This window comes from Bombina bombina, chromosome 1 (genome assembly GCF_027579735.1).
Source record: "Bombina bombina isolate aBomBom1 chromosome 1, aBomBom1.pri, whole genome shotgun sequence".
NCBI classification, from domain to species: Eukaryota; Metazoa; Chordata; class Amphibia; order Anura; family Bombinatoridae; genus Bombina; species Bombina bombina.
The window spans coordinates 1088186472-1088258560 of record NC_069499.1 but is presented as its reverse complement, the minus strand read 5'-3'; the positions used below and the strand labels follow the sequence as shown (position 1 = coordinate 1088258560).

Sequence of the window (72089 nt, the reverse complement as noted above, 5' to 3'; positions counted from 1 at the left end):
TCTAGCTGGTGCGTGGAAAGAAGTTTGGATCCCCTTTCAGTTGATATAACTGATATTATTAATTTCCTTACTTCACTTTTCGATTCTGGATTAGCTTATAGAACTATCAATGTTTCTAGATCTGCTATTTCTGCTAACCATTATTTTATTAATAATTTTCCTGTGGGTCAACACCCTTTAATTTGCAAATTATTGAAAGCTATTACACCTAAAAGACCTCCGGCTCCTAAATATTCTTCTTTTTGGGATGTTGATCTTATATTTTATCTTTTTAAATCTTGGCCTTCAAATTAATTTTTATCCTTGAAACAACTTTCTGCTAAATTAGCTACCCTTTTATTTTTAATTTCTTTTCATAGAGTTTCTGATGTCAGAGCTTTAGATTTTAATTCTAAAAGTTTTACTCCTGAAGGTGTTACTTTCTTTATTTCTAAAATAACTAAATCCTTTTTCAACTTCTATAGTCTATCCTTATTTACCTTCTGAACCTCTTCTTTGTGTGGTTGTATGTCTCAAAGAGTATGAACGCAGAACTTCTTTTCGTACTTCTAATCAACTTTTGTTATCCTTTCTTTCTCCTCATCATCCCGTGTCCTCTACATCTATAGCCAGGTGGGTTAAATGGGTTATGAGTGAAGCAGGTATTAATGTATCTTTTTCAGCTCACTCTGTTAGGAGGATCAGCCGCTTCTAAAGCAATTTTTGAAAGCTGCTATCCTTCAACAAATTTTGGATGCAGCTGACTGGTCTTCTGATTCAATTTTTAACAATTTTATTTTAAACCCATTGAACATGCATCACTTAACTTATTTTGTTAGTTGCTTTAAACTAGCAAAATATGAGTCTCTGGTCTTGTAATAAAATTCAGATTATCCTAAATTATGAAGGTATAATCTAGATTATTTTTTTTTTTAAATATTTTATTTTTCCGTGTAGTATACATGAACAGATAGAAAACATTGACAAGTCAACTATATGTAAAGTGAAAAAAACATAATTTATGCTTACCTGATAAATTTATTTCTCTTGTAGTGTATCCAGTCCACGGATCATCCATTACTTATGGAATATATTCTCCTTCCCATAAGTCAGCATCAACATTCATACAAAAATTCCACAATACACCATTATCGGCAATACGGTATTGATCTCTAGATTCACTCTGAGTGATATTAATGTGCAAGCGTACAGTGATTCTCAATAATGTGTATATATGCTGTGTGCATAAGAAAATATAGATGACTTCACTTTCAACTCTTGATTCGTATCGGATCCAGGTATACACAATGTAAGTGACGTTTCAGTAGAAAAGATTTTCAAGATGTAAGTGAACAAACAGAGCATATATAACAACCGGTATAACTTCACTGTTATGTTAATTCACAGGTACAGTCTATCCACAAAGCTCAAATTTGCTCTTCATACAGTTCAAACACTTTACCCCCACACCGGACAATACCTTATAACTTCAGACTATTCGTCCTGTCGGTCCTACTCAATGCAGGGAGGGGAAGCGTGATGCTGGCAAGCTCTGTTACTCTCCTTGTGTTTAGGAACGCTGTACGCACCTGGTGTTCAGCTCGATTGATTGCACGTTAACCAGCAGCACTAACACTTGCACTATCACCTCAGAGACTAGGCAGGATGCACAATCCTTTCAATACAGCGATTTCCCAACGCTGAAATAACGAACAACTTAGCCACTTTGATGGAAAGGATTGCAAGCTGCACAAAAGATGGATAATTAAAAAATGACAATTTATTGGTTACAATTTAAAAATGTTAAGCACACATCACAGTGGTTCACCCAAGCACACAGGAGAGGCTGCTCTCCTGTGTGCTTGGGTGAACCACTGTGATGTGTGCTTAACATTTTTAAATTGTAACCAATAAATTGTCATTTTTTAATTATCCATCTTTTGTGCAGCTTGCAATCCTTTCCATCAAAGTGGCTAAGTTATTCTCCTTCCCAACAGGAAGTTGCAAGAGTCCACCCACAGCAAAGCTGCTATATAGCTCCTCCCCTAACTGCCATATTCAGTCATTCGACCGAAAACATGCAGAGAAAGGAAAAACCATAGGGTGCAGTGGTGACTGTAGTTCAAATGAAAAAATTACCTGCCTTAAAATGACAGGGCGGGCCGTGGACTGGATACACTACAAGAGAAATAAATTTATCAGGTAAGCATAAATTATGTTTTCTCTTGTTAAGTGTATCCAGTCCACGGATCATCCATTACTTATGGAATACCAATACCAAAGCTAAAGTACACGGATGATGGGAGGGACAAGGCAGGTACTTAAACGGAAGTAACCACTGCCTGTAAAAAAACCCTTTCTCCCAAAAATAGCCTCTGAAGAAGCAAGGTATCAAATTTGTTAAATTTGAAAAAGTATGAAGCGCAGACCAAGACTCCGTCTTGTAAATCTGTTCAACAGAAGCCACATTTAAAAAAGGCCCAAGTAAAAACCACAGCTCTAGTAGAATGAGCTGCAATCCCTTCAGGAGGCTGCTGTCCAGCAGTCTCATAAGCTAAATGAATTATGCTTTTTAACCAAAAAGACAGAGAGGCTGCTGAAGTCTTTTGACCTCTCCTCTGTCCAGAATAGACAACAAACAAGGTGAAAGTTTGATGAAAACTGTAGTAGCTTGTAAGTAAAACTTTAAAGCACAAACGACGTCCAATATTGTGTAATAGACGTTCCTTCTTTGAGGAAGGATTAGGATACAAGCATGGAACAACTATCTCTTGAGTGATGTTCTTGTTAGATACCACCTTAGGAATAAACCCAGGTTGGTACGCAGGACTACCTTATCCGTACGAAGGACCAGATAAGGAGAATCACATTGTAACACAGATAACTTGGAGACTCTACGAGTCGAGGAAATAGCTACCCAAAAGGAACTTTCCAAGATAAAGATTGATATCTATGGAACAAAAAAGGTTCAAACGGAACTTCTTGAAGAGCCTTAAGAACCAGGTTTAAGCTCCATGGTGGAGCAACAGTTTTAAACACAGGCTTGGATCTAACCAAAGCCTGACCAAATGCCTGAACGTCTAGAATACCTGCCAGACGCTGGTGCAAAAAAATAGACAGAGTAAAAATCTGTCCCTTTTAAGGAATTAGCTGACAACCCTTTTCTCAAAAACATCTTGGAGAAAAGATAATATCCTGGGAATACAGGCTTTACTCCATGAGTAACCCTTGGATTCATAACAATCAGATATTTACACCATATCTATGTTCAATTTTCCTAGAGACAGGCTTTCATGTCTGTATTAAGGTATCAATGACTGACTCGGAGAAGCCATGCTTTGATAACATCAAGCGTTCAGTCTCCAGGCAGTCCATCTCAGATTGATTCTATTTAGATGGTTGAAAGGACCCTGAGGTAGAGGGACCTGTCTCAGAAGCAGAGACCGTGATGGAAAGGATGACATGTCCACCAGATCTGCATACCAGGTCCTGCGTGGCTACGCAGGCGCTGTCAAAAACACCAAAGCCCTCTCCTGCTTGGTCTTGACCTCCGAAGGAAATCCCACTCCCCCGGAAGAAAAGTCTGACGACTTAGAAAATCCACCTCCCAGTTCTCAACACCTGGGATATGGATAGCTGATAGACAAGAGTGAGTCTCTGTCCAGTGAATTATTGTAAGACTTCTAACATCACTAGGGAACTTCTGTTCCCCCTTGATGGCTGATGTAAGCCACAGTCGTGTATATTGTCCGACTGAGTATGATGTACCTCAGAGTTGCTAACTGAGGCCAAGTCTGAAGAGCATGGAATATCACTCCCAGAATATTTATTAGAAGGAGGGTCTCCTCCTAAGTCCACTATCCCTGAGCCTTCAGGGAGTTCCAGACTGCATCCCAACCTAAAAGGCTGGCATCCATTGTAACAACTGTCCCATCTGACCTGCGGAAGGTCATACCCTTGGACAGATGGACCCGACATAGTCACCAGAGAAGAGAATCTCTGGTCTCTTGGTCCAGGTTCAACAGGGGGACAAATCTGTGTAATCCCCGTTCCTCTGACTGAGCATGCATAGTTGCAGCGGTCTGAAATGTAGACGTGCAAACGGTACTATGTCCCTTGCCGCTACCTATTAAGCCGATTTCATTAATGTACTGAGCCACCGAAGGGCGCGGATGGGATGAAAAACACGGCAGAAATTTAGAAACTTTGACAACCTGGACTCCGTCAGGTAAATTTTCATTTCTACAGAATCTATCAGAGTCCCTAGGAGGGAAACCCTTGAGATTGGGGATAGAGAACTCTTTCCTTGTTCACTTTCCACCCATGTGATCTCAGAAATGCCAGTACTACATCCGTATGAGACTTGGCAATTTGGATGTTTGACACCTGTATCAGGATGTCGTCTAACTAAGGGGCCACTTCTATGCCCCGCGGCCTAAGGACCGCCAAAGCGACCCCAGAACCTCCATAAAGATTCTTGGGGCTGTAGATATCCCAAAGGAAAGAGCTACAAACTGGTAATGCCTGTCTAGAAAGGCAAACCTGAAAAACAAAGGTGATCTTTATGCATCACAATGTGAGGATAAGCATCCTTCAAATCCATTGTAGTCCTCTATTGACTCTCCTGGATCATAGTTAAGATGGTACGAATAGTTTCCATCTTAAATGACGGAATTCTGAGGAGTTTGTTTAAGATCTTTAGATCCAAAATAGGTCTGAAGGTTCTCTCACCTTGGGAACCACAAACAGATTTGAGTAAAAACTCTGTCCCTGTTCCTCTCTTGGAACTGGATGGATCTCGTACACAATGTAAGAATGCCTCCTTCTTTATCTGGTTTGCAGATAATTGTGAAAGGCGAAATCTCCCCTTTTTTTGGGGGGGGGGGAATCTTTGAAATCCAGAAGATATCTCTGGGATATAAATTCCAATGCCTAGGGATCCTGGGCATCTCTTGCCCACGCCCGGGCGAAGAATGAAAGTCTGCCCCCTATAGGATCCGTTACCGGATAGGGGTCCGTTCCTTCATGCTGCCTTAGAGGTAGCAGCAGGCTCCTTGGCCTGCTTATCTTTGTTCCAGGTCCAATTGTCTCCAGACCGCCTTGGACTGAGCAAAAATTCCCTCTTGTTTTGCCTTAGAGGAAGTGGATGCCACACCTGCCCTGAAGTTTTAAAAGGCACAAAAATTAGACCTTTTTTGGCCCTTGATTCCTATCCTGAGGAAGGGCATGACCTTTTCCTCCAGTGATATAAGCAATAATCTCCTTCAAACCAGGCCCGAATAGGGTCTGCCCCTTGAAGGGAAGTTAAGTAGCTTATTTATTAAAGTCACGACAGCTGACCATAATATAAGCCATAGCGCTCTGCGCGCCAGTATAGTAAAAAACAGAATTCTTAGCCGTTAGTCTAGTCAAATGAACAAAGGCATCAGAAAACAAAGGAATTGGCTAGCATAAGCTTGTCAAATATATTCATACAATGGAGTCGCTAACTGTAAAGCCTCATCAAGAGACTCAACCCAGAACGCCGCAGCAGCAGTGACAGAAGCAATGTATGCAAGGGGCTGCAGGATAAAACCCTGTTGAATAAACATTTTTTATCCATTGAATCTAAAAAGCACAACTGTCCTCGCCAGAGGTAGTGGTACGCTTAGCTAGAGTAGAAACTCTTCTCTCCACCTTAGGAACTGTCTGCCAGAAGTCCCGTGTGGTGGTAACTATTAGAAAACATTCTTATAAAAAATAGGAGGGGAAGAGAAAGGCACACCTGGTCTATCCCATTCCTTATTAAAAAAATTTTTTAGTAAACCTCTTTAGGTATTGGAAAAACGTCAGTACACACCGGCACTGCATATTATTTATCCAGTCTACACAATTTATCTGGCCCTGCGATTGTACACATTCATTCAGAGCAGCCAAAGCCTCCCTGAGCAACAAGTGGAGGTTCTCAAGCATAAATTTTAAATGTAGAAATATCAGAATCAGGTTAAATCATCTTCCCTGAGTCAAAAAAATCACCCACAGACTAAGCATATTGTGAGGTAGTATCATACATGGTTCTTAAAGCGTCTGTATGCTCTGTATCTACCCCCAGAGCTATCTGCTTTCCTTTAATTTCAGGTAGTCTGACTAATACTGCTGCCAGAGTATTATTCACCACCTTTGCCATGTCTTGTAAAATAAACGCTATGGACGCCCTTGATGTACTTGGCGCCATTTGAGCGTGAGTCCCTGAAGCGGGAGTCGAAGGGTCTGACACGTGGGGAGAGTTAATCGGCATAGCTTTCCCCTCGACAGAATCCCCTGGTAAAATAAATGCTATGGGTGCCCTTGATGTACTTGGCGCCATTTGAGCGTGAGTCCCTAAAGCGGGAGTCAAAAGGTCTGACACGTGGGGAGAGTTAGTCGGCATAACTACCCCCACGACAGAATCCTCTGGTGATAATGTTTTTAAAGACAAAAAATGATCTTTATTGTTTAACATGAAATCAGTACATCTGGTACACATTCTAAGATGGGGTTCCACCATGGCTTTAAAACATAATGAACACAGAGCTTCCTCTATGTCAGACATGTTAGAACAGACTAATAATGAGACTAATAAGCTTGGAAAATACTTTAAATCAAGTTAACAAGCAAATATATTAAACGTTACTGTGCCTTTAAGAGAAACAAATTTTGTCAAAATTTGAAAAACAGTGAAAAAAGGCAGTAAAACAAACGAAATTTTTACAGTACAAGTAATAAGGTAACAGAGCATTGCACCCACTTGCAAATGGATGATTAACCCCTTAATGCAAAAAACAGATCAAAAAAACGACATAGACGTTTTTAAAAACAGACACAACAAAACTGCCACAGCAGAGCTGTGGATTACCTTCCCTATAAACGATTTTGGAAGTCTTTTTAGCCCTTTAGAAATGTCCTGTAGTATTCATGGGACTGCTGAGGGAATCTGGATAATTCATTTTGTAATTTTAACTGCGCAAAAAGCGCTAAATTAGGCCCCTCCCACTCATATTACAACAGTGGGAAGCTTCAGTTAACTGTTTCTATGCAAAATTTAAGCCAGCCATGTGGAAAAAACTTAGGCCCCAATAAGTTTTATCACCAAACATATGTTAAAAACGATTAAACATGCCAGCAAACGTTTTAAAACACATTTTTACAAGAGTATGTATCTCTATTAATAAGCCTGATACCAGTCGCTATCGCTGCATTTAAGGCTATACCAACATTACAGTGTTATCACCAATGTACGTTAAAAAACGATTAAACATGTCAGCAAACGTTTTAAAACACATTTTTATAAGAGTATGTATCTCTATTAATAAGCCTGATACCAGTCGCTATCGCTGCATTTAAGGCTTTACTTACATTACTTCGGTATCAGCAGTATTTTCTTAGTCAATTCCATTCCTAGAAAAATATTTTACTGCACATACCTTATCTGCAGGAAAACCTGCACGCCATTCCCCCTCTGAAGTACCTCACTCCTCAGAATGTGTGAGAACAGCAAATGGATCTCAGTTACGTCTGCTAAGATCATAGAAAAACGCAGATTCTTCTTCCAAATACTGCCTGAGAAAAACAGCACACTCCGGTGCCATTTAAAAATAACAAACTTTTGATTGAAGAATAAACTAAGTATAAATCACCACAGACTCTCACGACCTCCTATCTATGTTGAGGCTTGCAAGAGAATGACTGAATATGGCAGTTAGGGGAGGAGCTATATAGCAGCTTTGCTGTGGGTGGACTCTTGCAACTTCCTGTTGGGAAGGAGAATATATTCCATAAGTAATGGATGATCCGTGGACTGGATACACTTAACAAGAGAAATGCATATTAGATCTGCAACCACACTTGTTTTTTTCCTTTTTCTTAAATCAAATTATCTCCCTCTCCTCCTCTTACTCCTCCTCTCCTAACTCTACTACTATCTCAAAGTTCTTCTCTCCCTCATCATTACAGGAAACCCAGTGGGCTATGTGCTCTCTCCCTTTGAGTGATAGCATCTCCACTTTTTCAACTGCGTGGAATAACAAAGTCTCTTTAAATGTCCTCTTAAAGTCTTTCATCTGGAGGAGAGATGAGCACGAGCCCGTAGTCGATTGAAGAACTCCCCCTTCTAACTTTCCCAACTCTGTCTCTCTCTCTATAAGACCCATCCGTTCTCACTCCCCCTGGGGCGTCACTCCAGGATTCTTACTCACTGTATATTTCCCCAATTCCCTATTCTATTGTCGTCTAAAAGGCGTCTAGGTGAAGATGTTCCAGTCACCCCGTAGCTGCGCATTGAGGATGAAGTCGGAGTCTTTAAGTGGGTACAGGATTTGCTTTTGGTGTGTGAGGTCTAGCGTTTTGATGAAGGGCTCCCACTTGGTCATAAATTTCCTTGTCCTTCGTGTAATGTCCCCTTGAGTGTCCAATTGTTCTTTTGTCATCTGTTGTCTCAAAACTCCTTTGAGCTGTGTCAGTCTAGGTGGTGTAGGGAGCATCCACTGCACAAGAATGAGTTTCCTAGCATGTAGTATGACATTATGGATTAATTCCAAGTGTTTTCTTATTGTGGACTGTGAGTGTAGGAAGAATATCATTTCTGTCGTGAATCTGAGTCTTTCCCCAGTACAACCCTCCAACCACCTCTGTGTCATTCCCCAGAATTTAGTGAGCTTTGGGCACGTCAGGATCATGTGTAGGATATTGGGATCATTGTGTGCACATTTTGGACACAGCCCCGACGAGCTCTGTACCCACCTGTGAAACATCCTGGGTGTAATGTATACGTTGTTGATCAACTTTGTATGGGATTCTCGTATGTCATTCGACAAAGTGGCCTTTCTCACTTTCTCGAAACTTTGCTCTACCCCCTGGTCAATGGAATTTTTTTCCGTCAGTGTGTTCCAGACATTCTGGATATGTGATCTGAGAGCATTGTTGGGCTGAGATTGAAGGGTGTTGTAAGTATGTGAGATGGACGTCATCCCTCCTCTTGTCAAGGTCAAAAGTTTGTGAAGTCAGGATCAGACTGATATGCTACAGGAAAGTTCTTTTCTGTGAAAGGCACATATTGAGCAAAAAGAGGCTGCTTCTAGGGTGGTAACTAGCCATAGAACAAGCTATTATGCTATTGTTCGTTCCCAGGTTGAGCGCTTCTCTCTTTTTATTTATGCAAATTATGACACTTAGGGAAGTCTCCCTAAGTGTGATGCGGGAATCCAGACGTGGACCCGTTGCTCAGTGTGCCTAGAGGGATATGGCTGCACCTCACTGACGAGGCCCACAATAGGCCGAAACGTACGTCTGGGGTTTTGCTGTTTCTCTTGTTCAGAAAGGGATTGCCTGGTATTTCGGGGCTGGACTGTACTGTGAAGTCAGGATCAGACTGATATGCTACAGGAAAGTTCTTTTCTGTGAAAGGCACATATTGAGCAAAAAGAGGCTGCTTCTAGGGTGGTAACTAGCCATAGAACAAGCTATTATGCTATTGTTCGTTCCCAGGTTGAGCGCTTCTCTCTTTTTATTTATGCAAATTATGACACTTAGGGAAGTCTCCCTAAGTGTGATGCGGGAATCCAGACGTGGACCCGTTGCTCAGTGTGCCTAGAGGGATATGGCTGCACCTCACTGACGAGGCCCACAATAGGCTGAAACGTACGTCTGGGGTTTTGCTGTTTCTCTTGTTCAGAAAGGGATTGCCTGGTATTTCGGGGCTGGACTGTACTGTGAAGTCAGGATCAGACTGATATGCTACAGGAAAGTTCTTTTCTGTGAAAGGCACATATTGAGCAAAAAGAGGCTGCTTCTAGGGTGGTAACTAGCCATAGAACAAGCTATTATGCTATTGTTCGTTCCCAGGTTGAGCGCTTCTCTCTTTTTATTTATGCAAATTATGACACTTAGGGAAGTCTCCCTAAGTGTGATGCGGGAATCCAGACGTGGACCCGTTGCTCAGTGTGCCTAGAGGGATATGGCTGCACCTCACTGACGAGGCCCACAATAGGCCGAAACGTACGTCTGGGGTTTTGCTGTTTCTCTTGTTCAGAAAGGGATTGCCTGGTATTTCAGGGCTGGACTGTACTGTGAAGTCAGGATCAGACTGATATGCTACAGGAAAGTTCTTTTCTGTGAAAGGCACATATTGAGCAAAAAGAGGCTGCTTCTAGGGTGGTAACTAGCCATAGAACAAGCTATTATGCTATTGTTCGTTCCCAGGTTGAGCGCTTCTCTCTTTTTATTTATGCAAATTATGACACTTAGGGAAGTCTCCCTAAGTGTGATGCGGGAATCCAGACGTGGACCCGTTGCTCAGTGTGCCTAGAGGGATATGGCTGCACCTCACTGACGAGGCCCACAATAGGCCGAAACGTACGTCTGGGGTGTTGCTGTTTCTCTTGTTCAGAAAGGGATTGCCTGGTATTTCGGGGCTGGACTGTACTGTGAAGTGAGGATCAGACTGATATGCTACAGGAAAGTTCTTTTCTGTGAAAGGCACATATTGAGCAAAAAGAGGCTGCTTCTAGGGTGGTAACTAGCCATAGAACAAGCTATTATGCTATTGTTCGTTCCCAGGTTGAGCGGTTCTCTCTTTTTATTTATGCAAATTATGACACTTAGGGAAGTCTCCCTAAGTGTGATGCGGGAATCCAGACGTGGACCCGTTGCTCAGTGTGCCTAGAGGGATATGGCTGCACCTCACTGACGAGGCCCACAATAGGCCGAAACGTACGTCTGGGGTTTTGCTGTTTCTCTTGTTCAGAAAGGGATTGCCTGGTATTTCGGGGCTGGACTGTACTGTGAAGTCAGGATCAGACTGATATGCTACAGGAAAGTTCTTTTCTGTGAAAGGCACATATTGAGCAAAAAGAGGCTGCTTCTAGGGTGGTAACTAGCCATAGAACAAGCTATTATGCTATTGTTCGTTCCCATGTTGAGCGCTTCTCTCTTTTTATTTATGCAAAAAGTTTGTAAATGTCACAATTGCTGTTAGGCAAAGCTCCTGTTTTCGATAGGTCTTGCACATAGTGTCTCACTTGGAGGTAAGCAAAGTGGTGTGTATTTGGGATGTTAAAGTCATGTTGCAAGTCCCCGAATGACCGGATTGTCTTCCCGTCCTCCATCAAGATTTGTTTGACTGTGGAAATCCCCCACCCCTCCCACTGTTTAAAGGGTCTCGTAGTGATCCCTGCCGGAAAGTTAGGGTTACCTTTTAGGGGTAGGTAAATTGTGTGTTTATGTGGGACATTGAGCATCTTGCATATCTTCCACCAGGCCCTTATAGGGTGATAGAAAGGGGGGGGGGTATCTCTCTGATGGTGGGTTCTATCTGTGCGTGTGTCATGTGTGGTAGCATCTTCAGGGACCATGGTTTGATAAGTTCAGATTCAAGTGAGCTATTGGTGAAGTGGTTTTTGTCCACCAACCAGTCCATTACATACTTGGCCAGGGCTGCCCAGTTGTAATGTTCAATGTTTGGGAGCCCAAATCCTCCCACCATAGGCTGACATGTTAGTTTGCGATGATTCATTCTGTGTTTCTTTCCCTTCCACAGGAAATGAAGGATTTCCTTATTTAGTGATTTGAGATCTTGTTTGTGTAGTAGTTCAGGCAACATCTGTAGTGTGTATAAGAGCTTGGGGAATAAAATCATTTTAATTAACCCTACTCTTCCAGACAGTGAGAGCGGTAGGCCATGCCAGTTCACTAGGAGCTGTTTAAACTCCTTCAACATTGGCTTAAAGTTTGCATCATACCATTTGGCAGGGTTCATTGCTAGATTAATCCCCAGATATTTAAAAGTGCTGTGAATGATTTTAAAGTTGTCTCTAAGGGGAATGGAAGGGTGTTTGTCATATAGCCATAGCAGTTCGGATTTGTCTTTGTTTATCCGGTACCCTGATATGTCAATGAATTCGGTAATAATCGTCATAATGGTGGGAATGTTAACTCTAGGGTCACGTATATACAACACCATGTCGTCAGCGAAAAGGGACAAGTGGATGGTTTCGTTACCTATGTTAAGTCCTAATGTATCAGTTCTCATTTTTATCGCTAGGGGCTCCAATGCGATGTCAAAAAGGAGTGGGGAGAGAGGGCACCCCTGTCTCGTGCCTCTCTTAAGAGAGAATGTTTTGGATGGCGTTCCATTTATCAAGATCGCCGCTTGAGGCGCGCGGTATATGGTTTTAATAGCCCTCAAGAAGGGTCCCTGCACTCCATATTTCCCCAGGGCCGTAAAAAAGGTGGTCCCAGAGCATCTTATCAAATGCTTTTTCAGCATCTACTAGGATCAAGCATGCATCTGCACCAGTCCTAGGTTGGTCTTTACCATTCTTCCCCCAGAAATGAGCAAGTACTAATTGAAGCTGTCTCATGTTTCTAACCGCGGATCTACCCTGTACAAATCCGGTTTGATCTTTATGTACTAGGGAAGGAAGCACCCCCGCCAGTCTATTGGCCAGTATTTTTGTGAACAATTTGTAGTCCACGTTTAGTAGGGAGATTGGTCTATACGAGGACGTCAACAATGGGTCTCTGTCTGGCTTGGGAATCACCGTTACATTCGCCTCTGTGAAGCGATTGGACAATTTGGCCTCCCCTTCTAGTATTGCATTAAATAAGGACGCTAGTGTATCTGTGGTGTCTACCTTATGCATTTTGTAGAATTCCCCGGGTAACCCATCTGGTCCCGGGGTCTTCTCAAGTGGGAGTGTATCAATCGCTTTACAAACCTCCAGTGGTTGGATTGGGGCGTTAAGCTTTTGCGTTTGTTCTGCATCTAGTTGTGGCAAATGTAAGTCTTTCCAGAAAAGGTCTTTTTTGTCTGAGTCAATCTCTTGTGAGCTATAGAGGTCCGAATAGTAGTCAATAAATGCTTTATGTATGTCTGAGTCTTGTGTGAGAATTTTGTCGCCTTGTCTCACAGCTACTATGGTGCTGGATTTCCTCTCAAGTTTAGTGAGCCTTGCCAGTAACTTTCCGGTACGATTGCCAAAATGGTAATACTTGGCCTGTAGTCTGTTGTGAGCATTAATAGAGGATTGAGTGAGATATGTGTCCCTGAGGCATTTGGTGTCCCTGTATTTAGTTCTATTCAAGTCAGTGGGGTTTCGTAGGTATTGGTTTCTAGCGTTCAGAAGTTGACGCAGGAGTAGGTCGCCCCTCAACTTACGCATTTTAGTTAATTTGGCTGCATATGCTGTGACCACCCCTCTTAGCACTGCTTTCGCTGATTCCCAAAATAGAGAGATATCTCTTAAGATGTTGGATGTTCAAATCTTTGTATCCCAGCCATTCCCCAATTAAATGTTTGTGAAAGTTCAGATCATGGTATAAGTGGAGGGGGAACCTCCATCTACGAGCCTGTCTGTGTGATGTAGTGGTGTTGATAGTAATTAAGACTGGTGCATGGTCTGAAATTGTAATGTGGTCAATCTGTGCGTCTGTAACCCGGGGGCAGGAGGAGTCTGTTACCAAGAAGTAGTCTATGCAGGACAGAGTGGTTTTGGACGGGTGTAGACAAGTGTAGTCCCTCGACTCTGGATTACGGTTTCTCCAAACGTCAGTGAGCGATAGAGTGTTCCTAAAATTTTTGAGAATGAGAGTTTCTCTTTTGGAGCTAGGCCAGGATTGAACTTGTTGTGGAGAAAGGTGTGGGTTTCGGAATCTGTCTGCTGGGGTGAGTGGTGCTATGTTAAAGTCCCCTCCTACAATGATGGGAAGGTCTGAGAATTGAGTAAGTTAGGTCTGTAGTTGAGTCAAGAAGTGTTTCTTTTCGGTATGGGGACCGTATACTCCACATAGTACCAAGTGTAGTGTGTCAATTTCCAGTTTAATAATTAGGTACCAACCCTCTCTGTCAGCTATCGTCTGGGAAATAGTGTAATTTAAGCCTTTTCGAAATAAAATAGCAACACCCCTTGCCCTCCTTGTCTCATACGGTGTGTATAAAACCTCTCCCACCCAACTCTGCTTAAGCTTCTAGTGTTCTGTTTGTGAGAGGTGTGTTTCTTCTAATATCGCTATGTCGGCTCTCTTAATGTTTAACTGCCTAAGAATCGTTTTCCTCTTGATTGGGGATGTGATCCCTCCCACGTTCCATGTAACTAACTTCATCTTATATTGGGACGAGTATCAGTCTGAGGTGTTTCGCAATACCTACGTGTGGTGTGTCTCGCTTTGCGCTTAATCTGCAGGTCAGAGTCTCCCCAGCTGTCTAGTATTTACTTACACTTAGGTTATGACAAGGTTTCTATGACCCCTTTCCCCCGGAGTGAGGCCCCGAGGCCACACGGATTCGGGCTGCTTCTAATTCTTACACTTCAAAAGAGAGACAAACAATGTTAACCAGTGGAATGACAAGCAATAACCCCTTTTGCAAACAGTATGTCCTCCTCCCCCACAATCCCCAACAGTTAAAAAACATAATTTATGCTTACCTGATAAATTCCTTTCTTCTGTTGTGTGATCAGTCCACGGGTCATCATTACTTCTGGGATATAACTCCTCCCCAACAGGAAATGCAAGAGGATTCACCCAGCAGAGCTGCATATAGCTCCTCCCCTCTACGTCAGTCCCAGTCATTCGACCAAGAATCAACGAGAAAGGAGTAACCAAGGGTGAAGTGGTGACTGGAGTATAATTTAAAAGATATTTACCTGCCTTAAAAACAGGGCGGGCCGTGGACTGATCACACAACAGAAGAAAGGAATTTATCAGGTAAGCATAAATTATGTTTTCTTCTGTTATGTGTGATCAGTCCACGGGTCATCATTACTTCTGGGATACCAATACCAAAGCAAAAGTACACGGATGACGGGAGGGATAGGCAGGCTCATTATACAGAAGGAACCACTGCCTGAAGAACCTTTCTCCCAAAAATAGCCTCCGAAGAAGCAAAAGTGTCAAATTTGTAAAATTTGGAAAAAGTATGAAGCGAAGACCAAGTTGCAGCCTTGCAAATCTGTTCAACAGAGGCCTCATTCTTAAAGGCCCAAGTGGAAGCCACAGCTCTAGTGGAGTGAGCTGTAATTCTTTCAGGAGGCTGCTGTCCAGCAGTCTCATAGGCTAAACGTATTATGCTACGAAGCCAAAAAGAGAGAGAGGTAGCAGAAGCTTTTTGACCTCTCCTCTGTCCAGAATAAACGACAAACAGGGAAGAAGTTTGGCGAAAATCTTTAGTTGCCTGCAAGTAGAACTTGAGGGCACGAACTACATCCAGATTGTGTAGAAGACGTTCCTTCTTTGAAGAAGGATTTGGACACAAGGATGGAACAACAATCTCTTGATTGATATTCCTGTTAGTGACTACCTTAGGTAAGAACCCAGGTTTAGTACGCAGAACTACCTTGTCTGAGTGAAAAATCAGATAAGGAGAATCACAATGTAATGCTGATAACTCAGAGACTCTTCGAGCCGAGGAAATAGCCATTAAAAAGAGGACTTTCCAAGATAACAATTTTATATCAATGGAATGAAGGGGTTCAAACGGAACACCCTGTAAAACGTTAAGAACTAAGTTTAAACTCCATGGCGGAGCAACAGCTTTAAACACAGGCTTGATCCTAGCTAAAGCCTGACAAAAAGCCTGGACGTCTGGATTTTCTGACAGACGCCTGTGTAACAAGATGGACAGAGCTGAAATCTGTCCCTTTAATGAACTAGCTGATAAACCCTTTTCTAAACCTTCTTGTAGAAAGGACAATATTCTAGGGATCCTAACCTTACTCCAGGAGTAACTTTTGGATTCGCACCAGTATAGGTATTTACGCCATATTTTATGGTAAATCTTTCTGGTAACAGGCTTCCTAGCCTGTATCAGGGTATCAATAACCGACTCAGAAAAACCACGTTTTGATAAAATCAAGCGTTCAATTTCCAAGCAGTCAGTTTCAGAGAAGTTAGATTTTGATGTTTGAATGGACCCTGTATCAGAAGGTCCTGTCTTAGAGGTAGAGACCAAGGCGGACAGGATGACATGTCCACTAGATCTGCATACCAAGTCCTGCGTGGCCATGCAGGCGCTATTAGAATCACTGATGCTCTCTCCTGTTTGATTTTGGCAATCAATCGAGGAAGCAGCGGGAAGGGTGGGAACACATAAGCTATCCCGAAGTTCCAAGGTGCTGTCAAAGCATCTATCAGAACCGCTCCCGGATCCCTGGATCTGGACCCGTAGTGAGGAAGTTTGGCGTTCTGGCGAGACGCCATGAGATCTATCTCTGGTTTGCCCCAACGTCGAAGTATTTGGGCAAAGACCTCCGGATGAAGTTCCCACTCTCCCGGATGAAAAGTCTGGCGACTCAAGAAATCCGCCTCCCAGTTCTCCACTCCCGGGATGTGGATTGCTGACAGGTGGCAAGAGTGAGACTCTGCCCAGCGAATTATCTTTGATACTTCCATCATTGCTAGGGAGCTTCTTGTCCCTCCCTGATGGTTGATGTAAGCTACAGTCGTGATATTGTCCGACTGAAACCTGATGAACCCCCGAGTTGTTAATTGGGGCCAAGCCAGAAGGGCATTGAGAACTGCTCTCAATTCCAGAATGTTGATTGGAAGGAGACTCTCCTCCTGATTCCATAATCCCTGAGCCTTCAGAGAATTCCAGACAGCGCCCCAACCTAGTAGGCTGGCGTCTGTTGTTACAATTGTCCAGTCTGGCCTGCTGAATGGCATCCCCCTGGACAGGTGTGGCCGATAAAGCCACCATAGAAGAGAATTTCTGGTCTCTTGATTCAGATTCAGAGTAGGGGACAAATCTGAGTAATCCCCATTCCACTGACTTAGCATGCACAATTGCAGCGGTCTGAGGTGTAGGCGTGCAAAAGGTACTATGTCCATTGCCGCTACCATTAAGCCGATCACCTCCATGCATTGAGCTACTGACGGGTGTTGAATGGAATGAAGGACACGGCATGCATCTTGAAGCTTTGTTAACCTGTCTTCTGTCAGGTAAATCTTCATTTCTACAGAATCTATAAGAGTCCCCAAGAATGGAACCCTTGTGAGAGGAAAAAGAGAACTCTTCTTTTCGTTCACTTTCCATCCATGCGACCTTAGAAATGCCAGAACTAACTCTGTATGAGACTTGGCAGTTTGAAAGCTTGAAGCTTGTATTAGAATGTCGTCTAGGTACGGAGCTACCGAAATCCCTCGCGGTCTTAGTACCGCCAGAAGGGCACCCAGAACCTTTGTGAAGATTCTTGGGGCCGTAGCCAATCCGAATGGAAGAGCTACAAACTGGTAGTGCCTGTCTAGGAAGGCAAACCGTAGGTACCGGTGATGATCTTTGTGAATCGGTATGTGAAGGTAAGCATCTTTTAAATCCACTGTGGTCATGTACTGACCCTTTTGGATCATGGGTAAGATTGTCCGAATAGTTTCCATTTTGAACGATGGAACTCTTAGGAATTTGTTTAGAATCTTTAAATCTAAGATTGGCCTGAAAGTTCCCTCTTTTTTGGGAACCACAAACAGGTTTGAGTAGAACCCTTGTCCTTGTTCCGACCGCGGAACCGGATGGATCACTCCCATTAATAACAGATCTTGTACACAGCGTAGAAACGCTTCTTTCTTTATCTGGTTTGTTGACAACCTTGACAGATGAAATCTCCCTCTTGGGGGAGATAATTTGAAGTCTAGAAGGTATCCCTGAGATATGATCTCTAGCGCCCAGGGATCCTGAACATCTCTTGCCCAGGCCTGGGCGAAGAGAGAAAGTCTGCCCCCCACTAGATCCGGTCCCGGATCGGGGGCTCTCGGTTCATGCTGTCTTTGGGGCAGCAGCAGGTTTCCTGGCCTGTTTGCCCTTGTTCCAGGACTGGTTAGGCTTCCAGCCTTGCCTGTAACGAGCAACAGCTCCTTCCTGTTTTGGTGCAGTGGAGGTTGATGCTGCTCCTGTTTTGAAATTCCGAAAGGGACGAAAATTAGACTGTCTAGCCTTAGCTTTGGCTTTGTCTTGAGGTAGGGCGTGGCCCTTACCTCCTGTAATGTCAGCGATAATTTCTTTCAAACCGGGCCCAAATAAAGACTGCCCCTTGAAAGGTATATTAAGTAATTTGGACTTAGAAGTAACATCAGCTGACCAGGATTTTAGCCACAGCGCCCTACGTGCCTGTATGGCGAATCCTGAGTTCTTAGCCGTAAGTTTGGTTAAATGTACTACGGCCTCCGAAATGAATGAATTAGCTAGTTTAAGGACTCTAAGCCTGTCCATAATGTCGTCTAGCGTAGATGAACTAAGGTTCTCTTCCAGAGATTCAATCCAAAATGCTGCCGCAGCCGTAATCGGCGCGATACATGCAAGGGGTTGCAATATAAAACCTTGTTGAACAAACATTTTCTTAAGGTAACCCTCTAATTTTTTATCCATTGGATCTGAAAAAGCACAGCTATCCTCCACCGGGATAGTGGTACGCTTAGCTAAAGTAGAAACTGCTCCCTCCACCTTAGGGACCGTTTGCCATAAGTCCCGAGTGGTGGCGTCTATGGGAAACATCTTTCTAAATATTGGAGGGGGTGAGAACGGCACACCGGGTCTATCCCACTCCTTAGTAACAATTTCAGTTAATCTCTTAGGTATAGGAAAAACGTCAGTACTCGCCGGTACCGCAAAGTATTTATCCAACCTACACAGTTTCTCTGGTATTGCAACGGTGTTACAATCATTGAGAGCTGCTAAGACCTCCCCTAGTAATACACGGAGGTTCTCCAATTTAAATTTAAAATTTGAAATATCTGAATCCAATCTGTTTGGATCAGAACCGTCACCCACAGAATGAAGCTCTCCGTCCTCATGCTCTGCAAGCTGTGACGCAGTATCAGACATGGCCCTAGTATTGTCAGCGCACTCTGTTCTCACCCCAGAGTGATCACGCTTGCCTCTTAGTTCTGGTAATTTAGACAAAACTTCAGTCATAACAGTAGCCATATCATGTAATGTTATCTGTAATGGCCGCCCAGATGTACTAGGCGCCATAATATCACGCACCTCCCGGGCGGGAGATGCAGGTACTGCCGCGTGAGGCGAGTTAGTCGGCATAACTCTCCCCTCGCAGTTTGGTGAAATTTGTTCACATTGTACAGATTGACTTTTATTTAAAGTAGCATCAATACAGTTAGTACATAAATTTCTATTGGGCTCCACCTTGGCATTGGAACAAATGACACAGATATCTTCCTCTGAGTCAGACATGTTTAACACACTAGCAATAACTTGCAACCTGGTTATAATCTTTTTTAGCAAAAACGTACTGTGCCTCAAGGAGGTACTAAACGATTAAATGACAGTTGAGATAATGAACTGAAAAACAGTTATAGCATCAAACTTTAAAACAACACAACTTTTAGCAAAGGTTTGTTCCCATTAGTAAAATAACAATAATTAAATTTGACATAAAAATTACAGAGCAACGTTTTTATTCACAGTCAATATAAAATTCTCACAGCTCTGCTGAGAGAATATACCTCCCTCCAAAGAAGTTTGAAGACCCCTGAGATCTGTCAGAGATGAACCGGATCATGCAGGAAATATAAGAGTAGCTGACTGGAAATTTTTGATGCGTAGCAAAGAGCGCCAAAAACGGCCCCTCCCTCTCATACACAGCAGTGAAGAGAAACGAAACTGTCACAATTAAAAGCAAACAACTGCCAAGTGGAAAATAATGCCCAAATATTTATTCACTCAGTACCTCAGCAATGTAAACGATTCTACATTCCAGCAAAAACGTTTAACATGATAAATACTTATTAAAAGGATTAGTGACCTTTAACAGAGTAGTTCCGGTGAAATACCATCCCCAGAATACTGAAGTGTATACATACATGTCATTATAACGGTATGGCAGGATTTTCTCATCAATTCCATTCAGAAAATAAAAACTGCTACATACCTCAATGCAGATTCATCTGCCCGCTGTCCCCTGATCTGAAGCTTTTACCTCCCTCAGATGGCCGAGAACAGCAATATGATCTTAACTACTCCGGTTAAAATCATAGTAAAAAACTCTGGTAGATTCTTCTTCAAACTCTGCCAGAGAAGTAATAACACGCTCCGGTGCTATTGTAAAATAACAAACTTTTGATTGAAGTCATAAAAACTAAGTATAATCACCATAGTCCTCTCACACATCCTATCTAGTCGTTGGGTGCAAGAGAATGACTGGGACTGACGTAGAGGGGAGGAGCTATATGCAGCTCTGCTGGGTGAATCCTCTTGCATTTCCTGTTGGGGAGGAGTTATATCCCAGAAGTAATGATGACCCGTGGACTGATCACACATAACAGAAGAAAAACAAAAAAACAAAACTTCTATAGAAGAGTCCCCCCCCCCTCACATTTCAAGGATACCAGTCTGCATGACCGAACTTATAGTCTGCCTTTGGTATTGCATTCTGTGGACCTGTAATGAGTCTCAAGTTGGTGGGTCAGTGTCTCTGCCCTCTTCAGCTTGTTGACGTTGTCTCTCCATCTGTAAATGAAGATTTAGTTGTTCCGGTGAATCAAAGAACAGCGGCCCTCTTGTTGTCTGGAGTCTCAGGCGTGCTGGAAACAGTAAAACCGCTGATCTGCCCTGGTCTATTAGTTGTTTGCAATACGGTGAGAATTCTCTCCTTCGAGCTGCTACTGTGGCAGAGTAGTCCTGAAACAAATAGATTCTCTTTCCCTCGTATTCCTATGGGGATATCTTCCTGTAGGCTTGCAGGATGGTGACTTTGTCTTGGAAGCTAAGGTATTTCACCATAACTTGGCGTGGTTGTTGGTTGTTTCCTCCCTGCTTCCTTGGATCTCCTACTCTGTGCGCTCTTTCTGTCGTACAGGGTAGACAATCTTGTCTGGTAGGATATTTTCTGCAAACTCCATCAGTTGCATGGGCAAGATAGACTCCGGAACCCCTACTATTTGCAGATTATTTCTTCGCAATCTGTTTACTAGATCGTCGATTTTAGCCCATAATCTCTCATTTTGTTGTTGCAGCGTTTGAACATTGGATTCAGTCTCCCTGTGGCGGAGTTCACTGTCTGCAACTTTCTGCTCCACCTGTGTCAGTCTACCATTGAAAGATTTAACTTCTGCTGTGAGTCCATTCCTGACTGGAGCTGATCAATTTTTGGTAAAAACAGGGCTGAGATTTGAGAGACAATTGGATGAGTGTCTATAGTGTTGTTAGGGAGCATATCATCAGCGGCCACTGCCACCTTTTGCATCTCTGCTTGATTCTTTCTCTTGTCGGCATTTTTTAGTCTGTTCGTCATTGTGACAGTTGTTTTAGTGAAAGAGTCGTAGTACTTTTGCATACAGGTAAGCGGGTCGTGGAGCTGTCAATTCCAGCTAAGAATAAAGATATGGTATATCTGTTACAGGGTGAAAGGTCTACTCCACTGAACTGTATGGATACACTGTAAGGGTACAAATCATCAGGTCCATCAGAGTTTGTAAGTCTTTTCTACGCGGTGGGTGAGTGAGGGGGTATGAACTCACATCAGCTTAGCCCTGCATGTTACCAGAGGATACCTCTATTGATGAAAGCAATGTGACTGTAGCGCGGGTGGTTAAGCTTGTCGGCCAGGGGTGAGTCACTCAGTGGTCAGACAGATAATATGAATAACTCCTTTGCAATTATAGAGTGTCTGGGGAGTTGAAAAATGCTAGTATCCCTCTCCTTCACTGATTTCCTATTCACCCAGCACTGCTCTAGAAGGGGGAGGCTCTCTAGAGGTGTCTTGCAGACTTAATGTCTCTTATAATTTGTGTAGCTTTTGTTTTTGATACTGATTGTGATTTACTCCCTTTTCTGTCTGTGATTTTGCAGACGTTTACTATACTGAGAGGTGACGAATAGCTATTTTTCTGCTTTATCTCAGTAATGTGGCGATATTTTATGGGTTTAATCTCCCTTATCTGAGAACCGTGTCAATTAGGGCTCGGTTGGCAGATTATGTGTAGGTAGTCTTTTCCTTTCTCCCCCCCGTGTGCAAGATTAGTATTGGGGGATCTGTATACAGCTGCTTTCGCACTATTCAGTCTGTGTCTAGAGCGGGTGCTGCGCAGCTTTCTCTTAACTCCCCACAATGCAGTTAAAATGGCGGTTTCCTGCTCTCTGTAAAACTCACCCTCTGGTCGGAGTCTCCGGTACAGCTATAACTGCTTTTACCGCGGCTATTACCAGGGCCGGATTTTCACCCCGCAAGCCATGACAGAGTTGGTATATATTTGTATCTTCCGCGGACAGGGCCGCGACTGCTTTCTTCTCCTCTTTTCAGTTTACTTCTGCGGTGGGGGAATCGGGTGTTAGATTCCTATCTGAATTGTCTCCGGGCAGTCTCCTCTCCCCTCTGCCAAGGATATCAAAGTTTTTCTGGGCAATAGGCAGGAGAACAGGGTAGATTTCTCAGTCGTTACCGCCGGAGCTCTGTGCCCTGCTTCTGCTCTCAGCGCCCGCTCACCGGAAGTGCCATAATCTAGATTTTATTAAAGACACAGACGAGTATTTTCCCTCCTCTGTTTTATATATTTTTTATATTTTCCCTCACTTTATTTATATTATTAATATTTTCTTGTATATTTGTTTTAGTTACCAACCAATAACAGAGATATCCTTCTAAGTGCTTTTGTCCCTTCTCATCTGTGCGAAAAGACGAAACTTCAATCAAGTTTTTCCCATCTTATACAGAGTTCCAGTGGTTCCTCAATCTCTTCATATGAGATGGATATTTCTTCATGGATGGTCTTCCTCCTCAAGTTTCTAATCTTCAGTTTTTTCTGTTGCCTTTGTTTCCTACATCAGATGCAAAGAAAGAGGATTTGCTGCTGTATATTGGACAGTTTATAGGTTATATTATCAACCTGATTGGCTACTTTGTTTTGGTCTAATCAGTTCTATCTTGCTATTGGTCACTGATCTGTACACTGTTTTTACTGTCCTTTTCAAATATTGACAGTTATTTGTATTTCTTTATGTATTCTTTTAAAACTGCATTTAAGTAGTAAACGAAAGCAAGCAAAATACTCGTCTGTGTCTTTAATAAAATCTAGATTATACCTTCATAATTTAGGATAATCCAAATTATTTCACCTGTGCTCTAGTTCAGCTATAATGAAAACCAGGACTGTTGGGGGTACTTGAGGACCGCAGTTGGGAAACACTGATCTAGTCAGAAGTATAAGGGGTTAATCACAAGCCTGCACTTATTTATAACAGATAACAATTTGTTGGCTGATATTGTCAGTGTTTTTCAATTAATCACAATCATAAAATGCCTTTGCCATTAATACACCTCGAGTATGAAATTGTGATCTGGCAATGTTGGTTCCTAACATTATACAATTTGTCAGAGAAAACGTCAGTGTGCACAAAACCAAAAATGTTCTATTCTTTAACTATTTGGGGTACTCAATGGAATGACGTTGTGGACTCTCCATGTCCGGAAAGAAATTCATCGGGTAAGCATACATTTTATTATTTCAAATTGACTTCATTTCATAGTATTCTTTGTGCTCAAGCAAATGTATAGCATTGTTTGTGCTCATGCAAATGTATAACATTGTTTGTGCTCAAGCAAATGTATAACATTGTTAAAGGGACATTAAACACTTTGAGATGGTAATATAAAATGATAAAAAATTTTATTATTTTGTCCTCTTTGCCTGTAATTCCATTCTGAAATTGTGAGCTTTTCAGTTCCCGATAGAAATGGAAGTGCAGAACACTGTTAAATCCAGCACAACCATTGGCTGCACACTCTAGTGACCTATTTATAACGGTCCCTAATTGGCCACAGCAGAGAAGGTAACACAAGTTAAACAACTAATGAAACTTTAAAAAATACATCTACATCTTACTCATGGACTAATCTTTCTTTGAATGCATCATTCTATCTAGCATGTATTTAGTGTTTAATGTCCCTTTAAATGTATTATTGCAAAACTATTGTCAGACAGGAGCACACTCCTATCCCTATCTGCCTGCTTTTTCATAAAAAGAATTCCAAAAGAACAAAGTAAATTTGATAACATGTAAATTGCAAACTATTTTTTTTAAATTGTATGCACTTTCTGAATCATAGGGGGGGGGGGGGATTTCATGTCCCTTTAATTATAGTTTGTAAGGGGTTATATAGTTAACCTTGCCAAGAATATGGATACATGGACTGTTATATATTACTATATGTGTGCATTATTGTATGTGTGTCTGAATACATAATACATTTTTTTCCTTGCTAAATTGTCAGTAAGCCAATTTTAACCGGTGTCCATCTCTGTGGTAGAAGCAAATATAAGCTTTTGGTGCAAAACATCCGATTATTTTGTTAAAAGACCACTGAGATTTTATCTCATTTTATAACTCACATTTACCAACCATGCAGTTTATTTGTATGATCATCCAGTATGGACCAGTCAATACAGTAGATTTGCATAATCAATAAATGCATGATAAGAGGACAATGCAATAGCACTTAGTTAGTCTGAACTTCAAATGAGTAGTAGATTTTTGTTAAATAAATTGCAAAGTAATGTCTATTTCCACTCCCCCTGTATCATGTGACAGTCCTCAGCCAATCACAAATGCATATACGTATATGCTGTGAATTCTTGCACATGCTCAGTAGGAGTTGGTGACTCAAAAAGTGTAAATATAAAAAGACTGTGCACATTTTGTTAATTGAAGAAAATTGGAAATTTGTTTAAAATTGTATGCTGAATCTTGAAGTTTAATTTTGGCTTGAGTGTCCCGTTAAGTGAAGAGGCCTCTGTGTGGTACATATTAGTCACAAAACATGTGGTCACAAAATCATAGTGGTGAAGAATTTAAGCTTATTGTTTATTTTTGCAAATAATAAAATAAAAAGGATTCAAGGGGAAAAAAAACAAACAAAAAACAAACAAGAAAATTAAATTATTTAACTGTCATCTGCTTCAAGGTTTATATTGTTCCCAAACTTGGCATAAAGCTGAACTTTAAGATCAGAGAGCACTTGCTGGATGGATTCCACACGGGATTGCAGTGATGCCATTTCTTCTTCTAACCCTTTCTGGATAGGAGGGAATCAAAACAAGATTTCAAACACAGCTTCAGAGTGATTTAAAAATAGAAACCAAGATGACAACTACTGATGTTTAATAAAAAGAATGATTTAGTATTAACGAAAAAAAAACAAAGTAACACGTTGATGTTATTGCTTTGATATAAATCAATGACGTGTGTCAAAACAATTTTCACTTTTTTAATAGCATTTTTTTACACTACTGTTCAGTAGCTTTGAGGAGATGTGCATAGAAAATTGCGCAGAACACATTATACTCGAGAAAACTCACATCAATGAAAATAATACAAAAATAATAAAAATTAAAAAATATATATATTTTGGTATACTCAAACGGCATCCTAAAAAGGTAAAAATAAAAAATGCTATTTGGTTATAATATTTTCATGCTAAATAATTTTTAAATTTCAGGGAATAATCTGATACAAACCTTAGCAGCCTCCAACATCTCCTGTGTTTCTTCTTGTGAATGACTGATGAAGACGTCACCAATCTGATACGGTATCGGCAATGAATCATCCAACATCATCAGGTCATCACAAGCATCCTCTAGGTTCTGAAGTTGCTTCTATTAATTAAAAAAACAAACATCACTTTAAGAAAGGCATTTAGTTTTTTTAAAGACTACGTATTTAAAGGGACAGTATACACTTATTTCCATATAACTGCATGTAATAGACACTACTATAAAGAATAAGATGCACAGATACTGATATAAAAATCCAGTATAAAACTGTTTAAAAACTTACTTAGGCGCTCTCAGTTTAGCTCTGTTGAAAAGGTAGCTGGAAAGCCCACTGCAAGTGGGAAATAAGACCCTCCCCCCCTCCCCCTTCTTTTGCATATGAAAAGACCCGTTACACAAACAGGAGCAAACTGAAGTAGGTAGCTGACGGTATTCTCATAAAACTTTGGGGCTTGGTTAGGAGTCTGAAAATCAGAGCAATGCCATTTAAAAATAAGCAAAACTATACATTTAAAAAAAAAAACAAAAAAAAACTATGGGCTATATAAATAGATCTACAAAACATTTATGCAAAGAAAAAAAATTAGTGTATAATGTCACATGAATTAAATAAAAACATAATTTATGCTTACCTGATAAATTCCTTTCTTCTGTAGTGTGATCAGTCCACGGGTCATCATTACTTCTGGGATATTACTCCTCCCCAACAGGAAGTGCAAGAGGATTCACCCAGCAGAGCTGCATATAGCTCCTCCCCTCTACGTCACTCCCAGTCATTCGACCAAGGACCAACGAGAAAGGAAAAGCCAAGGGTGAAGTGGTGACTGGAGTATAAATTAAAAAATATTTACCTGCCTTAAAAACAGGGCGGGCCGTGGACTGATCACACTACAGAAGAAAGGAATTTATCAGGTAAGCATAAATTATGTTTTCTTCTGTTAAGTGTGATCAGTCCACGGGTCATCATTACTTCTGGGATACCAATACCAAAGCAAAAGTACACGGATGACGGGAGGGATAGGCAGGCTCTTTATACAGAAGGAACCACTGCCTGAAGAACCTTTCTCCCAAAAATAGCCTCCGATGAAGCAAAAGTGTCAAATTTGTAAAATTTGGAAAAAGTATGAAGCGAAGACCAAGTTGCAGCCTTGCAAATCTGCTCAACAGAGGCCTCATTCTTGAAGGCCCAAGTGGAAGCCACAGCTCTAGTAGAATGAGCTGTAATTCTTTCAGGAGGCTGCTGTCCAGCAGTCTCATAAGCTAAACGAATTATGCTACGAAGCCAAAAAGAAAGAGGTAGCAGAAGCTTTTTGACCTCTCCTCTGCCCAGAGTAAACGACAAACAGAGAAGACGTTTGTCGAAATTCCTTAGTTGCCTGTAAGTAAAATTTTAGAGCACGGACTACATCCAGGTTGTGCAGTAGACGTTCCTTCTTCGAAGAAGGATTTGGGCACAAAGAAGGAACAACAATCTCTTGATTGATATTCCTGTTAGTCACTACCTTAGGTAAGAACCCAGGTTTAGTACGCAGAACTACCTTATCCGAATGAAAAATCAAATAAGGAGAATCACAATGTAAGGCTGATAATTCAGAGACTCTTCGAGCCGAGGAAATAGCCATTAAAAATAGAACTTTCCAAGATAACAACTTTATATCAATGGAATGAAGGGGTTCAAACGGAACGCCCTGTAAAACATTAAGAACCAGGTTTAAACTCCATGGTGGAGCAACAGTTTTAAACACAGGCTTAATCCTGGCCAAAGCCTGACAAAAAGCCTGGACGTCAGGAACTTCTGACAGACGTTTGTGTAACAGAATGGACAGAGCTGAGATCTGTCCCTTTAATGAACTAGCAGATAAACCCTTTTCTAAACCTTCTTGTAGAAAAGACAATATCCTAGGAATCCTAACCTTACTCCAAGAGTAACCTTTGGATTCACACCAATATAGGTATTTACGCCATATCTTATGGTAAATCTTTCTGGTAACAGGCTTCCTAGCCTGTATTAAGGTATCAATAACTGACTCAGAAAACCCACGTCTTGATAAAATCAAGCGTTCAATTTCCAAGCAGTCAGCTTCAGAGAAGTTAGATTTTGATGTTTGAAGGGACCCTGTATCAGAAGGTCCTGTTTCAGAGGTAGAGACCAAGGTGGACAGGATGACATGTCCACCAGGTCTGCATACCAAGTCCTGCGTGGCCACGCAGGTGCTATTAGAATCACTGATGCTCTCTCTTGTTTGATTCTGGCAATCAATCGAGGAAGCATCGGGAAGGGTGGAAACACGTAAGCCATCCTGAAGTCCCAAGGTGCTGTCAGGGCATCTATCAGGACTGCTCCTGGATCCCTGGATCTGGACCCGTAACGAGGAAGCTTGGCGTTCTGTCGAGACGCCATGAGATCTATCTCTGGTTTGCCCCAACGTCGAAGTATTTGGGCAAAGACCTCCGGATGGAGTTCCCACTCCCCCGGATGAAAAGTCTGACGACTTAAGAAATCCGCTTCCCAGTTCTCCACTCCCGGGATGTGGATTGCTGACAGGTGGCAAGAGTGAGACTCTGCCCAGCGAATTATCTTTGATACTTCCATCATAGCTAGGGAGCTTCTTGTCCCTCCCTGATGGTTGATGTAAGCTACAGTCGTGATGTTGTCCGACTGAAACCTGATGAACCCCCGAGTTGTCAACTGGGGCCAAGCCAGGAGGGCATTGAGAACTGCTCTCAATTCCAGAATGTTTATTGGCAGGAGACTCTCCTCCTGACTCCATTGTCCCTGAGCCTTCAGAGAATTCCAGACGGCACCCCAACCTAGAAGGCTGGCGTCTGTTGTTACAATTGTCCAGTCTGGTCTGCTGAATGGCATCCCCCTGGACAGATGTGGCCGAGAAAGCCACCATAGAAGAGAATTTCTGGTCTCTTGATCCAGATTCAGAGAAGGGGATAAGTCTGAGTAATCCCCATTCCACTGATTTAGCATGCACAGTTGCAATGGTCTGAGGTGTAAGCGTGCAAAGGGTACTATGTCCATTGCCTCTACCATTAAGCCGATTACCTCCATGCATTGAGCCACTGACGGGTGTTGAATGGAATGAAGGGTGCGGCAAGCACTTTGAAGTCTTGTTAGCCTGTCCTCTGTCAGGTAAATCTTCATTTCTACAGAATCTATCAGAGTCCCCAGGAAGGTAACTCTTGTGAGTGGAACGAGTGAACTTTTCTTTTCGTTCACCTTCCATCCATGTGACCTTAGAAATGCCAGTACTAACTCTGTATGAGACTTGGCAGTTTGAAAGCTTGAAGCTTGTATCAGAATGTCGTCTAGGTATGGAGCTACCGAGATTCCCCGCGGTCTTAGTACCGCCAGAAGAGCACCCAGAACCTTTGTGAAGATTCTTGGAGCTGTAGCCAATCCGAATGGAAGAGCCACAAACTGGTAATGCCTGTCTAGGAAGGCAAACCTTAGGTACCGGTAATGATCTTTGTGAATCGGTATGTGAAGGTAAGCATCTTTTAAATCTACAGTGGTCATGTACTGACCCTCTTGGATCATAGGTAAAATTGACCGAATAGTCTCCATCTTGAACGATGGAACTCTTAGGAATTTGTTTAGGATCTTTAAGTCCAGGATTGGTCTGAAAGTTCCCTCTTTTTTGGGAACCACAAACAGATTTGAGTAAAACCCCTGTCCCTGTTCCGATCGTGGAACTGGATGGATTACTCCCATTAACAAGAGCTCTTGTACGCAGCGTAGAAACGCCTCTTTCTTTGTCTGGATTGTTGACAACCTTGACAGATGAAATCTCTCTCTTGGAGGAGAGTATTTGAAGTCCAGAAGGTATCCCTGAGATATTATCTCTAGCGCCCAGGGATCCTGAACATCTCTTGCCCAAGCCTGGGCGAAGAGAGAAAGTCTGCCCCCCACTAGATCCGATCCCGGATCGGGGGCCCTCAATTCATGCTGTTTTAGGGGCAGCAGCAGGTTTCCTGGTCTGCTTGCCCTTGTTCCAGGACTGGTTAGGTTTCCAGCCTTGCCTGTAGCGAGCAACAGCTCCTTTCCTGTTTTGGTTTGAAATTACGAAAGGAACGAAAATTAGACTGTCTAGCCTTAGCTTTGGCTTTGTCCTGAGGCAGGGCATGGCCTTTACCTCCTGTAATGTCAGTGATAATCTCTTTCAACCCAGGCCCGAATAAGGTCTGCCCTTTGAAAGGTATATTAAGCAATTTAGACTTAGAAGTAACATCAGCTGACCAGGATTTTAGCCAGAGCGCCCTGCGTGCCTGAATGGCGAATCCTGAATTCTTCGCCGTAAGTTTAGTAAGATGTACTACGGCCTCCGAAATGAATGAATTAGCTAGTTTAAGGACTCTAAGCCTGTCCGTAATGTCGTCCAGAGTAGCTGAACCAATGTTCTCTTCCAGAGACTCAATCCAGAATGCCGCTGCAGCCGTGATCGGCGCAATGCATGCAAGGGGTTGCAATATAAAACCTTGTTGAACAAACATTTTCTTAAGGTAACCCTCTAACTTTTTATCCATTGGATCTGAAAAAGCACAGCTATCCTCCACCGGGATAGTGGTACGCTTAGCTAAAGTAGAAACTGCTCCCTCCACCTTAGGGACCGTTTGCCATAAGTCCCTTGTGGTGGCGTCTATTGGAAACATTTTTCTAAATATCGGAGGGGGTGAGAACGGCACACCGGGTCTATCCCACTCCTTAGTAACAATTTCAGTAAGTCTCTTAGGTATAGGAAAAACCTCAGTACTCGTCGGTACCGCAAAATATTTATCCAACCTACACATTTTCTCTGGTATTGCAACTGTGTTACAATCATTCAGAGCCGCTAACACCTCCCCTAGTAATACACGGAGGTTTTCCAGTTTAAATTTAAAATTTGAAATATCTGAATCCAGTCTGTTTGGATCAGAACCGTCACCCACAGAATGAAGTTCTCCGTCCTCATGTTCTGCCACCTGTGACGCAGTGTCTGACATGGCCCTAATATTATCAGCGCACTCTGTTCTCACCCCAGAGTGATCACGCTTACCTCTTAGTTCTGGTAATTTAGCCAAAACCTCAGTCATAACAGTAGCCATATCCTGTAATGTGATTTGTAATGGCCGCCCAGATGTACTCGGCGCTACAATATCACGCACCTCCCTCTGAGCGGGAGATGCAGGTACTGACACGTGAGGCGAGTTAGTCGGCATAACTCTCCCCTCGTTGTTTGGTGAAATTTGTTCAATTTGTACAGATTGACTTTTATTTAAAGTAGCATCAATACAGTTAGTACATAAATTTCTATTGGGCTCCACTTTGGCATTGCAACAAATGACACAGGTATCATCCTCTGAATCAGACATGTTTAACACACTAGCAAATAAACTTGCAACTTGGAAATACAATTCAATTAGAATAATATAAAAAACGTACTGTGCCTTTAAGAAGCACAGAAGATCTATGACAGTTGAAAATTAATAAATTGAAACAGTTATAGCCTCAATCCTTGTAAACAACACAACTTTAGCAAAGGTTTAATCCCATTAGCAAAGATAATAAATTCTGAAAGCAGGAAACAAATTACAGAATAAACGTTTTTTATCTCAGTCAACTATAATTCTCACAGCTCTGCTGAGAGAAATTACCTCCCTCAAAATAAGTTTTGAAGACCCCTGAGCTCTGTAGAGATGAACCGGATCATGCAGGAAATACAATGAGTTGCTGACTGAAATATCTGATGCGTAGCAAAAGCGCCAAAAAACGGCCCCTCCCCCTCACACACAGTAGTGAGAGAGAACAGAAACTGTCAGAAAAAAGATTAAGCAACTGCCAAGTGGAAAAATAGTGCCCAAACATTTATTCACTCAGTACCTCAGCAAATGAAAACGATTTTACATTCCAGCAAAAACGTTAAACATAATTTCTAGTTATAAAACAGCTTTATGTATTTCTTACAGTGTAATTCTAGTGAAGTACCATTCCCCAGAATACTGAAGTGTAAAGTATACATACATGACATTATATCGGTATGGCAGGATTTTCTCATCAATTCCATTGTCAGAAAATAAAAGCTGCTACATACCTCTATGCAGATTCATCTGCCCGCTGTCCCCTGATCTGAAGTTTACCTCTCCTCAGATGGCCGAGAAACAGCAATATGATCTTAACTACTCCGGCTAAAATCATAGCAAAAACTCTGGTAGATTCTTCTTCAAACTCTGCCAGAGAGATAATAACACACTCCGGTGCTATTTTAAAATAACAAACTTTTGATTGAAGATATAAAACTAAGTATAATCACCATAGTCCTCTCACACATCCTATCTAGTTGTTGGGTGCAAGAGAATGACTGGGAGTGACGTAGAGGGGAGGAGCTATATGCAGCTCTGCTGGGTAAATCCTCTTGCACTTCCTGTTGGGGAGGAGTAATATCCCAGAAGTAATGATGACCCGTGGACTGATCACACTTAACAGAAGAAAAGAACACAGCATTTAAATAATGCATCTATTATTATTTGTCAATGTAAGACTTGACAAACCCAGGCTCCAGAGAGCCACTGGCGCCTAAAAACTATTCCCTGGCATCCTGGTACAGAGCCCCCAAGACACGCATGGGTGTCCCCCACTTCATCCCACAGGTCACCACAAGCAACACCTAAACACATACACACAAATAAAAATTTGTCAAGCCCTATATCAATGACCTTAATAATAAAGAGAGGATGGGGGGCGGAGCCTGGCTACAGCTAAGATGGCTGTGTAACTCCGGTGCTCTGCAAGAAGGGACTCTATTAAAGCTATCCTGGAGTAGTTAAATCTAACTAAACACTGACCAGAAGTGACCTGGGGCAACCCTAACGTCTGCAGAGGCTGTAGATTGAAGATTACCTCCATACAGTGACCGCAAGCAACAGCGTGGCCTCTTGAGGGACGGGAGGCCTCACAGTCTATCACCAACCTGCCTGTGAGACAGCGGACCGACCGCAACACAGCCGTGCTTGATACGGCACTTCTATGCAAACATTCCGGTCTCCTCTCTGCAAGGCACAACCTAACTGCAGCGGACAAGCGACCAAGCGCAACAAGGAACTGAGGCGACTTGTGTCCAGGGGGCCCTTCACTATCGCCACCCGGACTCAGACACAGTCTACACCGCAAAAGGTATTTACCTGCTCTGAACCCGACCTAACGGTCCTTCACAACCCACACGTACACCTCCAAGGGCCGAAGTGGTGACGGCTGCTTCACTTGAGAATAACGCACAGGGCAAAAAAATAGAAGGAAAAGGGCGCCAAGGCGAACGCCATAATTGCGGCCTGCTTTGCATTATAGAAGTTTCCCAACCCGCCCACGGACAGTGTTAAAATAAGATATGGGCACAGATAGAAACACTGTAAACTGCAGAGTTGGGTGAGGCATCCTTCACTCACTAGATATACCACAGTTTATCCTAACATAAATCACTCCCTAGCTACCCTAATAGACAGCTAATAGCCAGTGAAGGGAGAAGAAGAAAAAGTTACACGCAGGGGTGGAAATTCCATCACCCACCTCATAACCCCTTGTCCCTCTTAACACGAAGGGACAGTAATATAATATAACAAGACAGAATAACACAAGAAGTGTACATCATATCTAGTCTTATTGAGGTATACCCTGTAAAACATATAAGGCGGCTCAACATTGTGCACATAGCAAGCTGCTGGTAAAGAGAGGTCTGGACTATAAATTGATCCTTATTTGCTTCATAAGCAACTTTAGGTTATTTATACTGAAGCCATACCGAAATTAACCTTACAATGATGGCGGCTAGAAGAAATACAAAATCAGAAAAAGCCTTAAAACAAGGCACAACTAAATCCCATACCATGTTGTCTTTTTTTCAAAATAAACATACCTCTTCGCTAACCCAGACGGCCACATAGCCGAACCCTCACCCTCACTCAACATCCCAGAAAATATTCCCTCCTCGCTACTATCCCAATTTGCGACAAAACAAGAAATATCCACTATATTTAGAACCTGCCTCCACGAAGAATTAATGGAGATAAAACAAGAATTACACAACTTAGGTTCCAGAGTGGATATGATAGAAGCAGAAACAGAGGAAGTGTGGGAAGACATTCAAAGAATAGAGGAAAAAACATCAACGCACCAAGACACAATTACCGCTTTAATGGATAAGATCGATGATCTAGAGAACAGGAGCAGGAGAAAAAAACCTAAGGCTCTGTGGTATTCCTGAGTCCATTCTACCGAAAGACTTTCATGAATATTTACAATCTCTCTTTACCTCCATAAAGGAATATGCTTACCCAGACGACATACTATGGGTGAGAGCTCACAGAGCCCTCAGACCCAAACCTCCAGAAAATGCTCCCCCCAGGGACATCATCATTAGATTTAAAAACTTCCTTGAAAAAGAAATGTTATTAAATCAATCTCGCAAACGACAACATGTTAGATTAAGAGGCAACGTTGTACAGTTTTTTCAAGACCTCTCCACAAGAACTCTACAGACAAGAAAAGAATTCCTTCCTCTCACAACCACACTCTGCAACAAAAAGATCCCGTACAGATGGGGCTTCCCAGTCCATTTAATGGTAATACAGAATGACCGTCGCTACACCTGCCACTCACCTGACGACATCTCATCTTTCTGCAAAAAACTGGGTATAGACCAACCCTCAACAACATCCTCTGCTTTCCCTCCTACTTCAGCACTACCCAAGAGACCAAAATCTAACTCCATGAGATGGCAGACTATCGGCTAGATTTAGAGTTCGGCGGTAAAAGGGCTGTTAACGCTCCGCGGGTTTTTTTCTGGCCGCACCATAAATTTAACTCTGGTATCGAGAGTTCAAACAAATGCTGCGTTAGGCTCCAAAAAAGGAGCGTAGAGCATTTTTACCGCAAATGCAACTCTCGATACCAGAGTTGCTTACGGACGCGGCCGGCATCAAAAACGTGCTCGTGCACGATTCTCCCATAGGAAACAATGGGGCTGTTTGAGCTGAAAAAAAACCTAACACCTGCAAAAAAGCAGCGTTCAGCTCCTAACGCAGCCCCATTGTTTCCTATGGGGAAACACTTCCTACGTCTGCACCTAACACCCTAACATGTACCCCGAGTCTAAACACCCCTAACCTTACACTTATTAACTCCTAATCTGCCGCCCCCGCTATCGCTGACCCCTGCATTACACTTTTAACCCCTAATCTGCCGCTCCGTAAACCGCCGCCACCTACGTTATCCCTATGTACCCCTAATCTGCTGCCCTAACATCGCCGACCCCTATGTTATATTTATTAACCCCTAATCTGCCCCCCACAACGTCGCCGACACCTGCCTACACTTATTAACCCCTAATCTGCCGAGCGGACCTGAGCGCTACTATAATAAAGTTATTAACCCCTAATCCGCCTCACTAACCCTATCATAAATAGTATTAACCCCTAATCTGCCCTCCCTAACATCGCCGACACCTACCTTCAATTATTAACCCCTAATCTGCCGACCGGAGCTCACCGCTATTCTAATAAATGTATTAACCCCTAAAGCTAAGTCTAACCCTAACACTAACACCCCCCTAAGTTAAATATAATTTTTATCTAACGAAATAAATTAACTCTTATTAAATAAATGATTCCTATTTAAAGCTAAATACTTACCTGTAAAATAAATCCTAATATAGCTACAATATAAATTATAATTATATTATAGCTATTTTAGGATTAATATTTATTTTACAGGCAACTTTGTAATTATTTTAACCAGGTACAATAGCTATTAAATAGTTAAGAACTATTTAATAGTTACCTAGTTAAAATAATAACAAATTTACCTGTAAAATAAATCCTAACCTAAGATATAATTAAACCTAACACTACCCTATCAATAAAATAATTAAATAAACTACCTACAATTACCTACAATTAACCTAACACTACACTATCAATAAATTAATTAAACACAATTGCTACAAATAAATAAAATTAAATAAACTATCTAAAGTACAAAAAATAAAAAAGAACTAAGTTACAGAAAATAATAAAATATTTACAAACATAAGAAAAATATTACAACAATTTTAAACTAATTACACCTACTCTAAGCCCCCTAATAAAATAACAAAGCCCCCCAAAATAAAAAATTCCCTACCCTATTCTAAAATACAAATATTACAAGCTCTTTTACCTTACCAGCCCTGAACAGGGCCCTTTGCGGGGCATGCCCCAAGAATTTCAGCTCTTTTGCCTGTAAAAAAAAACATACAATACCCCCCCCCCCCAACATTACAACCCACCACCCACATACCCCTAATCTAACCCAAACCCCCCTTAAATAAACCTAACACTACCCCCCTGATGATCTTCCTACCTTGTCTTCACCATGCCAGGTTCACCGATCCGTCCTGGCTCCAAGATCTTCATCCAACCCAAGCGGGGGCTAGACATCCACTGAAGAAGTCCAGAAGAGGGTCCAAAGTCTTCCTCCTATCCGGCAAGAAGAGGACATCCGGACCGGCAAACATCTTCTCCAAGCGGCATCTTCTATCTTCTTCCATCCGATGACGACCGGCTCCATCTTGAAGACCTCCAGCGCGGATCCATCCTCTTCTTCCGACGACTAGACGACGAATGACGGTTCCTTTAAGGGACGTCATCCAAGATGGCGTCCCTCGAATTCCGATTGGCTGATAGGATTCTATCAGCCAATCGGAATTAAGGTAGGAATTTTCTGATTGGCTGATGGAATCAGCCAATCAGAATCAAGTTCAATCCGATTGGCTGATCCAATCAGCCAATCAGATTGAGCTCGCATTCTATTGGCTGTTCCGATCAGCCAATAGAATGCGAGCTCAATCTGATTGGCTGATTGGATCAGCCAATCGGATTGAACTTGATTCTGATTGGCTGATTCCATCAGCCAATCAGAAAATTCCTACCTTAATTCCGATTGGCTGATAGAATCCTATCAGCCAATCGGAATTCGAGGGACGCCATCTTGGATGACGTCCCTTAAAGGAACCGTCATTCGTCGTCTAGTCGTCGGAAGAAGAGGATGGATCCGCGCTGGAGGTCTTCAAGATGGAGCCGGTCGTCATCGGATGGAAGAAGATAGAAGATGCCGCTTGGAGAAGATGTTTGCCGGTCCGGATGTCCTCTTCTTGCCGGATAGGAGGAAGACTTTGGACCCTCTTCTGGACTTCTTCAGTGGATGTCTAGCCCCCGCTTGGGTTGGATGAAGATCTTGGAGCCAGGACGGATCGGTGAACCTGGCATGGTGAAGACAAGGTAGGAAGATCATCAGGGGGGTAGTGTTAGGTTTATTTAAGGGGGGTTTGGGTTAGATTAGGGGTATGTGGGTGGTGGGTTGTAATGTTGGGGGGGGGGGGGTATTGTATGTTTTTTTTTACAGGCAAAAGAGCTGAAATTCTTGGGGCATGCCCCGCAAAGGGCCCTGTTCAGGGCTGGTAAGGTAAAAGAGCTTGTAATATTTGTATTTTAGAATAGGGTAGGGAATTTTTTATTTTGGGGGGCTTTGTTATTTTATTAGGGGGCTTAGAGTAGGTGTAATTAGTTTAAAATTGTTGTAATATTTTTCTTATGTTTGTAAATATTTTATTATTTTCTGTAACTTAGTTCTTTTTTATTTTTTGTACTTTAGATAGTTTATTTAATTTTATTTATTTGTAGCAATTGTGTTTAATTAATTTATTGATAGTGTAGTGTTAGGTTAATTGTAGGTAGTTTATTTAATTATTTTATTGATAGGGTAGTGTTAGGTTTAATTATATCTTAGGTTAGGATTTATTTTACAGGTAAATTTGTTATTATTTTAACTAGGTAACTATTAAATAGTTTTAACTATTTAATAGCTATTGTACCTGGTTAAAATAATTACAAAGTTGCCTGTAAAATAAATATTAATCCTAAAATAGCTATAATATAATTATAATTTATATTGTAGCTATATTAGGATTTATTTTACAGGTAAGTATTTAGCTTTAAATAGGAATCATTTATTTAATAAGAGTTAATTTATTTCGTTAGATAAAAATTATATTTAACTTAGGGGGGTGTTAGTGTTAGGGTTAGACTTAGCTTTAGGGGTTAATACATTTATTAGAATAGCGGTGAGCTCCGGTCGGCAGATTAGGGGTTAATAATTGAAGGTAGGTGTCGGCGATGTTAGGGAGGGCAGATTAGGGGTTAATACTATTTATGATAGGGTTAGTGAGGCGGATTAGGGGTTAATAACTTTATTATAGTAGCGCTCAGGTCCGCTCGGCAGATTAGGGGTTAATAAGTGTAGGTAGGTGTCGGCGACGTTGTGGGGGGCAGATTAGGGGTTAATAAATATAACATAGGGGTCGGCGATGTTAGGGGTAGCAGATTAGGGGTACATAGGGATAACGTAGGTGGCGGCGATTTGCGGTCGGAAGATTAGGGGTTAATTATTTTAAGTAGCTTGCGGCGACGTTGTGGGGGGCAAGTTAGGGGTTAATAGATATAATACAGGGGTCGGCGGTGTTAGGGGCAGCAGATTAGGGGTACATAAGTATAACGTAGGTGGCGGTCGGCAGATTAGGGGTTAAAATTTTTAATCGAGTGGCGGCGATGTGGGGGGACCTCGGTTTAGGGGTACATAGGTAGTTTATGGGTGTTAGTGTACTTTAGGGTACAGTAGTTAAGAGCTTTATAAACCGGCGTTAGCCAGAAAGCTCTTAACTCCTGCTATTTTCAGGCGGCTGGAATCTTGTCGTTAGAGCTCTAACGCTCACTGCAGAAACGACTCTAAATACCGGCGTTAGGAAGATCCCATTGAAAAGATAGGCTACGCAAATGGCGTAGGGGGATCTGCGGTATGGAAAAGTCGCGGCTGTAAAGTGAGCGTTAGACCCTTTAATCACTGACTCCAAATACCAGCGGGCGCCCAAAACCAGCGTTAGGAGCCTCTAACGCTGGTTTTGACGGCTACCGCCGAACTCTAAATCTAGCCGTAAGATGCCACGAAAAATCTCTGACCACAAACAAACTGGAGGACGCAGCGAGGAAACTTCGCAGGAATCACTCGGTCGCCTCAACTCTGAGGATGACTGACAACACAAACTTTTAATTTGCTACTAACATTGAAATGTACTGGTTGTTTCTATGGACATACCTAAGAGTCACCTGTTCACAGGAGGGTAAGAATCTAAGTCAAGTAACACTGTCTAATTATATCATAATGATCTGATCCCTCATTTCCACTCCAACCACAGCTGGACAGCACTAACCCCTGCACAAATCCCAATACGAAATTCCTTATATACTTCTGGAAACATCTCAAACTGCACAATTTATATGATACATGGCGATACTTACACCCGGAAGTCGGGGATTACACGTTTTATTCTTATCCCAATAAGTCATATAGTCGAATTGACTATATTTTCGCTAACCAGCTAGGCCTATCCCATATCACCAAATGTGAAATCACACCTACCCCATGGTCAGACCATTCTGCAGTCCAATTACACATTAATTGGCCAGAACGCAACACTAACCACGGTCACTGGATGCTGGATGACACTCTCCTAAATAATATAGGAAATGTTACGAAGATAGATAAAACCATAGAGGAATATTTTCTCATTAACTCCCCTTCTACACCCAATCAGTTTGCAGTCTGAGAGGCACATAAATGCTTCCTCAGAGGCGAATTTATCAAATTAAAATCTCAGATCAACAAGATACAAAGGCAACAATATTTAGACCTTACCTCCAAACTTTCACATTTGTCCCTCCAACATAAACTATCCCCGACAGATTCCTCTATTCTAGATGAAATTGAGGTGATACGGAAAGCACTAGACGATTTCCTACAGATAGAGTACCTTACACTGAAAAGGAAAACAAACAGCTTATTCCACTTTGAAGGAAACAGAGCAGGCAAATACCTGGCCAGAACCCTTAGAAAAAAGAAACTTAAGTCATACATATATGAAATACGCACTCCAGGTAAACCTTCTCAGAAAACCACCCCAGACATTCTCAAAGAATTCCACACCTTCTATTCAAATCTATATAATATACACTCTGAAATAGCCTGATGAAACGGCTCTGTGTAGCCGAGAAACGCGTTGCTTTTATGCATTGTTTTTAAAACATTTTAATAAAATTGTTTTAATCTACTTTGCTGGAGTTTGCTCCTTCCTCTTTCCAGCTTTTGGACTTTGTTATTTAGCTCTCGGCTATCGGGAGCGTCACACACGGTGTATCACTATCCTCTTATCCCTCTGCCAGTGTTTGGATTTCGGCATACGAAGAGGAGGGTGTGTGAGTATCCAGCGATCCTGATTGGCCACACGGAACTTGGTCCGGCTCGAGGATTTGTTGCTGCCGTTGTGAGTCTTCCGGGCGACGCCGAGGTCCCGGCCTGCTTTGTTAGGCACGTTCAAGTGCCGCCCTGCTTGTGAGTACCATTATCCTTCTAACCTACTTGTCAGGGTCTTTTGCGTTATCACCCTATTGGCGCCTTCCTGTTTCCCCACTACACTCTGAAATTCCCTTAGACCAACTTTCACAAGATATCTCTAAATTTCTCCAAGGGTGCCAGCTTCCATCCATTGATAAAACACAATTGAAGGATCTTAACTCACCTATTACCCCACAAGAAGTCACATTTGCGATACAGGAGTTAAAATCGGGGAAAAGTCCAGGCCCCGATGGATTCTCCGCAAGGTATTACCAGACGTTTCGAAACACTATCATACCACACTTAACAAAGCTATTTAATTCTATAATAGATGGAGAGCAATTTCCTCCTTCCATGCTGGAGGCACATGTGGTTGTGCTTCCAAAACCGGGTAGGCCAGCAACAACACCTTCTAACTTTCGGCCCATCTCATTGTTGAATCTGGATATTAAACCTTATGCGAAAATCTTGGCCACTCGTTTGAACAAAATTATCGCTGACATTATACATACAAACCAAGCAGGTTTTACCCCTCGCAGAGAAGCCAGAGACAACACCATTAAAATACTAAATATTATTGAATATGTTACAACTAATCATATCCCCTCCATAATTTTATCACTAGACGCTGAAAAGGCGTTTGATCGCCTCAGTTGGCCTTTTCTAACACAGACCTTAAAAAAATTTGGATTTGATAACCAATTTACCCATATGATCTTTGCACTATACAATAATCCCACGGCCAAAATAAAATTAAATGACTCCCTATCCCTCCCTTTCCATATAAATAACGGTACTAGACAAGGCTGCCCGCTTTCCCCAACACTGTTTATCCTAGCAATGAAAATCCTTGCAGTATATATTAGAACCACACCCTCGATCAATGGTATCTCCATAGGACAACAAGAATATAAGGCATCTTTATACGCGGATGACATTATCCTCACACTCACGAACATTCCCACTTCCATCCCACCACTGATACTTCTATTTCAAGAATATGGGATGCTGTCCATCTTTCGTATTAACCATACAAAATCAGAATTCATTAACTTAGGGACACCCCAAGAGGACCTACGTATATTAAACTTACATAAATTCAAATATCAACCAATAGCAATCAAATATCTAGGGATCCTGATCTCCCCCCGCTTACAAGAGTTAGTCCCTCTAAATTTCAACTCTCTGAAATCCCACGTCAGCACCACACTACACTCCTGGGCCAATAAACCAATCTCTTGGTTGGGAAGGATAAACGCTATTAAAATGGTGATACTCCCTAAAATTTTATATGTTATGCAGGCATTACCCATCCCTATCCCTGACTCCACTATCTACTCCCTACAGAAGCTTATCAATGTATACATCTGGAGCCATAAGCGTCCCCGGATTGCTACACAAACTTTATATCGCCCCAAGCTAGAAGGAGGGCTTGGAGTGCCCAATGTGCTATTATATTGCTACGCTACCTTTCTTACCAGGATAGTGGATTGGTGTAGACATGCACAACACAAAGAGTGGGTGGGCTTAGAGCAGGAAATCGCAAAAGAAGGCCAATTGGGAGGAAGATGGTGGCTCACAACAACAAAACGTGAAAAGAATACAGAACTCCCATTTCTAGTTAAAGAAACGATTAATGTATGTGGAAAAATTTTAAGAGGATACAAATCTATCTCTACAACTCATTCGCCACTAACACCTTTCATAGGCAATCCCGAAACTCCATACCAACCTTCCCCTCGTCACAGTAATAATCCCACCCTTACCCAGGTACTACCTCATTACTCATACAAAACGGTAAATTAAAGTCCAAGGAAGAAATGTTAGACATAATGGGACCGGCTATAAATAACTGGCTCATATACCACCAACTAGCACACTATTTCGCAACTCACGCAGAGAGACATAATCTGACCCGACCCCTAACTCCATTTGAATCCTTATGCTACCTACCTTTTCCGACAACAGGCATTCTATCCACATTGTATAAACTACTAATCACACACCGCTCACTTCACCCCCCATCTTACACCGTGAGCTGGGAGAGAGAATTAAGTGAACAACAATCACCTAAGACATGGAAAACAATTTTTAAACACATGAGTTTGTCTGCTTCCTCTATGAATATAACAGAAATGAACATGAAACGTCTCTGTAGATGGCACTACACCCCAGACAAACTGGGAAGACTGTTCCCAGGCTCCAGCACTAACTGTTGGAGAGGATGTACAGAAAGAGGCACCTTCCTCCATATTTGGTAGTCATGCCCGATCGCACAATCTTATTGGTCAGACATTAGGGGGGAAATAAAACTAGTGATAGGAACGCTTCCCCCATTCACTCCATGGACCTTTATTTTTAACTACCTGCCACAGACATCATGCTCATTGAGACTTAAACTCCTTACTGTAATGATTAATACGGCTAAAAGATACATCCCATACTATTGGAAACAACCTAATTTGCCATCTATACAATTCTGGCGAGATAGAGTTTCCACTGCCATAGACATGGAACAATACCACTACACAAAACAACATAAAATGGAAGAATTTGTATCCATTCGTCTACTTTGGGAGGAATACCTCTACTCCTTGAAACCAAATACAGTATCAAATACATGTAATTAGGACTTAGGCACGTACACACACATAACAAACTAGACCTTCTTATTGATATTCATAGTCACTGAAAGACAGACATATTCTGGACCTGTTCTCTTTTCTTTTTCTTCTTTTTTCTTTTTGGGTTTTTGTTGTGTGAATTGTTATAACTTATATTAAGAGAGATCAAGTTGTTTGTCCAATATTGGCTGGAAGAGTTACGACATGCTTACTGAAGAAAAGTCTTTACTTTCTGAGCACCACAAAAAGTGTAATTACTTCTGATTATACCCTGTTTTGTAATGGCGCTACTGTTTGTTCTTATGTACCATGATCAAACTGTATTGCTACTGTGTATTGTACATTCTAACTTGATACAATAAAGTTTAAAAAAAAAAAAAAAAAAAATAATAAGAAGAAAGAGAGGATACATATGTATGAGCATTTTATTTTTACATTAGAAATCCCATTTAACAAATAAAACATTTTTTACCCATTGTATATTTGTATTGTCCGATGAAATTATTGAACTTAACCATTTTTAATTTGTATTATTGTTTATATTTGCTTTGTAAATCAAATTGTACACAGGGTAAAAAAAACTATGTATTCCAATCTTTTACCATTAAGGTTTTAAATTAAGTTTAAGATGTATAATTGCAATAATGTTATATGCACAGTTAATTACAAATAATCTGATCAATATGAACAGGCAAGAGAACCACAAATTTCACAAGGAGGGTTGCTACAGAAACATGGAGTGCTTTGCATTAATGATATTTGCGCATAAGTTGGTTGCTACAGAAACAAATGCTGCAAATTGTGTCTCGCACACAAATTTAAAGGGACAGTAAAGTCAAAACTAAACAAATGGATTGGATAGATCATGAAATTTTATACAACTTTCCAAATTATTCTATTATCAATTTTGCTTAGTTCTCTTGGTATCCTTTCTTAAAGAGTAATCCTAGGTGAGCTTAGGAGTGTGCATGTCTATAGTCATCTGGCAGCAGTGTTTGCAATATTCTTTATAGCAATGTTATACATAGTTGCAGTCACTGCTGCCATTGAATTGCTATAGACAAGTGCACACTACAGAGCTACTATGAACCTACCTAGATTTACTCTTCAACAAAGGATACCAATAGAAAAAAGCTAAAATTGATCATAGAAGTAAATTGGAATGTAGTTAAAAAAATTGCATGTTCTACCTGAATCATGAAAGATTAATTTTATCTTTACTGTCCCTTTAAAGGTAGGTCGCAGAGATGCACAGTGCGCATAGGTTGGATTAGAAGTGGAAAAACCTGCCGTTTTCAGAAAGTATACTATAAATTGTTATGAAAATACTAAAATGCCATTCAAATATTACTTTATATAAAATATAGTTTGCTTAAAAAAGATTTTCAAATCCTTCCAGTTTTTATACATTACACATTTGTCACTTTGTACTATATAAATTAGATTAAAAGTAAAATCCCCAAAATCTATTAGTAATGATGAAATGTGATAATTAGACAGCATGCAATTATGTGTAGTGGAATGAGTTCTCACAACAAACATAATAATAAAAAAAAAATTCTGATAAACGTCTCAGTGTATCTCAACACATTATAAACTCTAGCTTATTGGACTCCAGGCTTCTGGAGAGGACATACTGTTCAGAGAAAACACAGTAGATTCCAAAGCACAAATCAATTTCTAAAGATCATACTTAACGATCCCAGGAATCACATTAGGATATATCCAAAGAGATTGCTACGCAATAATCCTTCTGACTTTCTATTAATTTGAACAGGCACAAGCTGTGTTAACATTTTTATTTATAGCGATTAGCCAACAATCAGCAAGCACAACCCAGGTGCTAAATCAAAAATTGGCCGGCTCCTAAGCTTAAACAACATTATTTACTTCTCTTATCTAATTTGCTTCATTCTCTTTATATCCTTTGAAAAGCATATCAAAATAGGCTTAGTAGCTGCTGACTAGATAATAGAAGTAAATTAGAATGCTGCATTCTTAACTAAATCATGAAAAAAAAGAAAAAAAAGTGGGGTTTCATGTCCCTTTAATGCCATTCTAGCTCCACTACTAAGTAGTAATGGCTTAGTATTGACATGAAGGTGGTGGTAATGGAGGTTTTGGGGCAGGTCAAAAAGGTCACTTTTGGACCATGGAGGCAAGTAAAATAAACAAAAAAAGATATAACCTGCATTCTGGTAGCTGATAAGCTAGTGAGCAAAGAACACATACTGTATATTATAACCTGCTTACTAATAGAAAGATAAGCTCCAACATTGCACAGCCTTTTTGAAAATCAGGATCAGAATGATTGCAAACTAACAGAATGGTGACCTGCAAGTGATGTAAAGCGTTATTGAATTGGTGTCAGGCAATTAAAACAGAACAGCATGGCCAACACTGATTAGGGTACAAAGCAAGCATACCGATAACTGCACAGTTCAAAATATCACAAGAGAAATCTAAAAATAAACCGTAAAATGTATTAAATCAGGGTATGAGCATATAATTAAAACAAATTGACTATAACATTGCAGTAGCTAAATACTGTAAATATAAAAGCAGAAATGGCCTTGTAAGCCAATATGATTAAAAAACATTCAAAGCAATACAACTCTAAACCACAGAGCTCAATGTTTCAGTCCAGGATTCAAGAAGCACAGACACAGCAATCTTCACACCGACAAAATCTGTAGACACTTCTGAAGCATTATCAAAAATAATGGATACTGCACCAATCAATTGATAACTGGTATATTATCAACGCCACTTCAAGAGATCTTAGTGTTGCAGCCCATCATGGCCGCTGCCCAGATAGGCCCCCCCCATTTTTTTAAACTGTTTCACAGATAGTTTTGGAAATATTATTGTTGGATATGAGCGCCACTTAAATAGTCCTGTTGCTGCTAAGCCATTTTTATGTCCCTGTGCTAAAGTCGTTTTTAGTCTTTTAAACACACAAATTAAAAGTGAGCATCAGTGTTTCTTCTACAAAAGGTACCCACATAAACAATACAATGGCTTTCAGGCACACCAAGCACGTTTTGAAAATAATTTTAGTTTGCAAAAATACCCAACAGCAAAAAAACACCATTTTGTTTCTACAGTGTACATGGTAAACATTAGCATGGTAGTCATTGATAGACACGTGCACTTTTTACAATTCATTTGTATAAACGAGAGCATATATTTGTCTAATAATGCAACACAAAAAGATATGTAAAGTAGTGAATGTACAGCCATTAATGTCTAAACCGTTGGCAACAAAATTGAGTACACCCCTAAGTAGAAATGTCCAAATTGGGCCAAAGGGTCAATATTTTGTGCAGCCACCATTATTTTCCAGCATTGCCTTAACCCTCTTGGGCATGGAGTTCACCAGAGCTTCACAGGTTGCCACTGGAGTCCTCTCCCACTTCTCCATGACGACATCCCAGAGCTGGTGGATGTTATAGACCTTGCGCTCCCCCACCTTCCGTTAGAGGATGCCCCACAGATGCTCAATAGGGTTTAGGTCTGAAGACATGCTTGGCCAGTCAATCACCTTTACCCTCAGCTTCTTTAGCAAGGCAGTGGTCATCTTGGAGGTGTGTTTGGGGTCGTTATGTTGGAATACTGCCCTACGGCCCAGTCTCCAAAGGAAGGGGGATCATGCTCTGCTTCAGTATGCCACAGTACATGTTGGCATTCATGGTTTCCTCAATGAACTGTAGCTCCCCAGTGCCGACAGCACTCATGCAGGCCCAGATCATGACACTCCCTCCACCATGCTTGACTGTAGGCAAGACACACTTGTCATCGGACCACAGGACATGGTTCCAATAATCCATCTCCTTAGTCTGCTTGTCTTCAGCAAACTGTTTGCAGGCTTTTTCGTGCATCATCTTTAGAAGAGGCTTCCTTCTGGGACGACAGCCATACAGACCAAATTTGATGCAGTGTATGGTCTGAGCACTGACAGGCTGACCCCCACCCCTTCAACCTCTGCAGCAATGCTGGCAGCACTTATACGTCTATTTCCCAAAAACAACCTCTGGATATGACTATGAGCATGTGCGCTCAACTTCTATGATCGACCATGGAGAGGCCTGCTCTGAGTGGAACCTCTCCTGTGAAACCGCTGTATTGTCTTGCCCACAGTGCTGCAGCTCAGTTTCAGGGTCTTGGCAATCTTCTAATAGCCTAGGCCATCTTTATGTAGAGCAACAATTCTTTTTATTTTTTAAGACACGATGAGTCCACGGATCATCTTAATTACTAATCGGATATTCAACTCCTGGTCAGCAGGAGGAGGCAAAGAGCAGCACAGCAGAGCTGTTAAATAGCTCCTCAATTCCCTCCCACTCCAGTCATTCTCTTTGTCTATGTTAGTGATAGGAAGAGGTAAAGTGAGGTGTTAGATTAGATTCTTCAATCAAGAGTTTATTATTTTTAAAGTAGTGCCAGAGTATGCTGCTTTATTCTAGGGTGTAGCCGTAGTCCATATCAGTCTCTTCAGTAGAGCTTTGGTGGTTTTAGAGCAATGGGAACTTGTGGGACATAATTCTCACTGCGCCTCCCATATTTTGATGCTGCCCTACCTCTGGAAAACATGAGAGATTCTAACTCAGGCCTTTCTCTTTGTTCACAGGTCCATGGGAGGGATAGGACCTCTCAAACCTGGAATCTGCCTTGCTGCCAGGCAGAATATGAGGTAAGTGCTGACTTTTTTTCTGGGGGAATTGGAAAGTCTCAGAAAAAAAGGAGGGCACTTCATTTATTTTGTACATAAGCCTCATTATTTCTCTCATAGTCTCCCCTTAGACATAGGGGACATTTGGGCAGCGTTGCAGCAGGCACTGGGGCTTAATGAAAATGGAGTCTCAGAGATAAAGGAGACACTTTATTTATTTGTACATGAGACAAGCCTTATTATTATCGCATAGTCTCCCCTTAGACATAGGGGACATTTGGGCAGTGTTGCAGCAGGCCCTGGGATTTATCGTGCAGCGTTGCAACAGACACTGGGGCTTATTGTACTATTTTATTGTTACTATTATCAGTGGTCGTAGCCACTCCGGAGTTTTGTTTGAGCAAAGAATTATAGTTTCAACTTGATTCCTACTCAGAGGACATAGGCACCTCAACAGAAGGGCTGCTGAGGTGTAGGGATGTTTCTACGTTCATTTCTAAGCCAATTATTACTATAATGCTTAGACGTTTTCACAGTAAAAAAAGTTACAGTTTTATTATTTAAAGGGACAGTCTACAATAGAATTGTTATTGTTTTAAAAGATAGATAATCCCTTTATTACTCATTCCCCAGTTTTGCATAACCAACAGAGTTATATTAATATACTTTTTACCTCTGTGATTACCTTGTATCTAGGAACCTTCTTCCAGCCCCCTGATCACATGACTGACTGTTTACTATCTATTGTCTTAAATTTAGCATTGTTTTGTGCTAAATCTTAAATAACCCCCTGTGTCTGAACACAGTGTTATCTATATGGCCCACGTGTACTTTCTGTCTTTGTGTTGAAAAGGAATTTAAAAAGCATGCGATAAGAGGCAGCCCTCAAAGGCTTAGAAATTAGCATATGAGCCTACCTATGTTTAGTTTAAACTAAGAATACCAAGAGAAAAAAGCAAATTTGATGATTAAATTAAATTGGAAAGTTGATTAAAATTAAAAGTCCTATCTGAATAATAAAAGTTTAATTTATACTAGACTGTTCCTTTAAAGAGATAGTAACGTTTTTATTTTTTTTCTGCATTCCTAATAAAAAATGTTCTTTGGATGGTTAAATTGTTTCAGTTTAATGTTAAATACGGACCTAGAGGTCTTACAAGTGTCTCTTGCTCAATATGATTTAATACTAATGTGGAGCCACCAATCTTTTTCTTTTCTTCATGTTTTTGAGGGAGCTTTAAGCTTTATTCTGAGCCAGCATTTTCTAGTGAAGATGCTGTTCAGGAATCTAATGACACGTCCCAGAGTTTACCGCCCCTACATTCAGTGCCCTGCGCTTCCTCTCAAACTCCCGCTAGAAGTTTAAAATTTAAAGAGACCTACTCCTTCTAAGGCATTTGCTGGTTAGGAGTCTGTTGACAATGGTCAATCTATGCCACAAATTTCTCCTATAGCGTCCCACAAAATTTTTTATGGCCCACAGGCCCTGTACTTCCTTTCACACTCCACCCGGAGTTACTCTGCATTATATGTTTTTCCTACGTGGAAAAAAACATTACTAGAGGAGTTATTTTCAATCATTTAGGGTGATTGATGCAGTAGTGCTATTCCGAATGGTTCTTCCCTGTTACCTAAAAGAGGAAGATACTTCGGGATTATCTGAGAGAGAATTCTCAGACTCCGATAAATAATATCTTTATTTGATTCTGAGGTTGTTGTTTTTTTTCCTTTCATTTTATTTAGCTTGAACACCTCCATTTGTTACTTTAGGAGGTTTTAACTACCCTGGGCGACTCCGCAACAACCGGTGTAATCTAGCCCAGTGCATCCAGTAAATTATAAGGAATGGTGGAGACGTATTCCCTATATTTATAATCATGTTTCTCATAGCTGACTCAGCTAAGGAGGGGCTGGGCAAACATTCCCTAGGGTGGAAGGAGTAGTTTCCAGCTTAGTTAAGAGAACTACTATTCCCTTAGAGGATTGTTGGTTTTTTCAAAGGTCCTATGGACACAAATTGGAAAAATCCAGGATAGGATTAAAGCTTTCAAATTGGCTAATTCCTTTATTTCAAATCCTTCCCTTCAAGTTTTCAACTTGGGAGCATAGGTTTAAGGTTTCTTTGTTTCAGTTCACAGAAGTTGGTCTGGTTAGAGCCTTGCTCTACGGATGTATGCTCCGAGTCTAAGATTTTAGCGATTCCTTACAAGGGGAAGACCTTGTTGGGACCTGACTTGACGGAAATAATCTTTTTTTGAAATTGGAAGAATTTCAACAACAAAAAATAAAAAATACAATTAGCCTGCTGTTGAATCAAAGACAACATGAAAGGCATGCCTCCCAGAGGCAGGTTTCTGCTTTCAAGATTATCTGCAGATCAGAAAAAGGAGAGGCGTTCTTACACTGCGTGGTAGACCTCTCAGTCCTGGGAATGATTGTTCCAGTTCCAATACAGGTACAGGGTCTGTTTTTTTTTTATCCAGATTGGTTTTTGGTTCCCGAATAAAGAGGGAACCTTCAGACCACTTTTAGATCTTAAGGGTCTAAACAAATTTCTTAGTGTACTATTCGTTCCATTCTTCCCTTGATCTAAGAGGGTCAATTTATGACAACAGTGGATTTAAAGGACGCATATCACCATTTGCGGGTTCTAAGGTTTGCCTTTCTGGACAAACGCTTCCAGTTCGTGGCTCTTCCTTTCAGTTTTGCCACATCTCTCAGAGTTTTCACAAAGGCTCTGGAATCACTGTTGGGGTGCTTCAGTTGTGGGGCTTTGCAGTTGCGTCCTATTTGGATGACATCCTAGTCCATCCTTACAGCAAGATTTCACACGGACATGTTATCCTTCCCGCGATCTCTCGGGTGGGAGGTAAATTTGGAAGAGAGTTCCTTAGTACCGAGCACAAGGATAATTTTCTTGGGAACCATAATAGATTTCATGTCAATGAAGATTTTTCTGAAAAAATGTCAGGAAATCAGAGTTTATCGATACTTGTCTGACGCCAGCCTTCTAAGTCAGTCAGTCCACTCCTCGACCTTCAGTGGCTCAGTACATGGAGGTAAACGGGCTGATGGTGGCAGCAATGGACATCATCCCGTTTGCTCGGTTCCATCTCAGACCTCTGCAGTTAAGAATGCTCAGGCAATGGATCGGAGATTATACAGTTTTGTCTCCTCGAATTTTACTAGAGCAGGAGGTTGTCTCTGGAGCATCTCTCCCAGGGAACCTGCTTTCGTGGACCATCTTGGGTGATTGTGACAACAAACGCCAGCCTTCTAGGGTGGGGAGCAATATGGGGCTCCCTAAGGGCTCAGAGGTTTTGGATTCAGCCAGAGTCTGATCTTCCTAAAATAATTCTGGAGCTGAGAGCAATCTACATTGTTCTTCTGACCTGGCCTCAGTTAGCCTCGGTACAGTGTATCAGGTTCCAGTCGAACAAAGCAACGTCAGTGGCTTACATCAATTATTAGGGAGGAATGAGGAGTTCCTTAGCGATGACAGAGGTGTCCAAAATAATTCAGTGGGCGGAGGGCCTCCACCCACTTTATTATTTTGGACACCTCTGTCATCTCTAAGGAACTCCTCATTCATCCCTGATAATTGATGTAAGCCACTGACGTTATTTTGTTCGACTGGAACCTGATTCTTGCCTCCTGTCGACAATCCACATCCCAGGGGTGGACATCTGGGAGGCAGTTTTCCTAAGTAGGCAGACCTTCATAAAGGGGGGTGGGAACTCCATCCGGAAGTGTTCTCCAGTTTTTTCCTCGGGTCATTGCTCTAATCAAGCAGAAGGGGGAAGGTTTTGCTATGCAGGTCTGGTGGACATGTCATCTCTGCCACTTTATAGACTTCCGTTGAGGAAGGACCTTCTAATTCAAGGGCCCCTCCTTTACCCAAATCTGGTTTCTCTGAAACTGACTGCTTGGAGTTTGAATGCTTAATTTTATCCAAGCTGGGTTTTTCTGACTCGGTCATTGAGACTGATTCAGGCTCGTAAGCCTGTCACTAGAAAAATGTATTATAAGATATGACGTAAATATCTCTATGGGTGTGAATCCATAGGCTACTCAGGGAGTAGAGTTAGGATCCTAGATTTTGTCTTTTCTCCAAGAGGGTTTGGAGAAAGGTTTCTCGTCAAGTTCCCTATAGGGTTAAATCTATTTTGTTACACAATCATCTGGCGGATACCAGATGTTCAATCAGTTTGTCGGACCTTGATCAGGATCAGGCCTGTGTTCAAACCAGTTACTCCTCCATGGAGTCTGAATTTAGTTCTTAGAGTTCTTCATGGGGCTCTGTTTGAGCCTATGCTTTCCTTAGATATTAAGTTGTTATCTTGGAAAGTTTTATTTCTTGTTTATATTTCTTCTGCTCGGAGAGTGTCAGAGCTCTCGGCATTACAGTATAAGTCTCCTTATCTTATTTTCCATTCAGATAAGGTAGTTTTCCGTACTAATTTAAGATTTCTTCCTAAGGTCGTTCCCGATCGGAACATTAATCAGGAGATTGTTGTTCCTTACTTGTGTCCTAATCCTTCTTCTCGGAAGGAATGGCTTCTGCACAATTTAGATGTGGTACGTGCTCTAAACTTCTACCTATAGGCGACTAAGGACTTTCATCAGTCTTCTGCCTTATTTGTGGGGGTTTTCGGGAAAACATAAGGGACAGAAAGCCACGGCTACTTCTCTTTCTTTTTGGCTGAAGAGTATCATATATTTTTGTCTATGAGACTGTTGAACAACAGCCTCCAGAGAGAGTTACGGCTCATTCCACGAGGGCTGTTGCTTCCTCATGGGCATTCAAGAATGAAGCTTCTGTGGAACAGATTTAAAAGGCTGCAACTTGGTCCTCTCTTCACACTTTTTCAAAGTTTTTTTAAAATGGACTTTTGCCTTGGCTGAGGCCACTTTCGGGAGAAAGTTTCTTCAAGCAGCGGTGCCTTCCGTTTAGGTTTCCTGTCTTGTACCTCCCGTATCGTCTGTGTACTAGCTTGGGTATTGAATCCCATTAGTAATTAAGATGAGCCATGGACTCATTGTGTCTTAAAAAAGAAAATTTATGCTTACCTGATAAATTTATTTCTATTTTGACACAATGAGTCCACAGCCCGCCCTGTTCTTATAGACAGGTTGTGGGTTATTGTAAACTTCAGACACCTCTGCACCTTGGCTTTTCCTTTCCCTTCCTAACTTCGGGTGAATGACTTGAGTGGGAAGGAAGGGAGGAGCTATTTAACAGCTCTGCTATGGTGCTCTTTGCCTCCTCCTGCTGACCAGGAGGTGAATATCCCATTAGTAATTAAGATGATCCGTGCACTCATCGTGTCAAAAAAGAAATAAATTTATCAGAGTTCTTTGCCATGAGGTGCCATGTTGAACTTCCATTGACCAGTATGAGAGTGTGAGAGCGATAACGCCAAATTTAACACACCTGCTCCCCATTCACACCTGAGACCATGTAACACTAACGAGTCACATGACACCGGGGAGGGAAAATGGCTAAATGGGCCCAATTTGGATATTTCCACTTAGGGGTGTACTCAGTTTTGTTGCCAACAGTTTAGGCATTAATGGCTGCGGGTTGAGATATTTTGAGGCCCAGAGGCAGAACTTTTTTTCATTTTCTGCGATGAGATTTTTTTTAGTGAAAATTTTTCTGCAGTGTCTTTAAAGGGACACTGAACCCAAATTTTTTCTTGCAGATAGAGCATGAAATTTTAAGCAGCTTTCTAATTTACTCCTATTATCAAGCTTTCTTTATTCTCTTGGTATCTTTATTTGAAATGCAAGAATGTAAGTTTAGATGCCAGCCCATTTTTAGTGAACAACCCGGGTTGTTCTTGCTGATTGGTGGATAAATTCATCCAGCAATAAAAAAAGTGCTGTCCAGAGTCCTGAACCAAGAAAAAACGCTTAGCAAAAGAACAAAGAAAATTTGATAATAGGAGTAAATTAGAAAGTTGCATGCTCTATCTGAATCACCAAAGAGAAAAACTTGGGTTCAGTGTCCCTTTAAGAAGCTGGTGTTGCTCTGTCTGTTGCCCTTACTCGGTGTGCATGAAGACAGGTTCATGTACAGCCTGTCTATACACCATACACACACACCACATGTGTATATATATATATATATATATATATATATATATATATATATATATATATATACACATACATATACACACACAACCAACATACACGCCACATATACACGGAACAAAAAATAAATCTGTGTAAGTATTTTGGTTGGTTCCTACAATCCTGGAATACATTTGTTAAGCCCTGACTTACCTTTTCTGCAATGTGCTTTTACCCTGTACCGCACTGGAGTTCAGGAAATGGATGGAAAGTAAAAAGAGAGAAACGTAGCAAATATTTCCATTGAGAGAACGGAACAGTGACACCTGCAGGCAGAAATTAAAAGTGCAGGCAAACATTTTTTTTTAACTGCCACTGCCGTTCGTTCTGCAGAGACCCTTCAGTTTCTGCGATAAGAACGCAGATCGCACAGTGTTCTGCCTTGGAGTTTTGAGGGGACAGCAAATTTACACTGTTATACAGGCTGCACACTCACTACTTTACATTGTAGAAAAAGTGTCATTTCTTCAGTTTTCACATGAAAAGATATAATAAAATATTTACAAAAATGTGAGGGGTGTACTCACTTTTGTGGGATACTGTACATATTGCATTTAAATGCTTAGAGACAAGGACAGTAGCAGTTGCTACCAGGCGATTTGTTTAGTAATAAGGCCATAAGCCCCACTGTTTAAATAAGGAGTTTTGTGATATACTTATAGGGACAGTCTACTTTCAAAATGTTATTGTTTAAAAAGATAGATAATCCCTTTATTACCCATTTCCCAGTTCTGCATATCCAACACTGTTATTTAAATGCACTTTTTACCTGTGTGATTACATTGTATCTAAGCCTCTGCAGACTGCCCCCTTATCTCAGTTCTTTTGACAGACTTGCATTCTAGTAAATCAGCGCTGACGCATAAACAACTCCACTGGAGTGTGCACATATCTATATGACACACATGAACTAGCGCTGTCTATTTGTGGAAAAACTGTCAAAATGTACTGAGATAAGAGGTAGTCTTCAAGGGTTAGAAATTAGAATATGAGCCTACAAAGAATACTAAAAGAACAAAGCTAATTTGATGATAAAATGAATTGAAAAGTTGTTTAAAATTGCATGCCCTATCTGAACGATGAAAGTTTAATTTTGACTTGACTGTCCCTTTAAACACTCATTTCCCCATTTTCACCGTAAAAAGTTGTTATACCTCCTCAAAATAGGACCAATATGTTGCAATATTTATCAGTAGTATTAACAATCACCTAGCTGCTTGATAGACAATGAACCACTTATTTGAAAGAAGAATTGGTTTTTTTTTTGTTTTTTTAAAAAGGGTATCTTACACCAATCTATGTACTGTGGAGATGACAGAGGAACGAACTACCTCAACCACCATAATTTATTCCATATGAATTTGGTTCTATCAGGTGATCACTACAGCACATCTATGAAGCAATATGTCACATGACTGTAAGTGGTGTGAAAGGCATACCCTGCACCACTAAGAATAAGGAAATTCTTCCAAAGGAAATGCCTTGTAGTAGGAGTAGCCCCCATGACAAAATTGCATTTCTGTTGATGAAATGTGGAGAATGATAACATATCATCCTCTGCATTTAAGGAATTTATGAATAAGGCAATTTAAAACACAAAAATAGATTCATTTAGCAGTTAGTGTTTTGTTTTACAGTAACAAAGAAAAAATGCTTCCTTTTCCAATAAAATTATGATGTAAAAATGTCTTACCTTTTTAACTTCGATTTCATCCTTCAGTTCTGTTATTCTGCTTGTGTTTCTTGCAAATATGTTTATTTTCTGCTGGTCCTCGTAAGTAACATTGACATCTTCAGCAACCTAAACAAACAGATACAACAAGCAATGATTTAGCAGATGTGAACTATATCTAATTCATACCTATAGCTATCAATTTAAAAATAATGTAATTGTTCCATTTACAAGCTGGTATTTTAAAATGTATTATGTTAGATATTTATTTTTCTTTAGGTTATGAATAGAACTGCTTTTTAATGACCCTTTAAAGAGACATTGCAGTAAAAAAATAAATGCTTTGGTTTGTTATATCATTTTATTTTCAAATTAATTCCCTGCACTTACTAGCTGTTTAACCTATGTTGAGAGGATAAAGACGGTCAATGTTGCCCAGTGTTGGCCCCGCAGAATAAGGATACAAATGGCATAACAACATATATCTTACATCCTTCGGCCACATGCTAAACTGGAGCTCCATGGGATTATTCCTGTCACTATAAATTGTGCTTTTTCAAATACATTATATTTTTGAAGATTTTTAAGCTAACTGAAAGTGCATACGTCTGTGTACAACCGGGCTTTAATGAGACACAATAGTAAAAAATTACTTTCAGTTTTAAATAGGAGTATTTCTGCAGTATGTTTGTATTAGCAAAATGCTTCTAGAAACAGTTACCACTGTTTCAACCATAGCTTTTATCTGTGCACAGGTGCACAGAGAGTAAGGCTCGGCAATCCTAGGAGCCAGGGAGCCCCTTGCTCCTAGAATTATAACTTGGCTTCTAACTTTTGGGTTATTCTCCATATATCTATAAACAAATACCACTGCCTGGCTTCTAAAAGGATATCTGGTTCCTAATTTTTAAACAGATGTGTTGACCACTGACATATGCTGTGTCCCCTGGCACTGAAACATTGCACCTGCTCAGGGAAACAACAATGGCTTGTTGCGTGTTAGCACTTTAAAAACCGAGTTATGGCCATTGCAATATTAGCCAGTGTTACCTTTCGAAGTAGGAACAGTGTTTCAATGCAAGTGCACAGTAAAAGAAAAAAAAACTACTACTCATTTGAAGTTCAAAGTTTTGTCTATTTACACTCCTCCTGTATCATGTTACAGCCATCAGCCAATCACAAATGCATATACGTATATTCTGTGAATTATTGCACATGCTCCATAGTAGTCGATGAGACGACTACTAAGCTTTACATTCCTGCTTTTCAAATAATAGCAAGAGAACGAAGAATAATTGATAATAGGGATAAATTAGAAAGTTGCTTAAAAATGCATGTTCTATCTGAATCATGAAAGAAAAAATTGGGTTACTCTATTCCTTTTAACTCCATAGTAAGCGGTTGTATGATAAGACTTTTACATTAAATTAGTGTTACCAGAAAATGGTGCTGAATACCCCCCCCCCAAAAAAAAAAAAAAATCTACTTAAAGGTTTATTTTACCCATTTTTTTTTCTTCCCTTTAAATTGCTCCTAGTGATAAATTGTACCTGCTGGAGTGTATTAAATTGTTTACAAGTAACTTGTTTACCCTTATTTTGGCATTTCAGATAGATGATTTAGACTGTGGTATCTCCACCTACCCTGAAAGTTTCTATACTGGAGTCTAGGCTATTGACAAGCCTAAGTAAACACGGTCAGCAGAAGACATTACACCTGTCCAGAGTTGCTTCTAAGGGCTCCATGTATGAAGCAGCATAAGCAGCTCTGGAGCCCTTGCGGGGCAGGTTGGCACATTGAAATACATTAAGGGAAAAACAATTTTATAGTATACTGTTCCTTTAAGAGGATATAGACATGTATAAAACACTAGTTCAGAAGTTGAAAGTAATGAGCAAAGTGATCTCCTCTTTGATACTAAAGATCACTATAAACCAAAATTATGAGAAAGTCATATAATCAACCCTTGCTTCCATTTTGTCTCTGTAGTTTTAAAACCGTTATGAGCAAGGCAAACTTGGAAAAATAATAATAATATTAGTATGTGCATGTGAGATCATAAGTGCTATTTAAAACAACCTTATCAACAGTGCTAAACTGGGAGCGTCTAAGTAAATTTTTAAAAGGTTTTATACTGGATTTTTAGATCAGTATCTGTGCATATTCTTCTTTATAGTAGTGTCTATTACATGCAGTTATATGAAAATTGGTGTATACTGTCCCTTTTACGTTTAATAATGTTCTGTGCAGTACAGTACTCCCACCACAGAGGTCCCTGTGGCTTTTGACTTTAGTCTGTTATTACTCATTGCTTACTTTATGTCAGTTTGTTTTTTCTTAAACTTTATCTTTGATCTTCAGTTATAATGAATTTTAGCAGTGATAAGACAGTTGTCAGGTAAGGGGAGTCATGAAATATGTAATACTAGGGAGGGTAGAATGCAATGTGTGAGATAGCAAGGCATCTCAGTAGTGTTATACAAATTTGGAACATGCAATCTCCCCCATTTATATACTGAGGCTTTGCTTAGCAGGGGGTTAACATATCAGACTCTTCATGTGCTGGGACTAAAATTCACAGAACATACACAAAATACAGATTTACTGGAGCACTTCTATGTCTATTAACCCACAATCACTGCTGCAGCAAAGATCTTACATGACTCATAAAATGCCAACTGCTTGTGGAACTTTCAATAGTGTTTTAGCAAAAGTAAAACATAAAAACAAATCCTCAGTATATCTACATATAATGTTTTCCCTTTCAGGAGCCCCAACACAGCGGTTAGCAGGTTAAACATACTGTAGTAATATCTGTTTAATTTCAGGCTGTGTAACATCTATATAAACTAGTGTGCTTTGTGGTCTCCTGCGATACAGATGCTGAAGGGTTCATAATTTGACCCGTGCTTCCTTATTTTAGTACTTGCTGTAAAGGTATTCTTCATATGCTAGTTATGTGCTTGAGAGAGAGAGAGGAGGTGAGGAGCTTGATGATATAACCTGCATTAAGGGGCTGTAACAGTGTAAAAAGAAAATGCTCTAATATGTTAGTTATATGCAAGCAACAGTGCAATAATAAATGTGCTGTGTGTTTAACCCTTTCATACTGGACTTATTTGTCTTCATCGCAACAAAGTTCCGATGTAAACAAATAAATAAAAATTGAAGTCTTGTGATCTTGTGATTTCAATGATGGGATCAGGTCATGGGGGGGGGGAGAAAGTGTCTATAACGATAAGCACGCCCTCCAGCCAACAATCCCAATTAGGAAGCTGTTATGGCTTCAGTGCAGCCTGACGGCTAGGACGTTCCATGCCGTCCTAATGGCGCTAAACGAAATGGAACGTCCTAACGGCGGGAAGGGGTTAAACCATGCAAAGGAATTAAACACATAGCTAAAGTCATATTCTGGCATCAGTGCACTGCTGGGAGCTATCTGTTGATAAAATTACAAATGTGCATAGCCACCCATCACCAGCAGTGCATTGTTCAACAAAGGTACCCAAAGAGAACAAACTAAATTTCTTAGCAGAAGTGAAGCCCAGCACAGTTAGGACGACATGGAACGTCCTAATGGCGGGAAGGGGTTAAACCATGCAAAGGAATTAAACCCATAGCCAAAGTAATTTTCTAACAGCAGTGCACTGCTGGGAGCTAAACACATCTGTTAAGCAAATGACAAATGTGCATAGCCACCAATCACCAGTATGTACATATTCTTTTCAACAAAGGTACCCAAGAGAACACACTAAATTTGTTAGCAGAAGTGAATTTAAATATCACATGCTCTATCTGAATTATTATTAAATTTGACTCTATCACTTTAGGCAAGCAGTATAGCTAAATTATACCACAATTATTTAATGTGCTTGTTTTGGGGTGATCGGAGAGGGCAGAGTTAAAGGGCCATAATACCCAAATGTTGAAACACTTGAAAGTGATGCAGCATGGCTGTAAAAAGCTGACTAGAAAAATATCACCTGAATATCTCTATGTAAAAAAGAAAGATATTTTACCTTAAAAGTTCCTCAGTAGCCACATCCCATTGTAAAGGACTTCTAAGCAGCAAATCAGTATGTTTGTCCCGGCGGTAGGGTTGCCAGGTGTCCGGTAATAGACCGGACTGTCAGGTATTTCAAGTTACTGCCTGGTAATTTAATTTAAAAAAAAACTGACATAGCCTTAGGTAGCTAAGGTGTGTTTAAAAGTGTTTTACAATTATTTTTTTTAATGTTGCAAAACTTTCATCTATTTCCTTGTCCTGCCGTTTCCGGAGTCCAAGCCCCATCCCCTACCTACCCAGCAACTAAGTCAGCCCGTGTCCACCGGCACCTTTTAGCCCTACACTGTACTTGTCTCACAGCAGCCGATTGCCGTGCGTGCCTGCGTGCTGCTGTGAGACTGTCGGACGTCACGTGATCACGCACGTGACGTCACGACAGCAGGAAGACCTGCGGGGCGGGCTGCGCTGTCTACAGTGTCAGTCTATGCTGCTTACTCGGTTGCAAGATAAGAATAGTGCTGTGCAGTTGAAGCAGGGAGATCTAAGATTAGACTCACTCAGTCAGTCTAAATCAGTGTTTTTCAACCAGTGTGCCGTGGCACACTAGTGTGCCGTGAGAGATCCTCAGGTGTGCCGCGGCAGACTGACAACAGTGTGACATATTTTTTAAACTTAGCTTGTTTTTTACTCCCAGTGCAGGGGTAGTTTGTAGGAGGCATGGCATAACAGCGCAATACATACAGTATGTGTGTGTGTATATGTATATATATATATATATATATATATATATATATATATATATATATATATATATATATATATGCTGTATTAGGCTACAATGTGTGATTTTTTTAAAATTTTACACTCACTCAGTCAGTCTAAATAATACAACATGAGGTATGTGTCTCAGTCTCAAACAGTTCTTTTAAAAAATTGTTATATTAATATCACCCTTCCTTCACCCACACAAAATGTGTGTGTGTGTGTGTATATATATATATATATATATATATATATATATATATATATATATATATATATATACATATACATACAGAGTTTCAGGTTGACTGCCAGGGTGCTAGTAGGTATCAATATTAGTAAAGGAAAAACTAGAACTCACTGGAACTTTTCAATAAATCTTTACTGTAAAGATTTATTGAAAAGTTCCAGTGAGTGCAAGTTTTTCCTTTACACATATATATATATATATATATATATATACACACACCGGGACCCACTGTGACGAAGCCTGGTCTTCGTAGGGACGACTGGAGAACAAAGGAAAGACAAGCAGCAGTTGAGGTGTGGGGCGGTCGACTGACAGCATCTGTAACGGAGCCTGGACTTCGAGAGGACAGATTGGTGAGTGCGCTGAGCCGGCTTCCAAATATAGACACATCATTTTTTAGCAGGTACTGTTTCCTCAAGTTGCATACAGGGATTCATTTCCCCACTGTTATTGTGGACATTCGATAGCAACAGTAATTAGTATCCACATATAAGGAGCAGCATCTCAGCTGAAAGGGAACATTTTTTATGAATCATTCATTACTTGCTTTCTTGCATATGTTGTTCTTAATTGAATTATCACCCTCTATCTACCACACTGAGTGATTTCAAAGCCACATTAACCCCTTCCTCATCCTGCTACTTGGTTCATATATATATATATATATATATATACACACACACACACTTTTTTTAAACCCCCCCTTATCTGTCCGGTATTTTTGTCGCAAACATCTGGCAACCCTAGTCCCAGGACAGCTAAGGGGTTGAGCCTTGTGCACTCTCATGTTATTTCCCTATTCAGTTTAAAGGAAGTTTACTATGAAATCTCATGAGAGTTAAGTCAAATCTCATGAGATCACAGTAAAAGAGTTCATGACCTCAGCACTGTTGATGCCGATTGGCTGCTGTTCATTTCTTGCAGCTGGGTATAACTTTTTACACAGAACTTACTCTGCTGAGCTGAGGAAATTGTGAGGTAAAATATCTTCCTTTTTTTTTACATAGAGATGCTCAGGTGATATTTTCCTGTCAGCTTTTTACAGTTATACTGCATCAGTTTCAAGTGATTTAGCATATGAGTATTATGTCCCTTTAAAGGATTACTTTCTGTTATAATTGTTAAGCTAAACAACTAACATATTAAACTTAATAAACATTAATTAAAACCTACTGGCCTATATTTTCTCCAAAACGAAGTTTCATAACGTTCTAAAAGTTATATCTTTTATTCGCCGATGATGTCACGTTATCCTGCCCACTTTTTTCAGCACTGCGTGTTCAAAATACTTAAACCAATAACTTTGTGTTTAAAGCGCCATTTTGAAACCTAGGTATTGTAATCGGATTGGTACAGAGCAAAGGATAACCACGGAGTGGGTTCGGAAAACAATTACATTTGCAGACAAGATTTCTGATATACGGTAGAGATATGTTAATGAAATGCTATTGATAAAAAGCGTATTTGGGGTAGTTAGTAACAGGCATAGAAAATATTTACTTACAGTGGCCCTTTAAGCAAACCATAAATAGAAGTGGCTGTGCTGCAAAGTGTCCCTGGAATTGTTTTTTTAAAATGTTGCCAACTATGTGCAGTGATTTAAGGCACTGATATAAATAATTTTTAGGGAGGGGAAATTAAACCGTAAAATGCTTAAATTATTTGAGCTGTCCAACTTATTATAAAAACATGGAGATAATATAGAGAACGTATTCATCGAATGAGCAACATAATAGGATGTAAAGCTCTTGTATTCTGCATTTTAGTCCAAGCCTTACATCAATAAATATATACTTATGAAGTATACGTTGCTTGCAACCTGACTCTATACATACACCGTAAAATATTTTCCTAGGACTGAATTATTACATTAAACAAATGTTTATGAAATGCAAACAAAACATCGGGTTTTATACATATTAAGTGTATGAAGCCTGGTACTATAAATCATAATCTCTCATGATGTAATATGCATCTACCATACACCTCTAAGCAGACCGGTGTCTGTCCTCCCACGTCTAGTACAAATCTCCCAGTCAGTATACAGATTATGGCTGACTAATGTAAGACAGTCTGATTGCACGGTTTTCTTTACATAACAATTAGCTTCTTTATATTGTAATTTTGCCCTAACTATAAGTTTAAAAGCTTCTCTCCTACACAGTGAGAACGGTTCGCTGATATTTACTTTTTAACATTACATAGCCCCACACATACTTTGCACACACTGCCTCACCCCTTTCTTCATGGTGGCTGCCATCTTTGGACTGAACTAAATCCTGGCACGCATGGGGAGCATTATACCCCGCAATCTTTAAACATATGCATCCTCGAGACATACATAAACCAGAAATTGCAATAAAACACACCTGACAATATCCTTCATTAAATAAATGGAAATCAAATAACTTCTGTAACTTAGCAAAATAGAAAATAATGGTACATTCCGAGCAGAAAAGGATCATGGGATAAAATAGTCTCAGTGACAGTTACTACTTAGGTGCATTTGACATACGCTAGATGGCGCAAGAATATTCAGCATTTGAGTCTACGGAATACATGCTGCGATCCAACAAAATAATTAAAATAACGTTCTTGATCTTCTAATTTATAGGGGGTTATAAGTACAATAATTTTTTTTTAGAAACTAACTTGGTTAAAGTTGCAGTGCTTATTTTCTCTTATCGGCTAGCACGTTATCAAGTTCATATTAGTGCATCAATAGACCAAAGCTGCAAGTAAACTAAACACAAGCAGGTGTCTCAAATCAGAACTCCCGTTGTCTGCAGCCTTATATCATACTTTAAAGGGTTCCTCACTTAAAGGGACATTTCAGCCAAAATTGGAATCCACACAGGTGCATTTCAGTTTTGAATATAACATTTTTTTATAATATACATGTATTAGCAAAAATGCTTCTAATAAAAGATATAGCTATTTCAAATGTGTATTTAAAGGGACAGTAAACCTCAAAAATAATGTTATATAATTCTGCACATAGTGCAGAATTATATAACATTATATTAGCGCAAACTTTATAAAACATAATATACCCTTTTAATTTTTTTAAAAAACGGCTGTTTTACAGACCCGCTCTTCTGAGCGGGTCTGTTTTTTTCACACAGCGCATCGGGTCAGCTGTATAGTCACAGCCCGGCCCGACCGCCGTTTTTTAAAAAAATTATAAGGGTATATTATGTTTTATAAAGTTTGCGCTAATATAATGTTATATAATTCTGCACTATGTGCAGAATTATATAACATTATTTTTAAGGTTTACTGACACTTGCACCGTGCACCAGCATTTTAAACACAGCACTTGCTTAGAGAGCCAAAGGTGCTTGTACCATCTGGTAATTACTCAATTTGTTTATTGCTGACATGATGCAAGCCCCACTGGTGCTCTGAGCAGCTGCATTATTTAAAATGCTGGTGCATTGAGAATATCTAGCTATGCATCACATGCACGTGCAGAGAAAAATGTTAACACTAAAGCAGTGATACCTTTTACTAGAAGCATTTTTGCTAATACATGTATATTGCAAATATGTTTCTATTCATAGATGTAATTCATCTATGTGCAGTTAAATTTTGACCGGAATATCCCTTTAAGTGTCCAATTTTATTACGTTGATTTCAATTAAAATACAGTATACACACAAACAGTGTACAGCTCCACAGTATCGCAGGTGCAGGTGGTGAGAGGGACTGTCAACCTCAATAATATGTAGAAAAATTAGAAAATCCACAGCACCACTGTAAGTTTTCAATGCTTTATTGGAACATCTTTATCCCATGCAGGTACAAAGTAGGTAGGCAGCAACGTTTCGGGATGTTATCCCTTAATCATGCTAATGAGCCTCATCTGTTGAGGTACATTTATAGGCCTACATATTAACCCCATGTATAATGTTACAAAGTGAATTCTATCACTTAACACCACCACCTAGTGGTTACAAAAAATTATTACAATGTTAAACACATAAGCAAAGTTTAAAACAATATACAATATACCTATTCATATGTTGTTAAAATACATACAATTTTTACCAATACTTGATTTTTACAATGTAATTCATTATTTAAGGACCATTGCAATTTTTTATAATACATAAGTATATATTACAGAAATACTTTAAAGTCCAGCTCTCTATTAATGCCTTTAGGAATTAGAGCATCCAATTTATGTATCCAGTATGACTCCTTTTGTTTTAATATGGTTTCCCTATTGCCCCCTCTTCTTAAATTATCCACTCCATCAATTATTTGCCACCTTAACTGACATATTGTGGCCTGCACTCAAGAAGTGGCATGATACAGGGGCTTCATGGTCCCCACATCTGATATTGGATCTGTGTTGACTCATCCTATCTCGTACCCTTCTGGTGGTCTCACCAATATAGATTTTGGAACACGGTCATTTAATGAGGTATACGACATAGGATGAGTCACACGTATAGAAATTTTTAATACTAAATTTTTTCCCTGTCTGGGGGTGTTGAAATTCTGTCCCTTTAATGACTGCACTGCAGCTTGCACAGCCCAAACATGGAAAGGTTCCATAACTCTTTTTAGTTATGTATTTCTGTTTCTTCCTAGATCCTAAATAATTTCTAACTAAAATATCTCCCAGGTTTTGGACCCTGCGGTATGCCATAATTGGTGGGTTTTTAAAGGATACAACATCCATATTACAATTTTTCAAAATATGCCAGTGTCTGGATATAATGTTTCTAATTTCTCTATTGATGGGGTTAAACTGTGTTACACACACTACCCTCTCGTCATTCTCTTTCTTAGATACACTAATTCCTTTCTCCTCTGGCTCCTGAACCTTTTTAATCTCACTCTCAATCAATTTCACAGGGTATCCCCTTTGTATGAATTTATCCCCCATTTCTTGTAGTCTATTTTTAAATAGTGATTCTTCATTAACTATCCTTTTCACTCTTTTAAACTGACTATGTGGTAGGGAATTTTTTAATGGTTCATTATGAAAGCTCTCATACCTTAATAAAGTATTTCTGTCTGTTTCCTTTCGATGTAAATCAATCTTAAAGTTACAAGTTTCCTTATTAATATGTATTACTGTGTCCAAGAATACCACCTTTTCTTCACTGAAGGTCAATGTGAATTTTAAATTATTAACAGCCAAATTTAATTCATCAACAAATGCCAATAGGGTACCGACGTCGCCCCACCATACGCCAAATATATCATCTATGAAGCGCCACCATGACGCTCCATGTTTAAGGAACAACTCATTTTCATATACAAATTTTTCTTCAGCACTATTCATGAATATATTGGCGTATGCTGGGGCGACGTTGGACCCCATGGCTGTGCCTCTTATTTGGAGAAACCAATTGTCTTGAAACAGGAAATAGTTGTTATATAATACCATTCTTAACAAACTCTCAAAGAACAGTATTTGACCCTCATTATATAATGTAGAATTTCTAAGTGCCAAAATACATGCACCAATGCCACTTTCATGATTAATTACCGTATATAGACTACTTACATCCAGTGTATACAAAATACATTTTGCTTTACCCAATGGTAAACCTTTTAATTTTTCAATGAAGTCATTTGTATCTTTAATGTATGATGTTATTTTCTGTACCTCTGGCTGCATGGGATAAAGATGTTCCAATAAAGCATTGAAAACTTACAGTGGTGCTGTGGATTTTCTAATTTTTAAATTAAAATACAGGGTTGTCCTAGAAACCCTATTAATGCCAGAGGACTAACTCTACAGAAGGGACCTGTCTAATTTGTTTTCTAATTACTTGCATTTAAAAGCTGATATTTTAACCCCTTACTTTTCCTTAAAGGGACACAATACATGTAGTCCTCAGTTTACGCCAGGGTTAGGTTCCAGAAGGAATAGTTGTAAATCGAAACAGTTGTAAATTGAAACCCAGTTTATAATGTAAGTCAATGGGAAGTGAGGGAGTTAGGTTCCAGGCCCCTCTCAAAATTGTCATGAGTAACACCTAATACATTATTTGTAAAGCTTTGAAATGAAGAGTTTAAATGCTGAACAGCATTATAAACCTAAAAAAATAATTACACAACACAGAATATATAATTAAACTAAGTTAAATGAACAAAAACATTTGATAAACAGCATTATAAACCTAATAAAATAATCACACAACACAGACTTTACTTGCATTTTTCTGCAAACAGTTCTTTCTATGCATTCCAATCTGGACTGATTTATAGACAGGAAGATCTTGTTCCTTTGAAATCTGCTCGATAGCTCAGGTCTGGTTAAACTGATTATTTTCAGCTTGCTTGGCTTGCATATCTTTGCTGCAACACAAGCGGACAGCTCTACCTACTGGCTATTTTAATCAATGCACTGCTTCTCAATGCTTTTCAATAGCAGTCACATGACTGGAAAAAAGTTTGTTATTCTAAAAAAGGTGCAAATTGAACCGTTGTAAACCGAGGGCCAGCTGTACTCATATGCTAAATCACTTGAAAGTGATGCAGCATAACTGTAAATAGCTCACAGGAAAATCTCACCAGAACATTTCTTTGTAAAAAAGAAAGATATTTTACCTCGCAATTTCCTGAGTTCACTAGAGTAAGTGCTGTGTAAAAAGTTATCTTTAGTTACTGCCCAGCTGCAGGTTAAAACAAAAAAAAAGTAAGAAATGAACTGCAGCCAATCAGCATCAGCAGTGCTGAGGTCAGGAATTGTGATGACATGAGATTTCATAAGCTACGTTCGGGTAGTGCTTACCAGTAAAGCAAATTAGGGTAGGAGTTAAAGGATGATAGTGTCGGGCAAAAAAAGACAAATGAAGTAGCTCTCAGCAGTTCTACTCAAAATACAGGTATAATCATAGAAAACAGATCTTTGTGCTTAAACAGCTAGACACTTTCACACTGGAGTAATGCTGACTAACTATGATAAGTGGTGTGTTTAAAAACGTATAATAAAGTTACACTCTCTTCACTTCGAGGCAATAATGAAAAAAACTCTCTTCACTTAATAAAAAACAAGAGGTTTTACTTAATTAGTACAATCAATTCAAATTACACATAAAAAATTAAACATTAAAAACCACCGGCGGTGTAGGATTATACCAATTTTAAAACTTGTAGAATATCTTAGTACAATTATTAGCAATATAATATATAAAGTGAAATTATGCAACTAAATAAAGGGCATCTAATACATGTGCAAGTAAGACAAAATGTGTCTCCACTGTCTGTTTTTAACAAACAACAAGACATATATAAGAGCAGATAAAAAACAGCCAATCAGATTGAGCTCGCATTCTATTGGCTGATCGGAACAGCCAATAGAATTCGAGCTCAATCTGATTGGCTGATTGGATTAGCCAATCGGATTGAACTTGATTCTGATTGGCTGATTCCATCAGCCAATCAGAATATTCCTACCTTAATTCCGATTGGCTGATAGAATCCTATCAGCCAATCGGAATTCGAGGGACGCCATCTTGGATGACGTCCCTTAAAGGAACCGTCATTCTTCAGTTGGACGTCGCCGGAAGAAGATGGGTCCGCGGTGGAGGTCTTCAGGATGGAGCCGGTCGTCATCGGATGAAGATAGAAGATGCCGCTTGGATCAAGATGGTTGCCGTTCCGGATCGCCTCTTCTTCCCGGATAGGATGAAGACTTTGGAGCCTCTTCTGGACCTCTTCAGCCAACGGATGATGGATCGCCAGCCCCTGCTTGGGTTGGATGAAGATTTTGGAGCCAGGATGGATCGGTGATACCTGGTGAGGTGAAGACAAGGTAGGATGATCTTCAGGGGCTTAGTGTTAGGTTTATTTAAGGGGGGTTTGGGTTAGATTAGGGGTATGTGGGTGGTGGGTTGTAATGTTGGGGGGGGGGGTTTACAGGCAAAAGAGCTGAACTTCTTGGGGCATGCCCCGCAAAGGGCCCTGTTCAGGGCTGGTAAGGTAAAAGAGCTTTGAACTTTAGTAATTTAGAATAGGGTAGGGCATTTTTTATTTTGGGGGTCTTTGTTATTTTATTAGGGGGCTTAGAGTAGGTGTAATTAGTTTAAAATTGTTGTAATATTTTTCTTATGTTTGTAAATATTTTTTTATTTTTTGTAACTTAGTTCATTTTTATTTTTTGTACTTTAGTTAGTTTATTTCATTGTAGTTATTTGTAGGAATTGTATTTAATTTATTTATTGATAGTGTAGTGTTAGGTTTAATTGTAGGTAATTGTAGGTATTTTATTTCATTAATTTAATGATAGTATAGTGTTAGGTTTAATTCTAACTTAGGTTAGGATTTATTTTACAGGTAATTTTGAAATTATTTTAACTAGGCAACTATTAAATAGTTATTAACTATTTAATAGCTATTGTACATGGTTAAAATAATTACAAAGTTGCCTGTAAAATAAATATTAATCCTAAAATAGCTACAATGTAATTATAATTTATATTGTAGCTATATTAGGATTTATTTTACAGGTAAGTATTTAGCTTTAAATAGGAATAATTTATTTAATAAGAGATAATTAATTTCGTTAGATGTAAATTATATTTAAGTTAGGGGGTGTTAGTGTTAGGGTTAGACTTAGCTTTAGGGGTTAATACATTTATTAGAATAGCGGTGAGCTCCAGTCATCAGATTAGGGGTTAATAATTGAAGTTAGGTGTCGGCGATGTTAGGGAGGGCAGATTAGGGGTTAATACTATTTATTATAGGGTTAGTGAGGCGGATTAGGGGTTAATAACTTTATTATAGTAGCGGTGAGGTCAGGTCGGCAGATTAGGGGTTAATAAGTGTAGGCAGGTGGAGGCGACGTTGAGGGGGGCAGATTAGGGGTTAATAAATATAATATATGGGTCGGCGGTGTTAGGGGCAGCAGATTAGGGGTACATAGCTATAATGTAGGTGGCGGCGCTTTGCGGTCGCAGATTAGGGGTTAATTATTGTAGGTAGCTGGTGGCGACGTTGTGGGGGGCAGATTAGGGGTTAATAAATATAATACAGGGGTCGGCGGTGTTAGGGGCAGCAGATTAGGGGTACATAAGTATAACGTAGGTGGCGGTCGGCAGATTAGGGGTTAAAAAAATGTAATCGAGTGGCGGCGATGTGGGGGGACCTCGGTTTAGGGGTACATAGGTAGTTTATGGGTGTTAGTGTACTTTAGAGCATAGTAGTTAAGAGCTTTATGAACCGGCGTTAGCCCAGAAAGCTCTTAACTACTGACTTTTTTTCTGCGGCTGGAGTTTTGTCGTTAGAATTCTAACACTCACTTCAGACACGACTCTAAATACCGGAGTTAGAAAAATCCCATTGAAAAGATAGGATATGCAATTTACATAAGGGGATCTGCGGTATGGAAAAGTCGCGGCTGAAAAGTGAGTGTTAGACCCTTTTTTGAGTGACTCCAAATACCGGAGTTAGCCTAAAACCAGCGTTAGGAGCTTCTAACGCTGGTTTTCACGGCTACCGCCAAACTCCAAATCTAGGCCTATGTGTTTAACCCTTGCCAAAAATGACTTTTCATTAGCAATTTTCAGTTTAATAAAAGTAGACATTGGTCAATTACAGACACAGGTGTAATGTGACAATAAACAAGCTATCTGTGCAACTGATATTCATTACAGCTTTATTAAGTGTGATTTTAGCTTGCTTAGTTTATATATTTGTTAATGTACAGAATTCTTCATATTAAATCTCAGTTTCTCCCCTCTGCAAATTACAGAGCTAGGAGGCAACCAGCTACTTAGGGAGTTGAGAACAACCCCTAGTCTTGTAATCAGCATGCATTACATACATATTTATAAGCAGTGTAAACATTGCAAGGCTACCTATATTAAAGAAGTAAAATACATGTATATTGCACTTTACCTACATGTCATGCTTTATTTAAAAAGTACAAATACAAACGTATTTGTTTTTGACCATATAATTCATGCACAAAAAATAAACTTTAATTCTCAAGTTAGGTCTTTTCAGATTCTCAACTCCTTCCTTTCCTTCTTTAATATAAGGGTTTTTATTTCATAGAATAAATATACTTAACTCTTTAAAATGAAAATAAATACAATTTCAAAATAAAAGTTATGACAATCTGCTACTGAAAAAAACCCTTTAATTTTTTTTTTTGTTTGCTTGTTTTCATTGGGCTTTATATCACTGTATATAATGTGCAATTTTATATATATATATATATATATATATATATATATATATATATATATATATATATATATATATATATATATATATATATATATATACAGGGAGTGCAGAATTATTAGGCAAATGAGTATTTTGACCACATCATCCTCTTTATGCATGTTGTCTTACTCCAAGCTGTATAGGCTCGAAAGCCTACTACCAATTAAGCATGTTAGGTGATGTGCATCTCTGTAATGAGAAGGGGTGTGGTCTAATGACATCAACACCCTATATCAGGTGTGCATAATTATTAGGCAACTTCCTTTCCTTTGGCAAAATGGGTCAAAAGAAGGACTTGACAGGCTCAGAAAAGTAAAAAATAGTGAGATATCTTGCAGAGGGATGCAGCACTCTTAAAATTGCAAAGCTTCTGAAGCGTGATCATCGAACAATCAAGCGTTTCATTCAAAATAGTCAACAGGGTCACAAGAAGCGTGTGGAAAAACCAAGGCGCAAAATAACTGCCCATGAACTGAGAAAAGTCAAGCGTGCAGCTGCCAAGATGCCACTTGCCACCAGTTTGGCCATATTTCAGAGCTGCAACATCACTGGAGTGCCCAAAAGCACAAGGTGTGCAATACTCAGAGAAATGGCCAAGGTAAGAAAGGCTGAAAGACGACCACCACTGAACACGACACACAAGCTGAAACGTCAAGACTGGGCCAAGAAATATCTCAAGACTGATTTTTCTAAGGTTTTATGGACTGATGAAATGAGAGTGAGTCTTGATGGGCCAGATGGATGGGCCCGTGGCTGGATTGGTAAAGGGCAGAGAGCTCCAGTCTGACTCAGACGCCAGCAAGGTGGAGGTGGAGTACTGGTTTGGGCTGGTATCATCAAAGATGAGCTTGTGGGGCCTTTTCAGGTTGAGGATGGAGTCAAGCTCAACTCCCAGTCCTACTGCCAGTTTCTGGAAGACACCTTCTTCAAGCAGTGGTACAGGAAGAAGTCTGCATCCTTCAAGAAAAACATGATTTTCATGCAGGACAATGCTCCAACACACGCGTCCAAGTACTCCACAGCGTGGCTGGCAAGAAAGGGTATAAAAGAAGAAAATCTAATGACATGGCCTACTTGTTCACCTGATCTGAACCCCATTGAGAACCTGTGGTCCATCATCAAATGTGAGATTTACAAGGAGGGAAAACAGTACACCTCTCTGAACAGTGTCTGGGAGGCTGTGGTTGCTGCTGCACGCAATGTTGATGGTGAACAGATCAAAACACTGACAGAATCCATGGATGGCAGGCTTTTGAGTGTCCTTGCAAAGAAAGGTGGCTATATTGGTCACTGATTTGTTTTTGTTTTGTTTTTGAATGTCAGAAATGTATATTTGTGAATGTTGAGATGTTATATTGGTTTCACTGGTAAAAATAAATAATTGAAATGGGTATATATTTGTTTTTTGTTAAGTTGCCTAATAATTATGCACAGTAATAGTCACCTGCACACACAGTTATCCCCCTAAAATAGCTAAAACTAAAAACAAACTAATAACTACTTCCAAAAATATTCAGCTTTGATATTAATGAGTTTTTTGGGTTCATTGAGAACATGGTTGTTGTTCAATAATAAAATTAATCCTCAAAAATACAACTTGCCTAATAATTCTGCACTCCCTGTATACATATATATATATATATATATATATATATATATACAGTGAGGCCCCGGTTTACGCACGACTCGGTATACGAAATTTCGGTTTACGAAATCGAAATTTGAAGAAAATTTGACTCGGTTTACGAATTTTTTTCGCAATACGAAACAAAATGCCGGTCAAAATGCCGGTTTGCCCCCCTCGGTTTACGAATATTTTTCG

General features: G+C 40.2%; 1 protein-coding gene across 1 annotated transcript; it reads right to left on the bottom strand.

The window, feature by feature from the left end:
• Positions 1-24769: 24769 nt before the first annotated feature.
• Positions 24770-62349, bottom strand: PFDN4 (prefoldin subunit 4). The gene is made up of 4 exons (XM_053694774.1): positions 62307-62349; positions 55074-55181; positions 25450-25587; positions 24770-25007 (listed from the first exon to the last, which is right to left on the bottom strand). The coding sequence occupies exons 1-4, from the start codon at positions 62328-62330 to the stop codon at positions 24876-24878; spliced, it is 402 nt and encodes a 133-aa protein (XP_053550749.1). The 5' UTR covers positions 62331-62349; the 3' UTR covers positions 24770-24875.
• Between the last annotated feature and the right edge of the window lie 9740 nt (positions 62350-72089).

Excerpts from the sequence above, each read along its gene's own strand:
- PFDN4 (XM_053694774.1), bottom strand. The coding sequence starts at position 62,330 with ATGGCAGCCACCATGAAGAAAGGG. Across the intron at positions 55,182-62,306 it reads CAGCCACCATGAAGAAAGGG|GTTGCTGAAGATGTCAATGT; the intron begins GTGAGGCAGTGT and ends CTGTTTGTTTAG. Across the intron at positions 25,008-25,449 it reads AGATGTTGGAGGCTGCTAAG|AAAGGGTTAGAAGAAGAAAT; the intron begins GTTTGTATCAGA and ends CCTCCTATCCAG.